General features: G+C 39.7%; 3 protein-coding genes across 4 annotated transcripts in view; 2 read left to right on the forward strand and 1 right to left on the reverse strand.

Moving 5' to 3' along the window:
• The window catches only part of arr3b (arrestin 3b, retinal (X-arrestin)), a 7,069-nt gene extending 4,482 nt beyond the window's left edge, over nt 1-2,587 (reverse strand). The window contains exons 1-4 of the mRNA XM_066649937.1: nt 2,538-2,587; nt 1,132-1,165; nt 267-297; nt 1-59 (exon numbers count right to left, since the gene is read on the reverse strand). The exon at nt 1-59 is cut by the window's left edge and continues 2 nt beyond it. Of these exons, the coding sequence (XP_066506034.1) occupies nt 1-59; nt 267-297; nt 1,132-1,139 (98 nt within the window). The 5' untranslated portion in view covers nt 1,140-1,165; nt 2,538-2,587. The remainder of the gene's footprint in view (nt 60-266; nt 298-1,131; nt 1,166-2,537) is intronic.
• A 3,480-nt stretch (nt 2,588-6,067) lies between these two features.
• On the forward strand, nt 6,068-37,199 carry inppl1b (inositol polyphosphate phosphatase-like 1b). Its single transcript, XM_066649782.1, has 27 exons — nt 6,068-7,902; nt 11,956-12,019; nt 17,367-17,505; nt 18,821-18,986; nt 19,571-19,711; nt 19,818-19,905; nt 21,003-21,092; nt 22,605-22,727; nt 23,034-23,148; nt 23,394-23,494; nt 23,843-23,945; nt 24,132-24,328; nt 25,387-25,504; nt 25,721-25,817; nt 27,127-27,265; nt 27,451-27,550; nt 28,108-28,196; nt 29,790-29,871; nt 31,127-31,213; nt 31,560-31,673; nt 31,809-31,897; nt 32,217-32,304; nt 32,392-32,547; nt 32,857-32,938; nt 33,095-33,836; nt 34,021-34,136; nt 34,888-37,199. The coding sequence occupies exons 1-27, from the start codon at nt 7,766-7,768 to the stop codon at nt 34,979-34,981; spliced, it is 3,657 nt and encodes a 1,218-aa protein (XP_066505879.1). The 5' UTR covers nt 6,068-7,765; the 3' UTR covers nt 34,982-37,199.
• A 5,081-nt stretch (nt 37,200-42,280) lies between these two features.
• On the forward strand, nt 42,281-53,726 carry p2ry4 (pyrimidinergic receptor P2Y4). 2 transcript variants are annotated; one of them, XR_010795940.1, is made up of 3 exons: nt 42,281-42,517; nt 44,272-46,238; nt 53,701-53,726. XR_010795940.1 is itself a non-coding variant. In XM_066649129.1 (2 exons), the coding sequence occupies exon 2, from the start codon at nt 44,279-44,281 to the stop codon at nt 45,386-45,388; it is 1,110 nt and encodes a 369-aa protein (XP_066505226.1). In that variant the 5' UTR covers nt 42,281-42,517; nt 44,272-44,278; the 3' UTR covers nt 45,389-48,455. The 2 variants fall into 2 exon arrangements, 1 of the variants encoding a protein (XP_066505226.1); XM_066649129.1 differs by lacking the exon at nt 53,701-53,726 and having other exon boundaries at nt 44,272-48,455.
• The last annotated feature ends 18,363 nt before the right edge of the window (nt 53,727-72,089 follow it).

The raw sequence follows: 72,089 nt of genomic DNA on the forward strand, positions 1-72,089 counted from the left end.
ACAACATCAACACCGTTCACATGGTCTATATAATCTCTCTTCCCCAAGTAGAGGCACATCTGAAAGTAAAGTATCCATAGGCTGTCACAGAGTAATTATACTTTGTGATGGAAGTTACTTATGTCACAGAACAAATCTGTGTCCCGTGTGATAATCATTAAAAATCTTATATGGAAGTTAACTTAAAAAGACATTTTCAGAAATTTCAGAGCACTAAAAATGGACAAAAATGGAGGTACATATATCTCTTTGGGCAACAGACTTACCAAACCATTCCCACTATTCTTCTTATAAACTCTGGACAAACACAAAATAATTAGGTTAGAAACAAACCTTCCTCCCAGAGCTGTTAATGTAACTAACTAAGCTGTAAGTAAGTTTGCTTAGAAATATTTTTAAAGAAATCTCTCCATCTGAAGTAACAATATCTTCATGTGTGTTCAGCTCACGTGGGTCAGAAGGAACCAATGAAAAATATGCCTTGTCTAGATTCGTTTTTTTTTTTCACATTTCCCCTGTGAAGCAGAAAATATTTACCTTAGTTGTCTATCAGAGGAAGTGTCTAGATTATTTGTTGTAGAGGGATGCACACAGGATTTTATAAGGCTATGGGTATAATTCTCTGCTTGTTCAGTTGTAGGGGCACAACTAGTAAAAAGACTGTTAAAAAGATTAATTAACATTTTAAGTTGCTGTAAAATGTAAATAAGTAATTTCAAACTGAACGTGTAAGTGTAAAGCAGCTTAACTTTACCTTCATAGCTTATCACTTGCTAGCTACCCTGAAGAGATTAGCCAGCCAGATACATCAGTCTTTGCACTGTTACTTTTACATGTATTCCCTAAGCCAGTAAATCCACTCTAAGAAGGATTGAGTACAATCTGGTAATCCATCAATAATACAGGCCTGAAGACCTATATACATTTATACACTTGAGAAGGTGCAATGTATACACACTAAAATGTAACATTTCTGTTTAGGGTATCAATTAGTAAAACAGAATAAGAAAAATATAAATTCATCATGTAAATAACCAAGTACAGATGTTGAGCTGTGATATTGTCTCTGTGATACATCCACAAATCCAGAGCTAGTGAAATATTTGAATGGCATAATCTACCAAAATTTACCTTGACATTATTGCAGTTACTCAGCTGAGGGTTTCTACAGTGGAAATAGGGACAATGGCATTAATGATCAAGCACTCAGCATAACAACATGCATTCAGATATCTTGCCCTGAGCTCATTCAAATGGCTGAGATAATGACCTTATAAATAATGAGTTCTAATCTAGTGCAGCTAATCTGGGAAGAGAAGATTAACGATTGACTGTCCTCTAATCTTAGCCAAATGCTGCACTCAGGATAAGCTCTTGCTGGTTGCTAATATGTCGGCTTCTAAAGTCAGGGAGATAAGGCCAGCATCCTTAATCCATGAAGAGATTGTAATATGAATAAATAGTCATTACTAATTCATTAAAAACCATTGCAATAGTTAAAAATTCTTTTAGTATTATGTTTTTTACAGAAGATAAATTAAGCCAACACATGCTGTTTAGAAATGTTATTATTTGGAATGTCTGCTACACTAGTGATTTTGCTTCAAAGTCAAGACCACAATGCTGCATTATTAAGGAACAGAGCATTAAAGTGTGTCACAAGCAGAGCAATACAGAATGAATGTGAATAAATGTGTATGTGTGTGTGAGAGAAGACGTGTTAAAAGGTGCTATACCATTATGTAGAGATCATGAGTGCATTTATTCACTTAATAATTTTCTGCTACATTAACGAAAGAAAATTAATAAGGTACTTAAAACAAAAATATGCTTTCATTCTTTAGTTATGGTTATTTGGAAGCTTTTTTCTTTGTAACGTTTTAAAACATTAAAGTCAAACACAGTCACAACACGCTTTCCTTCTCTACCATGTTTCACATCAGAAATATTAATCTAGGTGTTTTCTGTAGTACTTGGTGAAAAGGGAGTGTGTCATATCGTAGAGCACCATAACAACTTATCATCATCCCCTACTAAAAGCACTATTTTGTAGTTGTAGTAATCAAGATACCAATGTGAATCATACATTTGTGCTTATGTGATTGTGATTATAAAATGTTAATTAAGGTAGGATGATTCTTGAATCACAAGAATCAAATTATTGATTCTTTAATTATTATTGAATTATTGAGTCATTAAAAATGCTTTAAGACTGGGTAGTTTGCTGTCTGTAAATATTACAGTGACCATTTAGTATTAGCATAGTTCAGGCAGTGGTACATGTTTTCTTTCTTTTTATTACTTACTTCTATTAACGGCCTTAACAGAAAATGCATCTAAATGTAACGTCAAATACAATACAATAATTTTCTGCTTGATAACACTGAAAAATTAAGGACAAAATATGTATTGCTGTGTTGAATGTTAAAGTCTTCTATCTTTTAGCACTTTGTACACCGTGTGCATTGTTGCTCTACTGTCCTTTTCAGTTGTAGAAAATGTGCAAGAGTTGAAGCTTTGGCCCAGTTTGCCCTTACCTCGTTTTGCTGGTTGTCTGCGCTTGTGCTCTGGCTGTAATCTGTTGGCCTGGTTGCTCTGACAGTAAGTCACCATCTGCCTTTATACTCCGTACCCTTTCTCCTCCCTCCCTTCATGGTGCACACACTCTTCCACAGTGGAGTGCCCTTTTAGATGCCAATCCCATTACCTCATTAGTGTTCTTCTTTTAATGGATACAAGAAGTATAAAAATAAGAACTTAAAAGGATTAAATGTTTACAAGCTGGGTTTTGGATAAGCAAGCAGAGTGTTTCTTGAGAATGGCAGGGTGTCATTAATGGGAATGTTTGGTTGGATTATGTGGAATGAAATAATAAGGTCTTGTCCCTTGTCAATCTGCGTTAAGTCCCACCTCCTAGGCAAAGTTCCTACTATGGTCCCAGTATGGAATCATGGAGTCTGCATAACACTGCCAGCTGTCTGACACAGGTCTACATAGACATTCATTCGCTTCCAAAAATACCTACTATACATAGGTTAGTGTAATAACAAGGACAGATGGTAGTGTTATTGATGAAATCCTCTAAACACTACACTATCTGAACAAAATATGCTGTACTGATTTTTCACTGATGGTAGAAACAGAATGAATGTGCATTTAAAGTCCATTTCTATTCCCTCCCAGAATTTCAAATTCAGTTTATATCTATGTAGAATAAAACAACAAAAGCTAAGTCCTAGAGATGATATTGGGCATATGAAATCAACACACAATCTACAATCAATACAGGATGGTACAGTGGGTGTGTATGTGTGTTTGTGTATATATGTAACTGCTCATCCAGTTCAGGGTCGCAAGGGTCCAGAGACTCCCCAGAATCAATGGCTGCAAGGTGGGAACACACCCTGGTGCCAGTCTTTCCACACACTCACACATTCACTCAAACTCTCCAGTCCTACACCCATGGACATCTTTGAAACGGCAATCCGCCTACCAATGTCTGTTTGTGTGAGAGCGACACTAGCTGTTTCTCCACCATGCCACCAATTTTTAGCAGTTCAATAGTTTTATTTTCTGTTTATTTTCTTTTGGATTTGTTGTCTGTCTGTGGCTCGTTTTGGTTAGCTAAACCCCACTACAGAAATTTCTCTTCAGGCTTATTCTTTTTTAAATGTATATTTTTGAAAGTGGAATGTACAGGGTTTCATTTTCATGTTATCTGTATAAGCATATCAAATGTTTTCCTGAAGTGATTATAAAACCAATAAACTAACAGATTTGGTTGTGTGTGCATATTTAGCAATAAAGTTTCCACTAGATACGGTTTCCCTAATGTTTTAAACACACTTATTTCATTCAGCTAAACATGAATGCAATCTGAGTAATGTGAGTAAATGTTGACGTCACCTTATTTTCTGATTGTAGGGGATGAAGGGGGAGGATCATGCCAAGTGATCACTGGATTTTCCTTGTGAGGCAGATGGTCCACAGGGGACTTGACCTTGACCATATGGCCTGTACCTTTTCACACTGATCGAGGTCCATTCGGTGAGCTTCGTAAATAAAATGGGTATAAGGCAAGTGGATTAAAGATCTTCTTGTAATCTGCAGGAACTGAAAATTGAGAATAAGCCTGTGACTTTTAGAACGATGATTTAAGTATACAAATATATTTCAGGATGTGATGTTAAACAATGATATACAATTTTCTACTTTAGGTTGTAAATAAATCCATTGGGGCAACAGAAGCTTAACTGTCAGTGTTGAGTAATATTCTATCCTAGATTTCTGTTCTCTTTTATTCAAAGTGAACATTCATTTACTAAGCTAAATAACCATTTCTAATGTTCATGTCACAGACAGAAACAGTACCATCTAAAGCTTTGAGACAAATGTTTTTTGGTAATCTATTAGCTGAAAGTAGGTATATGTTTAGTACACATGTTTAATAATCAAACAAAACAATTTCAACAATTTTTACCTTGTTGGACAGTATATGTCAACTGCTCGTCAAACAGTTTAACATTTCTTTATACTTTGACCAATGGACATGAAAATTCGTGGAAAAATCGTATTCATTTAACTTCCATTGAAACTTAAGAGCTTATTTATTCTCTTGTGAAGTTCTGAGATTTTGGACTGTAAAGTACTGACTTAAGGCATTAAGTTAAGGGAGGGTTGCTGGCTCAGTTCCCAGATCCAGCAGGGAATATTCATCCAGGGCTGTAATGCCTTGAGCAAGGCACTCAACCCCCCAACTGCTGCCTGGGTGCTATGGCTGGCAGCCCACTGCTCCAGTTGTATGTATGCTCATTGCCCCTGGTGTATGTGTTTGTGTTTTCCCTACCATGAAAGGGTTAAATGCAGAGAATAATTGTCCTTAAGGCGATTAGTTAAGTAACATATCTCCTTTATTATTGTCCTCAGGTTTCATCAGTGTGTGAGAAGGTTAGTTGATGAGCTGTGTGTGTATGTTTTGTTTAAGTGTACCTGGTTTCACTCATGTTACTGGGACCAAAACACAACTCATCGTAAATGCTTAAGTTTGAAGGTGAAAACATGTTTTAAGTGTAGAGTTGGAGTAAGGATAAGGCAGTTTGTAGTTAAGTATAATGTTAGGGTAAGTGTCCATGAAGTTAAGTCAATGTAAATTCTCCACAATGCATGAAAACGGGTGTGTGTGTGTGTGTGTGTGTGTGTGTTGGATTAGCCCTTTGGTCAGGGGTGAACCGTAATCCAGTTCTGTGTTGTGTAAACACATTCAATCGAGTAATTGGATGGGCACTGTAGCAGAGCAGGGACAAGTCAAATTCTTTAAACCACAATGAGTTAAAAAAAAAAGAAAAAAGAAAAAATCTTAGTTAGAAACAGGATATCAAAGGATATTTTATATCTCCATTTTTTTGTATTTTTAGTTTACAGCATAATTTGAATAGAGCAGCTGTGTTTGATATTGTGTGAACATGATGAATGGACCAATAGAAATGCTCCAAATTGCCCCCCCCCCCCCCAAACCCTTCTCCTGCAAAGTGACTATTTTGCAGATGAATGTTTTAAGTGTTTAGGATACGTGTTTGAACCTTGGTAGGCTCCAGACCAATTGCGACCCTGATCAAGATGAAATAGTTACAGAAGACAAATAAATGAATGTATGTACAGGTATTTATACAGCAAATGATTAAATTAATTAATTACAGTATTTTAGACTGTGATTTATCCGTCAATTTTAGTATTAGCATTCATCTCACAAACTGAATCTCCTTTTGTTCTATTCTCTGTTCCAACAGAAGAGGGTGCCATGAGGCCATGTAACTGTGACCAGCAGCTTGTGTCCAAATATTTTTTACCCTCATCTGACACTCTGCAGCCTGTTTTCTCCACAGAACAGACAGATTAAAGTAGAGACTAGGAAACAGCATGTAGGTGGGTGCCTTTAGGGGCTCAGACCTCATTTCCGTCATCAGACAACTTAAGAGTGGAAGAAACAATGACTGTTACAGGCTGCAGACAATTAACAGAAGTTTGGGGTGGGGCTTGGAGTTTTTCTGTGTTTGTTTAGTTTGTGCGCATGTGTGTTTCTTAGTGTTTTGCTTTGGTGCTGAAGGACTAGGTTGAGGAGTTTGCTGAGTTGCAAAAGACAGAAAAGCCAGGCAGCTGGAGAAACAGAGCTTGGTGCTGTGAGAAGAAGAAAATAAAGAAGAAAAATGGGAGGAGGAAGAGGAGGAGCACGACTGTGGGAGGACAGAACAGAGGCGTATATAGGGAGAGAGAGAAAGGGGGATGATCATATCCATATGGAGGAGGCTGTTCCCTCAACTTCCTGAGACAAACAAGAGACGCAGTGAGAGTGAGAATAAGGGGGAAAAAAGAAAATGGCACACTATTAAAATACAGAAAAGCAGTGAATGTTGTGTTCACTGGAAAAGTCAGAATGGATTTAAAATCAGACTCAGAAGAGACAATAGAGCATCTGGCTTTGGCCCTCTTTGTTCTTGAGAGTGTGTACGAGGAAATTTGCTGAGATTTGGAAATGCTTGAGAGAGTCCTGAGTGGGCTGGGCTTGGTTTCACACACCCGTGATGAAGTAAAATCATTTGGAGGAATTCTCTCCAGACTGTGTCCTTTCCTCTCCCTTCCTCTGCCATCTGGAGCACTGAAACACTTCCATCTGTCTTGGGCTCTTGGCTGTGACCTCGATGTCTCTGTCTCTGGGACAGCACTTTCTTGTTGGGAGGAGGAGATGTAAAAACGGGACAGTGGAGGGACAGACTGTTTTTGAATCTCGTGCATGTCATTTCCACTGAACCAGTTTGCCCAATGGACTACTGGCTGCATGTGACTCTTTGAGGAGGTTGCAGACATCAGCTGAACTTTTCTGAGGGGTGCATGCCCCCCCCTTTTTTTCCATATAAGGCTATAATGACTGAGTGGAAAATCATTTGAATTTTGTGGTGGTTCAGCTCCACTGCACTCTCAGATCTCGAATCGGCTCTTCTTTCTTTTTTTAAAGTCTGCTCGTAGTTCCTCTTCTTGGAATAGTTTTCTTTCTGGTCACTCGTGCATGCAGAGAGTAGATGCTTCTGTTAACGCGATGTGTTCATGAAGATTTCTCAGCTTTGCAGCCTTTGCAGTTTCAGCTTTACTCTGGAAAGGGTCCTGGAGAATAAGACTCTCCCTCAGAATGCTGTTGTACATCTGAGCAAGTGGCAAACATTTGTCCAAAGAAAGAAGACCTGGAGACACCCTCAGCACAATACACAGTCATGAAAAGGCGAGCACAGTTTGGTGTGTAAACACAGGGATTGGATTTTGGGGCTTAAAGCTGCTGGTGCTTTTGAATCTGATATTTGTGGAATGCTCTGAAGCGGGAGGAGACATGATCGTGAAGGCCTGATCGTGGACTTCTCAGGTGTGGGGTCATGACTACTTAAATTTGTCCTTCACCCTGACACCTTCTTGTCTGTCTTGGATTAACAGTTCTACTCTTCTTTATTTGTATATTATAAAAAAGTTAAGTTGTTTCTGAATCTGCTGAGAATGACAGAACGCCTGAAGTTTAAGGATTGAAAACAAGAAGTAACCCAGACTGTAAATGAACAAAGTGTCTAGTAACTGGGTCATCGTTGGCAGTGGCATCAACTGCTACATGTGCTGCGCACTCCGCCAGTTTGTACCTTGGTCACTGTGGCCATCTAAATAGGTTGTATTGTTCATCTGTTGTCGGAGGCTGGACACAGGGCTTGCTTAGTGGCTGTAGCCAGTCATCATGGCGACAGCAGCATGGTATCACCGGGACATCAGTCGGGTGCTGGCAGAGGAGCTGCTGGCTCGGGCTGGACGGGATGGCAGCTTTCTGGTGCGGGACAGCGGGTCGGTTCCTGGTGCTTATGCGCTCTGCGTGCTGTGAGTAGCATCTAAACACATCCACACACATTTATTTAGGTCCACATAACACAGTTTAAAAAGCGCAAAACACAGTTTAAAAAGGCCCAAATCTTTTCTGATGCATTAGTATTCCATTCGTGCAAAAACAAGTGATGAAAATCCACATCACAGTGCTGCAGTGCAGCACATACTAATGGATAAAAAAGCATCTCTTCTTCCAAATGTGTTTACTTCACACACACAAACACACACACAAACGGTACAATTTAAAGCCTGTTTTATATATATATATATATATATATATATATTATTTGGTTGTAAATATTATAAATATCATTAATAATAATTTAACACAGAGATAGGAATTGCGACAGTGACCTTTTTTTTGTCTAATGGTGAAAGTGTCAGAACTCAATAAAAAATTCAAGATAAAGTATAAACCCAGACCTGAGAATCTGAATTTAGTGATTTCACACATTAAATGAACACACCACATGATCGCTGTTGTATAAAAACACACTCTGTTTGTGGATACTTCATTAAATGGTTAAACCTATTTACAAATATGTGTTGAAGCTAACAAGCTGCATGCTAACTGATGGAGGAGAAAACCTTAGGTCAGTATCTGGCAAGATCTGAGGTTTAACAGTGTAAATGGATGTGAGTTCACTATTTGGCAAACAACAGGTCATTGTTGCCTTTTCTATCTATGTGTTATAACTTATTATTAATTACTATCAGTGTATTAACAACATATTTAATAAACCTTTGTAATTGTAACCTTATTCTAATGCGGTACCAAACAAACAAAGAAGCACAAATAGTTATATTAATTGTTTTATGATCGCCAGCTGTGATGAATGTCATAGACTTTTGTATCTGGAAATTCTGGAAACTGCAGATTTTGGCTGACTCATGCTTCATGCGCTGTGCTTGGGGTGTCACAAAACCTAATTTGATTTGTAGTCTCACAGTACTGTGCAAAACCAAAAACACCATGTTCAACAGTGAACCATTAAGTACAAGCTGTTCATTTTCAGCAGGTATTTCTGAGAAAAATAAGGTTTCATTAAAGTGAAGTAAACTTGGAGTAAACATTTAAACCGAAGTTCATAAATACTGAGAAAACGACCATCCTAACGACCATACACTAAAGTAAAAAGCATTGAAATCATTGAGAGACAGCAGAAATATCAGCTCCAGTCTTGGTTCAGATCTCACCCTGTAGGTATTTGTGTCAGTCCTTCCTTCTATTGTGAGAAAACGAGCAGTGCTATGGGTCAGAAAGTATGTGGAGCTGTCAAGAAGCCCCTTCTAAGAAGGGATTTGATTACTCAAGTGTAGCATCCTCAGTTTTGTCTTTCTGTCATTATCTTTGAGTGCAAGCTGGTTTTGTCAGTAATGCTCCAGTGGCTACAATACTCAACAGTGGCTCACTTGGGGTTTTGCTGTGGAAATTACCTATACCTCACGAAAGCAGGATGTGACTCTCTCGCACAGTATGTGCATGCCTTCAGCAAACCCACAAGTCTGTTCTTGGGAGTCGCTTTTTCCAAGAGCCAGTGTGTGTCACCACACCCATTTGTTTATTGGCAGCTTTCCCCCATGATGTCCATTTAAAATGTCCATTAAATTTTACATGCAAACACTCCTCCCCAAAAGCCAAGGGGCAAGTGTGTCAAAAATAGACTGTACTAACTACTGTATAAACCGATCAGCAATCTGTACTTCGGCTTGTGTCCGAGGGATGGAATAAGCGGCTCCTCTGTCTGGCTCCCACATCACATTTCATACAGAACTCTGTCCATGGGGTTGCCTGTAATATTTACATTCATGCATTTTAGAAGATGTTTTTATCCAGAGTGACTAACAAAAGTGCCTTGTTGTCTTCTCCCAGAATGCTTCCTTTCCAATACAAACAGGTCCTACATAACCTTGAACTACAGCTAGAAACTGGAGTCAGTGCTAAAACCTAGAAAGAGAGACATACAAAATAAAATTTTGATTGGGGTGGTGGATAGTTCTCAGTGCTGCAGTGACATAGATGTGGTGCTGTTAGTGTGTCGTATGCTGATATGAGTGGATCAGACACAGCAGTGCTGCTGGAGTTTTAAAGCCCTCAGGGTCACTGCTGCAATGAGAAAAGTCCATCAACCAAAAATATCTACAAGATGGGCCAACAAGGTAGGTCTAATCGAGTGGACAGTGAGTGCACACAGTTTTTAAAAACTCCATCAGTGTCACTGCAGCACTGAGAATGATCCACCACCCAAACCATACCTGCTCTGTGGTGGTCTTGTGGGGGTCATGACCATTGAAGAGCAGGGTGAAATGGTGGTAAAGTGTGCAGAGAAACAGGTGCACTACAGTCTGTAATTATAAAATTACAAAGAGCTCCTGTATGGACAGTGGAGCTGATAAAATGGAGAATGAGTGTAAATACAAGATAGGTGTTCCTATTTTTTTAAATATTACTCGATATAGATTAGTGATTACTGTGCATTTTTAAATATTTCCTCATTCGTTCATTCATTTATTGTCTCTTACCCGTTATCCAGTTCAGGGTTGCAGTGAGTCCAGACCCGAAATCATTGGGCGCAAGGCAGGAACACACCCTGGAGGGGCCGCCAGTCCTTCACAGGGCAACACCCACTCACACGTTCACTCACGCTCTCACACCTATAAACACTTTTGAGTCACCAATCCACCTACCAACATGTGCTTTTGGACCATGGGAGGAAACCAGAGCATGCGGACATGGGAAAACACACCAAACTCCTCACAGACAGTCACCCGGGGCAGGACTGGAACCCCCAAACCCAGATCCCTAGAGCTGTGTGACAGCAACACTACCGGCTGCGCCACCATGCCACCCATTTCCTGGTTCAGTCTCTTAAAAATAAATGTGCCTGAAACCTGACATGATGCAATAGAGGTAGTACATTTAATTACTGGGGAAACATTTTCAGTGGATGGTTCTTTAGACTCCCAGCATGTTTTAAGATGCTCATTAACATAATAATATCAAATGTTTTGCTACAAAACAGAGCAATGGTGAAAAAATGTGATACACTTTTTGGGTTTTTCTTACTTCCTTTGTGTAATGTTAAGCTCCTTTGGGAGCACATCTGCAAATACATTGTACAATGCTCAGTGTTGATATGCATGTATCATAGATACACTGGGTTCAGTATTTAACATGTTAAAAGAGACAAAACAAAGTCACTGGACATATGACATTTTAATTTTAGAGGCTAAATATCCGTCCTCAATAGATGTGGTAGAGGCACATGGTCAGGGATTCTCTCAGGGCCGCTAGTGGTGACCAGTGTTCCAGAAAGCTGTCACTATTTCAGTGAAAGAGACATCGGTGCCAGTTCAGGTCCTCACTAGGTCAGAAATGTTTCAGGCCCCAGGATGCTGGAAGTGTGAGTGAGCTCCAGTGACCGCAATGCTCTCTCCCTTTCACTTCCCTCTCCGCCAGCAACATTCCTGTAGCCTAAACTCTCCAGCTCTCTCAAATTTTTCTGCTCCCCCCCCTTTTTCATTCTCTCTCCCTCTCACTCCCTCTCTCTCTCTCTCTCTCTCTCTCTCTCTCTTGCTCTCATGCTATTTGTAGTGTCTCATTTTTTGGGCAACTTAAATGATTCATCTTTATGTTTCTTTTATTTGTGCATTGTAAAACAGACAATGTTAAATCTGTTTCCACCTGAACTTGCTCATGGGCTTGTGAGTGTAACTGAAGGGAATGGTTAAATGGTTAGAATTTTTTGTTTTATTTGTGTTCTGATGAAAACTTTACAAATAAGTGACAGATACAACTGGTTGGGACATTAACAAAGTCACAATGACTAGAAACTGGGTCGCTGTGTCATTCGGCATCACCCACAACATGTACTGGTTGCTTTGCTAGTTTGTTCCTTGGTTTTTGTGGCCACATAAATGAAGACTAAAGCCCATAATGTGAAAGATCACCCAAATAAACTAACGTTTATATATAGTTAGCTAAGTGGTGACACTTATGTGTTTAGTTTCTCTACATTTTAACCAGAACTTCTTTCCTGTGTGTAGGTTCCAGCGCCATGTGCACACTTACCGCATCCTTCCTGATGCAGATGGACTGCTAGCTGTCCAGGTGAGAGCACATATTATTAATAATTGATATAACCAACATTGTTATTGTCATAGATATTTATGCAGCGTTAGAAAATTGTCAAAGCTGAAAATAAAATTATTTTCTGCCTTATGTATTTTTAATACCATCAAAGCAGTTCATAACACTATCAAATATATTTGATTTGACATCTCCTCTGTCAACTGAATTTTTTTTTTAATACTTTTTGTTTTGTTGACAAAGTTGCTAACATAATGTCATATCAAACCTTTACCTTTTGACCAGACCATTACAGTCAATTGAGCTTGTCTCCTACTTCTAAATGATATTATTGGTCATTTGAAACCATCAACTTGTCCTACAGATAACCCCCATTATTTTCCCTATAAAATAGATCAAAAAACCATATCTAGATCCTCTTGGTACTTTCTAATTTTAGACCAGTTTCCAAGTTCTGTTTCTTTCAAAAATGTTGGCAAAAGCTGTATTTATACTGTAGTTATTTTTAGATAGAAGTGGTACCCTTGAGGTGTTCCATTGTGGTCTGAAGCACTCCATAGCTTTAAAATTTAACTTAAAAGAATTGCTAGCTACAGACTCTGGGAATTCTGTTATTTTTTTACACTTTTAGATATCTCAGCTGTTTTTGGCACTGTAGATCATAGCATCCTTACATCTCATTTGGAGCAATGTGTTTGCAACAACGGTACTGCCTTAGAATGGTTTAGATAAAATTTGGAAGTTAAGAGGTTTTTCCGTCAGCCTTGGTGATTTTGAATCCTCTCTTGTGTGGGGTCCCCAAGGGTTCCATTTCTGGGCCAAATTTATTTTCACCGTATATGCTCTCTTTAGGGTTCCTACTTAGGGAATATGGTATTTCCTTTTATTGATATGCAGACGATTTGCAAATTTACTTGCCTTTGCACAGAGAGATACTCATTAAAACCACTGCTACACTGTCTTGAAGACATGAAAGCCCTGGTGATACTATTTTTTTTTTTTGACTTCAATGAAAATAATAGGGACTTATGTTTTTAGAAACATATATAAAGACCTTGTGTAAAACATCTAAACCTAGCTACATTCTGGGTCTTCCTGTCATTGGCTTCCTATACGGTTTATGAATGATTAAAAAAAAAAAATTCTGCTTGTTTAAACTCCTGTCTGTCTTTGAAATTGTACAAACATATGTTCCTTAAAGGTCACTTTGATCTAAATTGAAGCATAGGGTATTTTGTGCTTTTGAGTTTCCACTTCACGTTAGCATGCCCTCATATTTGTTTTTAAATCATGTCTTAAATCATACCTTTGCGCATTTATACTTTTATGTTTGATCTGTTTTGGCTTTTGCTGCATTCATTGGATTGTTCAATAAAACTGACATGGTTTTACAATAGGTTTATGCAATTTGCTATGAAAAGCTATTGTAGGTGTCATGCGGTCTTATAAATGATAACCTACAAAACAAATACTAAATGCTAAGTTTGGAATACTACGTTTTGATACTTTGGTTGCTCGGTAGTTGTCTGTGAATGGCTGTGAAATTTTGTTAAAATCTCTTGCCTTCATAGTTGCATGTGAATAGCTCCCTGATGTTTAGAAACTTCAGTCTGCTAAACATGAGTGCTTTTCAAAGCCATGCCTATGTTCTTTATCTCATAATCTGATCATATCAGGTCACAAAATATATATAAATAAATAATACAATAACCTTAAGATGTTATTTAAGTTTTTAAATAATTTTTCATTTTGGTACATCACTAAATTTAAGTGCTTCATGTCCTCGCGCCACTAAAACTTTCTCAGCTACTATCTGAGAACAATGGCAGATATAACAATGCTTGGTGCTTTTAGAATGCCATCCTTTAGTATCATTTTGACTATTTTCTCTTTTTTAAGACTCAACATAAAACCTACCTTTTCTCTGAGTGCTACACTTCCACTTCCTCTTGACCTTTCGCCATCTTAGTGCTTTTTTTTCTAATCAACTGTAAAGCAACTTCAAGCTTGAACAATGTTTTATAAAGGAAAGGATTTGTCATTCACCTTTACTATGTGAATATATATATATATACATTCATATCACCACAACATGACAACAGTTTATACATGTGATAATAAATTTGATTCTTTTACAACGTTATTAATCTTGGAGTGTGGTTAAGTACTAAAATGCATTTTTAAATGAGATAAATAAGTAGGAAAAAAAGGTAAACATCTTCAAATAATGGAAGGACGTTTCAGAGAAATGTACGGTTTCAATTTTTTTTTAATTTCTTACATTTTTTTATTTTAAATATATATTAGATTTTTAAAAAATTATTTAATACAAATTCTCATTAGATGGAGTGATTGGCTTGAGTCATTTCTTTTCTAGCAGCTACACTTGGTATTCCAAATAAATATTTTGATTGTGTGTTAATGCTGTTGAATGTAGGAGCTGAAAAAGAAGTTTTTCCCAATTTAAAGTGATCTCTTATATTCACTGATTCTGTGTAAATCTCACTTCAAAAAGTATTTATTTTTTAATATGGCTTTAATATGGCTTCCTGGGAGCTACAAGACCTCCCAACCACTGGAAAAGTCACTGAACAGGTGTAATAAACTAATCTAATAAGGCTCTTCTATCCAAGTACACTCTATTAAGCTGAAGTTGATATCTTCCACTGAAATTCACAATATTTTGTCCAGACTTCCTCTGGAATGCTGTTATTAGTGTCCTTTTCACATTTTTGTTTTAGGTGGTACTTGCTTTTTTGCTTCTTGGTGTCCCCTGTATATTCTGGAGAACACTTTAAGCCCAGAATCGTCTCTGTAGGCATTTAAAAACACATTCATTAGATGATTATCGGACGCTTTCGTACTGTACCTGAAGAAATCTAAACGCTTGTATGTAAATATGTGTTCATTCATTTGAAATACACAAATTTTCTGTTGTAGAAACTGCGAGTTTAGTGCTTTATTGTCTGCAAACGTGTGACCTGAGGCTGTTTCAGTTCTTTAAGCTGAGAGAACTGGAGAAGTAGGAACAGTGACATTTTTATGCTTGTAGTGCCGTCTGGTTTTGTTACAATGGCACCAGCAGTGCTGTGTGTGTCTCCATGTGTGTGTAGCAGCATGTTTGCCGAATGACCTCAGTAGCTCTCTGAGTAAATGATGTGTTTCACACAGATTCCTCAAACACCCACATGTAGTATCCAGTGAGGAACGGCTGGAATGGCCAATTAGCCTGTATGTGGGAATGTACATACATATACATTATTACACAGTAAATACATATTGAACACACAGGTTCTCTTTTCTATTGTCTGACAATGTATCATGATCTGACTAAGAGAATTGGTCCATGTTAAATTAATTAATTCATTCATTCAATGTCTGTTACTGATTTACCCAATTCATGGTTGTGCTGGGCCTGGAACTTACCTGGAGTCACAGTCACCCAAGGCAGGGCTTAACCCTACAACCCGAGGCCTGTGGACCTGTGTGACAGCAACAGTACATGTTGCACCACCATGCCACCCCCCCCCAAACTAAAGTATTCTGATTTCAGGTGTTCCTCCTGTTAAGGATATATTTTGGATATGCAATTTTTTGAAATAGTGATATATTTGTGTGAATATGTATGATCCTGTCTGAACTACACATAAACAGCTGTTGCTCAACTTCCAGTTAACGTTTGTTTATCTGAAATGAAAGGTATAAACCAGACATATGTTCCTCTTTTTGAAATAACACATGTCTGCTGCTGAGCATTGAGGTACTGAATGGTGTACTTTCATCGATCCACAGCCCAATTCGGGATCTCTGTACACCCTCTAGTCCATTGGGCGTAGTGACTTAAGGCTCCTGCTTGCTATTAAGAACACACCGAGGCAAAAACAATAGTCAGAGAAACAAAACACCCCGCTAACCAGTGAGAGCATTTCTGATTTTAATCAAACACAGGCAGGCACAGACAGACTCACAGAAACACACGCACATTCTTATTTTCTGTCAGCTTTTATTTGTGCCTGGCTTTCTGTCTGTAAATATAAGAAAAAGAGCTGGTTTGTCTGTTCATTTGACTGAAGAGCCAGACATTTTCCAAATATCCAACCTCTCCCACTGCTTCTTTCTTTCCTTTTAATCACTTTTCAAGGCAGCGCTTCTAGTCTGGAGGAAAAAATGCTACTATTTGAAGATTTTTGGCAACTAATGTGGACCGGGTCTGCCAAAATGGTTTCTTCTACCAGGCTAAAAAAACTTCTACAAAAGCCTTTCAGGAAACGACATGTTCTATTTGCAGTGTTGCTTGGTGGTACTGCTTGACACTGCTGATTGTGTGTGACTGTCTGTGTCCGTGTGTGTACTCATGCTTATGTATGTACTGATGTAAAAACTTGCTTCTAGACAGAGAGAATTACTTCTAGGTAGACAATATTTGTTCAAAGCATGTTGGCACTTGAGGGAATGGCCCATGACATCATTCTGTAGTGTGGTTATAATAACACATATATACTCCACCAGTAGTGCACAGCAAAGCAAATAAATGAGATACATAATGCAGGTCACTTGTAATATTCCTCTCTAAATGTGATTTGTTACTTTTGTTCAATATGAATTGGCAGGTTTTTTTTGTGTATTACAGTGTTTTAAATAAATTCCAGTGGCGTTTGGTAGCAAAACACAATTAAAAAAGTAAAAAACTACCTACAGAAGGGCTGCACTATAGAAAATGTTTGGGAGCATCTATATTATACTGTACCTGGACATCTTTATCATTAGTGAAATCAACTGTTTTAAAGAACTGTTTTCCAATGTATTTCAACATCTGTACGAAAGACAAACTGTACGAAGGAAGTAACGAAGTACGAAGTAACGAAGGATATATTGATTATGTTGTTAAAATCACTTTGAATGTCAGCTGCATTTATCAACAATATTTGAGGAATGCTTTATATAACATGATGGGTGAGTAATGCTGCCTACCTCAGCTGCAGCCTTGGCTTTGGGACAAAGCGTGAGGACACCTGTTTAAATAAAAGGGATCAGGTGCGCAGCTTCTTTATTGGAGCGACAACCTGAAGACACACACCCTCTGTAGATAATATAATAAGTATAATCCCTTTCTTAGGCAGGGCTGCTGTTTTCCATGAGTCCTTTATGTAATGTAGGCTTTTTTATTTTACTTCATTGTTGTATGCGTATTGTATACAAATGGCTAAATTCCATATGATTTTGTACTATGCTTTATTGTGCACAGTTTATAAAGGAATGATTATTTTAAGCCGTATTTATGGCACTCTGTTTTACATAGGGAGGCGTTAGTGATGTATTTTTTATCCCCCATAAACAACGCTGTGTGGTGTTTTGTTTTTTTTGTTAGACCATACAAGGAATGCAGGTGAACTGTTTCCGAACACTTGGTGATTTAGTTTTGGGATACCAGCAACCACATAAAGGCTTGGTGACCCCACTGCTGTATCCAGTGGGCCGAGAGACTGAACCGGTAGATGAGAGCTCTGGTGAGGCATACGCACTCTCTCTCTCACACACACACACATCTTTTGATGTACTCTTCTGTACATGGTGGTGCACAAATCCACTGTGAACTATTGCTTGCAGAAATGTAATTTTCACAGATGAGTCCCAAGAATAAAAACATAATTGCAACCTTGATGCAAAACTCAATATATGACACATACTACAGAGCATCTAGACAAACCAGGTGAGATTTGGCCAAAAGTGCTATGGACGGATGAAATCAAACTAGAATTATCTGGCCACAGTCAGAGAGAGTATGTTTGGAGTGAAATAACATACCAGTAAATCCTGAAAGTATGTTGAACGACATGTTAAATAGCTGCATCTGAAAATAAAAAGGCTGTTACAACAATAAATTACAATTGAATTGTATGGACAACGCAAATAAAAAAGCAGTGCTTTCTAAATGTACTTTTTCTTGCATTCACTGCAGACCATGAAAACAGGAAGTTTCATCTTTTGTCCATTTAACTTTATTGAATTCTTAAATATACATCCATTCCTGCCATTCACACGATTCTCATAATTTGGTTCAAAAGCAGCATCGCGGAAAGGCCTTGTTTTTAAGGAGCAAAATGTGCAGAGGATTACAACTTTCCCGACAAGTGCACAAGAAAATGATTAAAAGGTTAAAAACAATGTTCCTCTCAGAAAGATAGGAAGGGCTTTGGATTTTTCACAGTCTATGGTCCTTAACATAATCAGAAGGCTCAAAGTATGTGGAGGAATTTCAGTGTGTTTTTTTATGAAATAATTTGCAAGAATGAAAATTGATTTTTTTTAAAAATATAAAAACCTGATTTAATTCATGAGGTAAAACTTCAAACAATGTGCTGTTTTCCAAGCCGCAGATACTTTACATATTGTTGCTTTCTGTTTCTTATTTGCTACATTTACATTATATAACACTGGGCACTTTGCACAAAGGTTGTTCCTGTGTTGTTTCAATCATCTAATCTTCATTTCTGCTTCGTCCAAAGACATACAAATATTTTTTTAATGGCTCCTAGTTTAAAATACATGTTTAAGCAAGTCTTGCCAAAGATGCATTACACAGAATAGTTTAATGTGGCAATTGTCACTCAGTATTCTATCCTTTTTGTTCACTATTCCAGACACCATTGAGTAGACACCCTTGGGTAATAATATATATTAAAAGGAGAGTGTCTCATGAAATTAAGACCCACATTTTCATGTTCTGAAAAGCTTCTTTACATTTGTAGGGCTAGACTACTTGCATTTGGAAAAAGGATTTGCCGATCTGTCATTGTGGGTTTTATAATGTGTATGTTGTAGATGGAGATGATGAGAAGCCAGCTCAGGGGTCAGTGTGGAGCCCCAAATCCCGAAGCTCTCCTCCTGTAGCTCCAGTGCCTCCTGCAGGCCAGCCTCCTCCTCCTGTTGCACAAAAAGGAGCGCCACAGCTACTGCTGCAAAGATTGCAGGAAACCACTACTCCTAGGTAACGCCAACCACCTTTCGCACTTATATTATATCAAAGGTTCACCCTGGTCCTACTTGCTTTCTTTTCACAAGCTTAGAAATGACTATTTCATCTCAAGGGGAGCAAGCATCTTTTTAAATTTGTCAGATTTGTATAGCTTTCTGCCCTTTATTCATTGTATGGAAGCAATGCACATTAGATTTACTATGATGGTATATATTACACGTTTTGCCAGTCAACTAGAATGGAGCCTTGAGTTTTAGGAAGGATGTTATTGTATGTTTTAAATTTCCTCCAGTGTGAGGTAACCACAATTTACAATGAAATATTTTAAAGTTTGTAGATTAGGTGTAATCTGTCTAAAAACAATTTGTCTCAGTGTCAGATTTAATATGTTTAATTTGGTTTAAAATGAGCTGATACTATCTAATCAACTGTTGAAGATTAGTTCTCTAAAAAGTGGCCTGTGTTGCTGCAAATGAAACGTTTGAACGATTCCTGCAGTGAGGAGGACAGGTATATCACCATGAGCCTCTTTCTGCTGAGGTACTGCTCGATATAATGGCACTGACAGCTGTATAATGAGAGGGTTTTTGTACCAGTGTGGCATCAGAAATGGTGGCTCTGCTGAGTGAATATTTGCATGGAGATGTAGCTCTGGATCTGGAGAGTTTGAAGAAAGGTGGCTCAGGACTTCAATCCCTCAGACAACTCCTCTCCACTGCCTGCTACAGACTGCACAGGTAACATAACACTGCCACGGATACTATATTAACGATAGCATGAAAATAAATAATGTTTTGTTTAACTTGATTGCAAAATAATAATAATTATTGTCACCACTCACAGTGAGATTGATCAGACAATGTCCAGTTTGGAGACTCTGGCTAAAGTTTTTGACCATCCCAGTTGCCCCCTGACCTGTTCTAAAATCCAGGTAAAGCCCATCACGTACAGATCTGAAGTATGGTGATTAAATAAAATAGACGAATTTTGTAGAGAAAATGCTTGTGATATAATATTATAATAATGTTCATTGAAGAAAAACTGCTGTGTGAACAGGCACCTGCCTTGTATGACTGTCCTGCTTTTGCAATCCACAAGCTAGCATGGCTAGATGCTTCTTGGAATTTGGAGACTGGGGTGGCAGTATTCTTAACTGGATGTATGATGCTACAAAATTACAAAAGCTCTGAAACTGATTGTATAATGTACACAGGAAAAACTGATTTTTAATTATTTGAGAATTCCTATGTTCAGTGAATGTAGTACATTTTAAGGTGTCATCTGGTATACCACCTCAGGATGCTTCATGTACCACCAGTGCTACACATGCCACTGGTTTAGGCCAAAACCATTCAAAACTATTGCAATGCAATGTCAAAGGATAGTCAGCATTTTTTTTAATAAGAATTTCATGTCTGAATTTTCTGTGAGGAACTTTTAGGAGCATAAATTTCATGGAATGTTTGATTCCTGTCACCACCACAGTGCATACTTGAAGATTCTTCTGAATGGAACATCTTAATTAAATTATGCAGAAATCAGTGGAATTCCCATGTGAGAGGAGCAGGGCAAACATCAGAAATGGCCCCCTCTGGTGGCTGACTTTTATTCATTTTCGTTTGTGAAAGTATGTGTATTTTCCTGTTTTAACAGAGAAGGGCTTGTTAATAAGCTGATTAATTAGACAAGGGGCCTCCTAAATAAATTGGGCAGTAATTTACTGCTTAATTTCTTCCTAGGAAAAGGTATATGTTCATACGTATAATCTGTAAAACTCATTGTGCATTGCACTCTGGAACTGCTTTTCCTCTCACAGATTCAACGCTTATTGTCTACCAACTTAAGCATGAATTCTGATGTGTGTATGAGTCTTATGATTAACGCTGCATGTGCTGAAATACAGAAAAACAGTCCTGGTTATGTGAAGGAATAGAGTTGTGAATTTGTTATCCAAGGAGAATGACCTTGCTGCCCAAACCCAATCTAATGTACAATGAACAAATGTATCTCTTGCTTTCTGTACTCTAGAATATGGGCAGGGGTCCAGACGACAACATGGACATGCTACTCCACAAGATGATGGCCCTGTGTAACCTGTTGTCTTCTTTGGAGAAGAGGGTATTCAAAAATCCTCAATTCAGCATCACTCATCATCATGTTTAATGTTATATTTTTATTTATTTTTCCTCCCTCAAGAATCAAGCCCTTGCAATGAAGAACCATATATGCACGTATTTATTTATTTTATCCATCCATCCATTAAACCGCTTATCCAATTCAGGGTCACGGTGGGTCCAGTGGGGACAGTCACCCGGTGGAAACCCACGCGGACACAGGTAGAACACACCAAACTCCTCACAGACAGTCACCCGGAGGAAACCCACGCAGACACAGGGAGAACACACCACACTCCTCACAGACAGTCATCCGGTGGAAACCCACGCAGACACAGGGAGAACACACCAAACTCCTCACAGACAGTCACCCGGAGGAAACCCACGCAGACACAGGGAGAACATACCACACTCCTCACAGACAGTCACCCGGTGGAAACCCACACAGACACAGGGAGAACACACCAAACTCCTCACAGACAGTCACCCGGAGGAAACCCACGCAGACACAGGGAGAACACACCACACTCCTCACAGACAGTCACCCGGAGGAAACCCACGCAGACACAGGGAGAACACACCACACTCCTCACAGACAGTCACCCGGTGGAAACCCACGCAGACACAGGGAGAACACACCACACTCCTCACAGACAGTCAAACCGGTGGAAACCCACACAGACACAGGAAGAACACCCCAAACTCCTCACAGAGAGTCACCCGGTGGAAACCCACGCAGACACAGGGAGAACACACCACACTCCTCACAGACAGTCAAACCGGTGGAAACCCACACAGACACAGGAAGAACACCCCAAACTCCTCACAGAGAGTCACCCGGAGGAAACCCACGCAGACACAGGGAGAACACACCACACCCTTCACAGACAGTCACCCGGTGTAAACCCACACAGACACAGGGACAACACACCACACCTCTCACAGACAGTCACCCGGTGGAAACCCACACAGACACAGGGAGAACACACCACACCCCTCACAGACATTCACCCGGTGGAAACCCACGCAGACACAGGGAGAACACACCACACCCCTCACAGACAGTCACCCGGTGGAAACCCACGCAGACACAGGGAGAACACACCACAGTCCTCACAGACACAGACAGTGACCCAGAGCGGGAATCGAACCCCAAACCTCTAGGTCCCTGGAACTGTGTGACTGCGACACTAACCTGCTGCACCACTGTGCTGCCCCTTTATTTATTTTATGAAACTCTTAACCATGAAATGACATTGTTTGTTGCCTTGCATACAGTATAAAGCAGTCATTATATTATAAAAACTTTTTGCCTGTTTATTATGCAGTAATTTTCCATTCAAACCTATTCAAAACTGTTTGCTTTCACTGCTAATGAACAACTCAACGGAGCTCATAAAAACGGCTCATATATGTTTCTTTGTTGTAAAGATTCAATTGCCTAATTCTTCAGTGTTCTGTTTTAATTCATTCATTCATTCGTTCATTTAACTGCTCTGCCACATTTCTTTTGTAGGTTCTTAAGGCCCTCCAGGAAGCTGTGGCCAATCACAATCTCTCTGTGCACTCAGCACCTCCACCTGAACCAGTGTCACCTGTAAAACAGGCCAGCAAATCCATCCCTGTGCACAGCTTTCAGGCAAGTCCTCCTCCATGAATGTGACGCTGTGTTTATTAGGGAGTAGTTGGTTATCGCAACATTAATAATATTGCATTGCATTTTCTAATTACTTACCCACACATCAACATAGTAACTTTAAGGCGGGTGAGAGAAATTTAGCTAAAGAATGAATGAGAATTCTCAGTAGAAAACTATTCAATACAGTGCCTGTTGTGAATTGATTTAAATAAGTATTGTTGGTTTTATTATCAGTATATTTTATTTATATGGATTCATTCCGATCCTTTTGGAAGCCTGAAAATAAAATACTGTATTCATGTTTAGGTGAAGGTGGTTGGATACAGCAAACAGACAGTGTCAGTGGACGTGGACAATGGGGCACTCCTCTTTGACCGGAAGATTGGCTCATTTGGAGTGGACACCATCACACATGACAGGAGTAAGTTTGTCTTGTACCCTTCACTCCTTCGCAGACTTCAAATATTGTATGTCATAGCCCAGATCCTGAAGGGCTGTAGCCCAGCACAGTTTGTTGATTAGCTTTTTCAAATGCGTCTGATTCAGCTCAGCAACTGGAGCAAGAAATTACCAAATTGTGCTCAACCCATGCCCACCAGGTCTGGACCTGTCTACCGCTTTACTAATATAGCAGATAACATAATGTAATGAGAGTTTTGGTGCTAGTTCTACAGCTGGTGAAATTTCAGAGCAGCCCAACCAAGCTGAGGATGATCATTGATAGTCATCACAAACCTCCACGAGAACTGCTGTTTGAAAGCTTCAAGGTTAGACATACAACTAAGAGAAATGGACATTATTATAATGGACATAATTAAGTGATCTGTTTATTATATACCAGATTATCAGAGTTTTTAAAAGGCGATATACAATAAAACATATTACACATTTAAATACTACATATTACAATACTTTACATTGTTTTTCAAAGATTCCAAGACATGTTAATGATATAAGACTAAATAAAAATATTAAAATGAAAATATGAAAGAAAATTTAAAATCTGCATTATTTTCAGACAAGTTGACATTTCCAGATTGATGTATTGATGTAGCATTTTGATCTAAGGTCAGGTTTATTTGATTAATTTAAGTGAAATGTGATCTCCTCTGCAGAAAAGAGAGGCTTTCTGCCAACTTCTGCAGTTGATGAAGACCACCTATTGCCAACAGAGTGAACCGGACCTCGTTTCTGTGTTTGTGGGCACATGGAACATGGGTAAACCTTTGGAATACTGTTTAAAAATGTTTTATTTAAATAGATGTTTAATCGTTCATACAGTGCAGTATGAAAGTGTTTATGAAGTTAAATTCACCCAGAATTCCATTGAGGAATGGCTGTACTGTGTCTGACTGTACAGATGATTATGGTGAAACCCTGTTGATGCCTATTGTGTATTTCCAGGTGGCTCCCCGCCTCCCCGTTCTCTCCAGTCATGGGTAACCTGCTGTGGTCTGGGACTGACACCTGACGAGTCAGTTTCCTCGCTGCCGCATGATATATATGCTCTCGGAACTCAAGACAATCCACAAGGAGAGAGAGAGTGGGCAGAGCACATCAGAGTCACTCTTAAGAGTGCCACTCATATTGACTTTAAACAGGTGAAAGACTTGTGAAACATTTATTCATACATGGTCCGTCTTAAAACATTGCTGTTTGTTTGTGACGCAGTAAAGTAGTTATATGTACACGGATCAACCGTTACATTATGATCACCTGTTTGTTTCTACACACACTGTCCAGTCCCTCAGCTCCACTGATCACACAGGAGCACAACTACAAACTGTAGACCATTTGCTGCTCTGCATATTTTGTTTGCCCAGTGTTACTGCTAAACTGAGGATAGCCCACTAATCAAAAATATCCAGCCAACAGTGTCCTATGGGTAACGTCCAGTGACCACGGATGAAGAACTAGAGGATGGCCAACACACATTATACAGCAACAGATGGGCTACCAATAAGGTAGGTATGTCTACTAGAGTGGACAATGAGTGGACAGTGTTTAAATCAGCACTGCTGTGTCTGTTCCACTCTCACCAGCACAACACACACTATCACATCACCACAGCGTCTGTATCACTGCAGCGCTGAGAATGATCCACCAGACAAAAATATAGCTGCACTGTAGCTGAGGGGACCTGAACATTGAAGAACAGGGTGATGGGTGGTGGAAGTATGCAGAGCAACAGATGAACTTCAGTTTGTAATTGCAGAACAACAAAGTCCACCTGTAAGGAGCCGAGAGAATGGACAATGAACATAGAAACATGGTCATAATGTTATGGATGTGTGTATGTAATCATTTATTTTATTTAACACTCGTTAAATACAAGATGTTAATTATATATATATGACGACAAAAGCAGGATATTTTTGTCTGAATCCTGTATTGCGAAGGATTTACACACTCTAACTACTGAGGAAAAAGAAAATCGGTGAATCTCTTGTATAATGTTCTGTAAAACAGGCTTCCTGGATCCGTGAAAATATTCGGATCTTATCATTATGAGTGAGAACTGAGCAAATGAACAGGTGTTCCCTAAAGTGTGCACAGTACTATATACAGCTATTTTTTTTTTCTCATGCTGGTTCAGTTAACTAACAATTGCATTAGCTCCTTTACCACTGAGCATGTGCTATGTGTGAACGTCCTGCAGGTGGCACTACAGTCTCTGTGGAACATCAGACTGGCTGTATTTGTGAGGCCTGAACATGAGGGACGCATCAGTCAAGTAAACACTGCCAATGTCAAGACGGGCCTAGGAAACACACTGGGTAGAGCCACTACTCAAATAATGTATCAATAATGGCTCTCTCTCTCTGTCTTTTACCACTTTTTATCTTTTACTCCCTTGATTTCTTGAAGTCCCCCTTCTCAGTCTTTTGCTCTACAGCCAAATATGCCATGCCCAAGTGAGAAGAAACAATAGGTTGAGGTGATGTCTACAGAAGCAGTGCTTATTTTATTTATTTTTTTCTGAATGCTTGCAGGAAACAAAGGGGCCGTGGGCATCTCCTTCCTCTTTAATGGCACGTCCATGGGTTTTGTGAACTGCCACCTGACCTCAGGCAGTGAGAAAGCTCTTCGGTATTCATCCCCACCCACATCCAAGCACTCCTTTCATATCGCGCATCCGGTGCCATTTTCAAGTAATATCTGTTCCTGTTTATTCCACATTCTTAGAACGTACACAAGCCACTTAAACTGTAGAACATGGTTCCATTGCTTCACAAATAATGCTGGAAGGCTTTTTATGTTCCTCTAGCTAATGCTTGAGATTGGAAATAGTGATTTTAAACCCATGTACATTTGCATTATTATTTTATTTTATGCTTTTCTTTGTAGCGGTGGCGATTGCTCTAAGACTGCAAGGGAAACTCAGCTTCCCCTAAAATTAAAAAAAATAAGTGATCAAATATATACTGTTGTGTGTACATGTCATTGAATAAATATGCACTACAACGCGCTCAACTTTTGTTCAGAATCAGCTTCTTATCACTAGTAAAGTTGCGGCTTTCCTCTCAATCATTCCCACAGCTTCACAGTGCCATAAACAGTGCGTACGCTAAGCGTCCACTGAGTTCAATAGCGAAGTAGCGAAGTGCAGCGAAACGAGACGAGTCATTGGATAAATGCTGGGCTTTGTCCCGCCCATCGGACGCTCAGCGTCTCTGGGGGTCTATGGGGCAGTGGGCTGGCCTCGGCTGGCCCGGACGCTCAGCTTCTGCATGATGATTGGATGATCTGTCTGAGGCTGAATCCCTTTTTGATTGACAGCGAAATGAGCGAATCAGCGATCCTTTGGTGTAAAGATCCGTGGGAGCACAGTCGGACACACTTCACATGGGCCAAGGCCGTTTAAGCAGCCTAGCTCTGCTGGCCATTGAGAGGACACTAGTCAAGTCCCTGGAAAAGACGCCTTGTTGGTACGACAGGGTCACAGAGCATTTTCTTAAAAAGGAACAGAGGGTAGAATTTACGTATAAATAAACCAACACATTTTATGATGTAGGCCGGAATTGAGCTTCCCCTCCTTGAAAGACCAGCATCCGCCACTGCTTTGTAGGTTATACAAACTGCATGTGCACAGCTGAATATCTATATCAGCAATAGGTGCATATTAAAGTAGCTCAGTTGGCTATTTATAAGCTCTCTCCAGAAATGTTTGGACATATGTTTATTTTGTGATTGTAATTCCCCACCATGACTACGGTAGCACTACCGTAAACCACTATTCAGCTCGGTTTTCACTGATTGTACTCATCTTCATAATTTCATTACATTCTGCAATTTAAAATAACATTTTTAAAAATTGATTTTCATTTGAGCAGCTCTTGTACATTATGAGTACATGTATTTGGAACCACTAATAACTTCTGTCTTTATTTATTTGCAGGAGAAATCAGAACTTTCAAGACATCCTCAGACTCTTGTCCCTAGGAGACCATCAGCTCAGTGCCTTTGACATCAGTCTGCGCTTCAACCATCTCTTTTGGTGTGGTGACCTCAACTACCGGCTGGACCTTGATGTCCAGGTTACACAGACTTTCTGTTTAGATATCTGCATCTTTTATGAGACCGCTGTTAAACTCTTTGCATTCCAGCTTCATTCAGTTCCTCATGTCATTATCACAGTAACGCATTCTATGAACCTTGGTGTTGGTATGTGAGATTTCTGAGATCAAGGTCTTTGCCTCCTGACTCACTCTTTCTTACACAGGAAATTCTAAAGCATGTGTCAAAGCGTGAGTTTGAAGAGCTGATGTGTACTGACCAGTTGACTCGGGAACGGCACAAAAGAAAGGCCTACTTTAACTTCAGTACGGATCTTTACTTTTTCAATACATCAATATTACACTGGAAAATCACTGGATTAGGAACACCTACCCTGTATCTACACTCAGTGCCCAATTTATCAGCTCCACTGACCCTGCCAGAGCACTTTGTAGTTCTACAATTACAGACCGTAGTTCACCTGGTTCTCTGCATACATTCTTATCCCCATTTCACCCTGCTCTTCAATGGTCAGGACCCCCACAAGACCACCACAGAGCAGGTATGGTTTGAGTGGTTGATTATTCTCAGCACTCAGTGTCACTACAGCACTGAAAATGATCCACCACCCTAATCATGACTGCTCTGTGGTGGTCTTGTGGGGGTCCTGACCATTGAAGAGCATGGTGAAACAGGGATAAGAACTACAAAGTGCTCTTGCAGGGTCAGTGGAGCTGATAAAATGAGCAATGAATGTAGATGAAACATAGGTGTTTCTAATCCAGTGATTGTTCAGTGTATGTGCATATGTATCGTTTTATTATCATTGCTTTTGTTTGTGTTTAGTGTTTTCTAATGATATTTGCTCTTTCTCACTTCCCAGAGGAAGAAAAGATCTCATTTCCACCTACTTACAGATATGAGCGTGGCTCCAGAGACTGCTACCTATGGCAGAAGTACAAGTCCAGTGGGGTAGAAGTTTATTAATTTCACTTGTCCTTGTCGTTATTGTTTAGTTATATGTCACCTGGATTCAAAATATGCAAAGATTAAATTACACTTTTCTTTATATGGTACAAATCGTATAGGAACGTACCGATCTAAATTGAATAGAGTGAAAAGCATGAATGTCTCCACTCACTTTCTGCAAAATAAAAGACCACAGTTTGCTCATCGTACCAGTGCAACATTAATAGCAGTGCTGTGTAATTCAGAGACTACCCCTTTGTCTATAAAATTTCCATGTGCTGAAGTAGAAAAAAAGAGGCAGAATATTTTTTTTGTGAGATTTACATTCAAAAAGATCATTTTCCACACCTCCTACGTTCAGCCTTAAAGCTGGTTCTATTTTCTGCATATCCTCGTAATCTGTAAGAAATTCAGTGATGTTGAGGCTTGGGATTTGGGGCAAATCTGCCGTTCTGAGAACACCAACAGCTTCTTTGATTAATTTGCTATGTCTCAGGGTAATTTCATTAAGGGCTTCTTGCAAATTCCATGTCCTTTCAGACTCATTGTTGAGCTGTATTCAAATCTAAAGGACGATTGATTTTTCTCCCGTATAGTATGAATAGTCTTGCTTTTCTGATGGGTATTGCTACTGTAGTTATTTGATGGTTATGAGTTTGGGAAACTCGCCCTTGTCCTTAATTATTGGACATGTAACACATCTAATCTCCTCAGAACTATCTTTGCAAAAGTATTTTTTTGAAAGGTATTGACTAGGAATCAAATAAATTAAGGGAGTTCTCTGAGATTTGCACAGTGTTTGTGTGTTCTTATGTGTTCTGCTTTGGCTACTTATGCCTGCTATCTGAGCATATGCATATCTTCATGGTTCCACATGTGTTTTCATAATAATCCACCTACACTGTCAAGACATTAACAACAGTTCTGGAGGATCGTGCCTCTTTTGACTGATGTTATGTAGACGTATATATCTGTTAACCAACATTAAGCTAATTTTCACTGCCTGGACCTTCCAAATGGACACTTATTCCACTCAGGGGTAAGCTGCAGACAGGTTAAGTACGCTGTCATGACTTCTAAAACTGGTCTGAGTAATGCCTATGTCCTTGTGTTCCTAAATGAGGGGAGCAGATGCTTTACTTTTAGGCAAAATGAATGCTGATGTTCCCAGCAGATGTATTGTAAAATAAATAATTATTTCATATTTACTAAAACCCTGAAGTCATATCTGTGGATTCAGCTACTTTAAGGAGCAACCATTGTGAACACAGACATTCAACTGTGCACACACAACTTTTATAATCTTCATAGGAATGCGCTAAAATGAAATGTGACACTCTATATCAGCTGCACATGAGCCTAAAAGGGTTTTAAACCTCTCTTGCATTGTTGCGCAGCATTATTGGAAACTGGAATTTTGGTTTCCGTCCGAACTGAATGACATCAGGTCCTCATAGCATTTTTCCAATACCTAGGCTAAAGCCTTTACAGAAAAGTAGACACTGTTCCTGCATTAAAAAATACATGATGGAAGTGAGGTTTTGCAAACTGCTATATGCATGCACATATAATTGAAATTCTCCTGTATTTCCTCAGGTCAGAGTGAATGGGCCTTCATGGTGTGACCGTGTTTTGTGGAAATCTTACCCAGAAACCTATATCACTTGTACTTCTTATGGTATGTTAAACTACAGTATTTGATTGCCAGGGTGCCAAAGATGTGGTCAATTATGTTAATGGGAACATATCCCAATCTTCTTGCATTATGGTATTACATGCTGTGCCTTCTGTGGCTGATCCACTTGTACAATAACATACACCACCACATCAGTGTCGCTGCAGCACTGTGAAAGAACCACCACCCAAATTATACCTGCTCTGTGGTGGTCTTGTGGGGGTCCTAACCATTCAAGAACAGTAGAAAATGAGTTGGGTGTGTGTGTGGGTGGGGGGTGTACACAAAGCAACAAATGGACTGGTGGATTTGTTTTTGTAGAACTACAAAGTGCTCCTGTGGACAGTGGAGCTGAGAGAATGGACAATGAGTGTAGATGGTCATAATTTTATGGTTGATTGTTGTGCGTTGATAAAAGAGGAGTAGGTTGCGTTTGGGTACTACTTTTGCTTTATGACAACTTGCATGTAAATGGGTTTATATGTCTCAAGCATCAGGGAAAAGAATCAAAGGATATATGGTTGCTTTCATTACTGCTGTGAACCAGTGCGATTATATAAGTTTACTTTAGAATCTGCTTTAAGCTTTTTAACCGAAAACACTTTTGAAGTTTAATATAACAACAGCTCCAGAGTCCTGGGGTTGTGGGTTCAGTTCTGGCCTTGTGTCAACGTGAGGCCTTTCGGTGCTTTCTCCTCGTCTCTGTTTGTTTTTCCACTGGTGTGTTCAGGTTTCCTTCCACAATCCAGAAACATGTTGGTGGGTGGACTGGATGTGTGAAATTTCCCAAAAGTTCCATGAGTGACTGCATGAGTATATGACAGGTGCCCTGTCCAATGAGTATGCCTCCTTTGATCTGCATGTCACTGATAACCAGCTCAAAGATCTGAGAAATGGCTCAAATTCTTACAGGATGGTGACCAGACAGGCAATCAAACGCTGGACTGTTCTTTCCGTAGCATTCCTGGATGAAAAACATAAGGGCTGTAAAGGTTTCCTTAGGATATGTTTGTAGAGGCCATAACACTGGTCTGTGGTCCATCATCAGAGTCATATCCTGTCTGACTTATGGTTCTAAAAGTCCACACAATACAACCTCCTCAGCAAAGTCACTGTTAGAACAGGAAACGCTTTGAGGCGTATGGTATGGTGCAGGAAAATGAAAAGCGTTTTAGAATCAGGGCACCGATTTAGAAATTGTGATGTCAGCAATGTGTTCTTTTCTTTTGACATTCTCAAGTCTAATTTTTTCTCTTAGGGTGCACTGACGATATCTTCACCAGTGACCACTCTCCTGTTTTTGCTACGTTTCAAGTTGGAGTGGCTGCGCAGTTCCCCAGACAAGGTTTGTAAACTAACTGAAAGTGGCATTCTCAGTTTCTTATTTGACTTGAATTTCTTCAACACTCATAGTACCCCATTCCTCATTTTGCAACAACTCATGGGGTTATCAGGAGGCTGCTGAGTGTACTGTTCTATACAATCCTTTCCTGTCCAACACTTTGGTTCTCCTTGATATTTTTATTTCTGCTGAAACATTTCTTTCAAGACCTTTTCAAACTTGATTATTTATTTGTCAGCCCCACGTACCAAGACATTGTACTCACAGATGACAGCTTCATTGACAACATTTTTGAAAGCTTTAGCCGTTTATTGCTGACCGTATGCATCTGTCTGCTTCGTGGATTTAGATTCAAACTCGTGTTCAGACCGAGCTTGGATTGAATTGGAGACAATTGAGACCATAGTGAAGACTTCCAGCAAAGCCAAGTTCTTCATTGAGTTCCACTCCCGCAGTCTAGAAGGTGCCTTTTGTTCCCCATTTTCCTTCAGTGTATGAGGCATGCTGAAGTCTGGCTTTGTTAACATGTCAAAAATGTCAATAAGATAATGTGGGAATTTCTTGTTTTCTTTTCTCTTTTTACTGTCTTTCTGAGTAGAACCTCGTCGTTCAGCAGAGAATGACTCTCAGAGTTGTGAGGTGCCAGGGTTCCTTAAACTGGGCTGGTCTTCCAAACAACTTCCAAAGGTTCAGAACTACACTCACAATTAGTCTTTGTACCTTTCTTCATGAAATAAAAACGAGATAAATGAGCACACGGGGTTTGAATGTGTAACAAGTATGATATAAAAAAGTAAAGTGACTTTACATAAAACCATTGGTAACCAAGGAGAGAGGCAAAAAAAACTTCCAAAACTTGCTTTAAGTACCATTTTACTGGTCAATTTATCATGGAAATTTTGCATAATATAAAATGCAGTGAAAATAATTAAAGTTATGAGGTTTTTAGCATGCCATTGATTATAAGCTGATTTGATGAACTCTAAAACAATCTTTCTTTCCTCAGCTTCATCTACTTGTTTCAGACATGGAGTATCTACGAGACCAATACTTGCTCCTCTCAGTAAAGTCATGTGATGGTTTTGAGTCATATGGTGAGTAATCAAATCTCCTTTCCTTGAACAGTTGTTTTGCAAAAATAACCATTGGTTTGTGGTTTGTGGCATGCATCTTTGTTTCAGGTGAATGCTGTGTGGCTCTGCAGTCAGTGATAACCGGTTCTTCAGAGATGTTTGAGATGTGCCTGACCCATAGAGGTGAAGAGATGGGCTCCATTCGAGGCAGAACGAAGGTGTATGTTCCCCCGAACAGACGCCGAACCCGGGAGAGAATCTATGGTGAGTCAGCTTTTTGTCCTTGCTGTCAATTATTTTTTCACTGCTCTATCGCTTCCTAATTCAACCTGCTCCCTCCATGGCTCTTCCTCTTTTGGTTCCTCTGTGCTTGCTGCTCTGCTTTTTCTTGTATCTGCTATGGCTTCCTCTTTTGGCTCCCTGAAGACAGACCTTGTCCAGATGCATCCTGAGGTCTTCAGGACACTAAGTGTGAGTGTGTTAATCTCGCTGTATGCCTCAGGCTTTTACTCTAGACAGAATATTTATTTATACAGACCCTTGGCATAAATTATGGGTTTTTTCCTGTTGCAGAGTGGTTCTGCATTCAAAATGACGATAAGGGATCAGTTAGAGGCCCATGTTCTCCTCCACCCATCCGTGCTCCCATCAGTCAGTAAGTAGATGGCTTTGTTGGTAAAGGGAAGTGAAAGTGTTTATGTAAAGTCTTTATGCCTGACTTTAAGTGGGTGTTCTGCGTCTTTTTACTTATATTCTCCTTTCTCTGTTGACATTTGACTATTGACAGTTCTGTCCTCTCTGTCTGTTCCAGAGGGCCATCATCCTCACGCGCTACAGCTCCTCGAAGTTACACTAACCCAGCCTACTTCATCTTTGAGGGTGTTCCCATGTTGCGAAAAGTAGAGGAGGACCCTTTGCCCAAGGAGACCGCTATGTGGTCCAGAGAATCAGTGATTCAGCTTCCCAAAGTCACAGGGGGGAACAGCCATGACCGGAGAGCTGCCCACAGGTCTGACTTCACCGAAATTGAGATTCCTGGCTCTCTACCTCCTTATACTCCACCCTGTGACCGGCCAATACAAATTACCCCTCAGCCTAATTCATCCTACCAGCTCTTTCCTGGACCAGATCTGTCAAGTCCTGCCCAAAACCAAAAGAATAGCACTCCCCACCCTTCTTTTCGTTCACAAATTCAAAGCACTTGCATAACACAGGAGTCCGTCTTACCTGTCAAAAAAGTAGCAAATGCATACATGAACCATTCTGTCTTTTCACGCGATGTCCAAAGGCCATACAAAGATGGACAGAAACTTTACCCATACAAGTCCAACAGAGTTCCCCACTGCCAGGCATCTGCTCCCTGGGTAGTGGAACACCCACCTGCAAGTTCAGGAGATAACTCCCTCACTGCTCTACAGATAGCCAAATCACTGAGTGAGGTGGACTTCCTACCAGTAGAAAAGTACCCCTTGAACCACAAGTCCATTCAGCCGAGGCATTATGGGTGTGATTATGCCTTAGGCTTAGACGCCAGTTCCTGCTGGGAAAAAGAGGTGAATATAGACAAACCTCCATTTGCTGTGCCTACTATAATTATCAATAAAAAATTAGAGTCTGTTATATTCATGAATCTTTATCTAGGTTTATTGCTAAATTTAGTGCTTTATCTACGTCAATGCTAAATTGTTCTGTCATGGAGTGTGTGGGCAATAAACTGATCCATGTTGGTGTGTTCAGGTGTCAGTTCTGCGAGGCGCTCCAGAGACAGTGCGAGAGCTTCTCAGTTCTTTAGGGCTGCAGCGCTATACTCAGGGTCTTAGTCTCAATGGCTGGGATGACCTGGATTACTTCAGGTGAGAAAATGGTGCTAAGAAGAACATTCACACTACGTTTCAGTACAACCTATACTTACATTTACAGCACTGGGTTGACACTCTTGCTCTTAGCAAATAACAGTTCTAATAATATTTCAGAGGTAAGTGAATAAAGTGGTAGGGTATTGGCCAGGGATTCTTACGTGTGTAGTATTCTGTGCTTACTTTGGCACATAAGTGAACTTTAGTCATATGTGCAGCATGCACTTTCAACTTTTGGTCCTCCTGCAAATATCAAGAGGGCAGTTCACTTCTGTACTGCAGACTAACTGCCCTGACCAGTTGCAGGTATTTGACGTCCTAATGGGATATCCTGACAAATTAAGAAATACATATGCTATCCCTTAAACTGTGGTAGACAGCTAGAGAGTTGGTGCCCTGCAGTGGAGCCCAGAAGCACTGGAAGGGTGAGTTTTCAAGAGACAGATTAAGCCTAAGCCTAAATGGAACCAGTAACATTAGTAAAGATGTGATAGAAATTAATTTACTCCAAAAATAGGCTTAACACATTCCCATGAAACTGGGGTAGAGTGAAAACATTAATGTATGTATAAGAATAAAGAAACGTAGCATGTTAGAGTATTTCTAGACATAAATTAAGCATAATTCTAGAACAGATGACTAGAACAGTGTTTGGGTACTTCTTTCTGAAACTCTTTTGGTGTGAAATTAGATCTTTGTCTCTCTGGTCAATAGTTGTGAATTAACGTAAGTTGTGGCTCTTCTACAGTGGCATTACTGAGGAGGACCTTCGTGCCTCTGGAGTAACAAACCCATCTCACCGCCGGAGAATCCTGGAGAATTTACCCAAGATCTGGGACTAAACACAGAGACTATGATTACCACAGTTTTCAGTTACAACAAAGTTTTATAAACAGGGCCAGTCAAATATTCAGGTACTTACTAATGAAAGATATTTTATTATTGTTGTTTTAGGAAATAGAAAAAGCACACAACTAAACAATAACATAAAAAGAACTGTGTAGTGGTCAGAAAATGTTAAAAAACTAATCTTTCATTTGAAAGTTCTGCAAAATAACACCAGGTTTAATTGGAGGTCCCTTTGCACACTGTTGGCATTCTCTCAAGCAGCTTACTGAGGAGGCTCCAGAAATAATTGTCCAAATGTATGAAGACATTCTACACTTGCTGAAAATGTACTGATGATGTCTTGTTTGGGATATTGGAATCTTCAGTTTAATCGCAAATCAATTGGGACAGATGAAACAATGCTGTTAAAAACAGAAACAAACACAGTGTAACCTGCTCTTTTGAAAACATTCATTCATTTTTTCATTCATTATCTGTAAGCGCTTATCCAATTCAGGGTCACGGTGGGTCCAGAGCCTACCTGGAATCATTGGGCGCAAGGCAGGAACACACCCTGGAGGGGGAGCCAGTCCTTCACAGGGCAACACAGACACACACATTCACTCACACCTACGGACACTTTTGAGTCGCCAATCCACCTAATAACGTGTGTTTTTGGACTGTGGGAGGAAACCGGAGCACCCGGAGGAAACCCACGCGGACACAGGGAAAACACACCACACTCCTCACAGAGGAGTCACCCGGAAGAAACCCACGCGGACACAGGGAGAACACACCAACTCTTCACAGACAGTCACCCGGAGGAAACCCACGCAGACACAGGGAGAACACACCACACTCCTCACAGACAGTCACCCAGAGGAAACCCACGCGGACACAGGGAGAACACACCAACTCCTCACAGGCAGTCACCCGGAGGAAACCCACGCAGACACAGGGAGAACACACCACACTCCTCACAGACAGTCACCCGGAGGAAACCCACGCAGACACAGGGAGAACACACCACACTCCTCACAGGCAGTCACCCGGAGCGGGAATCGAACCCACAACCTCCAGGTCCCTAGAGCTGTGTGACTGCGACACTAACCTGCTGCGCCACCGTGCCGCTCTTTTGAAAACAATCCAAATGATATTTTTTGTTTTACCTTCTGCATGGTTTCCTTAAATAATCCTGAACTCATTAATTGCAGTTTAATTAACATTAATGCAGTGCTATCTGAGGGATTGAAAGGGAAGGGAACTCTGTTGTAAATTTTGGCCTTGCTCTTGGCAATATGTGCTAAAAGTATACAGATCAACATGGTTTTCAAAATCACTGCTATCTGTTTCTGTTTACATTACACTTTGAGATCTGGAATTGAAGCTGGGTTTGTTTGGGGAACAGATTCATTTTTCACTCTGGGCATTTAAGGTACTTAAGTCTTTCATGAAAATCCATTTAAATTCACGTAAGATTAACCCCTATTCTTACATTATATTATCCTATCCAAAATATCACTTTCTCTGTGTATTTGCTCCAGGTTCACTGTAGTAATCTGTTCATCCCCTTTTTACTTTTCTTGCATGAAATGTACATTTGGGATGAAGAATATTACGTTTTTTTCATGTCATGTTTGTTTAGACATCTAGTACAACCCTTACTCTGTATTAATCTTCTTGAAACAAGGTGTCTACCCATGAGAGATGACACTCTATGCTCTCAGCACACGTAATAACGGCCATATGTTCACGGACAGTTCACGTGCATCACAGACGCCTAGGTCGTATTGGTACAGGGATTATCCCAAACCTCCCTGTTTTTATTATGTTTACTCTCTTACAGTTTTCATTGGGTTTTTAACTGCTTCTTCTGTCATCCAAGCACATTTGTATTATACTGATACGTGAGCTGTTTGCATAGAAATTACATGGCATCTCTTCAAGAAAGATGTTGTGTTTGCACTTGCTTCATCTTTGTGCTGCTAAACAATATGATTGTAATCAAAACCAATGACCTCATCACTGACAGTCTTAAAGGGAGCATTTTACTGAAGCATGACTAGCCACTGAACAAATATAATTATGTCCAGTTCACCTAATTCCAAACAAAGACTAGCTAGCTTTGGGTATAATATTACAGTACTTGTAAAAATGCATAATTATGGAGTGTACATATTTTCCAACAAATAGAGGGTGTATCTGAAACTGTATGTGACACGCGAGATTAAATATCAGATTGTAAATTTGCCATCCTGTTTACTTTGTCTTCATATAAAACTATAAAAGCCCAGACCAACAGGATCCTCCCAATTTTTTTACAATGTGAGTTTTTCTGATCTGATAATAACACGCCTGCTTTTTTAATCCCAGGGATGTTAATTGTTTCTGTTGTAGCCTGTTGCTCATCCAACAGTCCTTCTGAAATTGCGTTAATAGGCATTTTGTTCCTCCTTAGGCAGTGCCTACAACTGCTCTTCTGAGAAGCCTTTACGCCACGTCTGTGAACGTTTGATAGCATATGGCCTCGAGCATTAGTGAGGTGAGGTACTGATGTCAGGTGGTTTGGTCTGCTGATTAGCCCATTAAACTCAGCACTAGGCATGGTGCCTGAATGCTCATGTAGAATGTTCTAAATATTAAACTGTTATCTAAGTTATGATTTAAGCAATGCTACTGTGTTGATACTTGATCAGGTTTAATTGATATGACATGTTTTTGGCACTTTCAGCTGGAAAGAAGTCCAAGTACACGACAAGTCGAGCCTTGTAGCTGTTGTAGCTGAACTCTGGGTGGGGGGGGGGGGTGAAACCAGTGCAATGTAGAGCTATGTGTGGGAATGCTATTTAACAGAAAGAACTTCCTTATTTACCTTCTCTTCATTCCGACTCAATTTTACTGACTGTTTCTGCTTTTGACAGTGAAAGCCTTATCACGTTGTGTGATATGTCTCCTGTGATGCTGCGATTTCGAGTAATACCAGAGCCTGAAGAAACCACAGTTATATTTTCGGAGAGAGACAGAGATGAAAAGAGGGCAGAGATAGTTAGTCATTATTACATGTTGGAACAGGTCCTTGTGTGCTCTGTGTGTGAGTCAGATGCCGTGGCTGATAAACCTGCAGTACAGGAGTTCTGCTGTTCTGGTAAAAGGACTAAGCCACTTCTCATTCCTTTTTCCCTTCAAAGCAGCTTTTACTATCACTCTGACGATTGTGGCTTGTTTTTGTGGCTTAAATTTCACTTAGTGCAACAGTTTGTGCAGAACAGAACAACTTGTTGTTTAACTTTAAAAAAAAAATCCCTCAAGTCAACCACAAGCAGAAGTAGGTGGCAAGCAAAGTCTCAGGTCATGGACAGTTTTGCTCCTGTTGTCTCTGTTATATCTTCTAAGAGTTAACATGTCGTAATAACTAACTGTACTGATGACTCAAGCTATTATTTAAAACACTGAAAAGGGTTTTAGCATCGAGCAGACTCTATTCCCCGTGGTCCCCCTAAGCCAAAGATGAGATCAGTGAATCATTGTCCTGCTCCCTTTCCCATTGAGCTAACTCACTTTCCAAGAATGCTGCTTGACTCTGCTGACCGGACCTCCGGTTAATACACACAGGCAAGTAAGGTCCATTGTTTTCTTGCCAGTGAGCATCCTTGGCTATAAAAAAGAAGAAAAACACTCAAGTTTTGCAAGTGTTTGTAAGGATTTGCTGTACAACCACTGGTCAAAATAAGAGCACATGGTCTAATGAAACTACAGCCATAATCAAATCAAACCCTCTGTAAATTCTACCTAGGTACAACACAATCCAAATAATGTGTGATTATAGCCTGTGATGTGAAATGCCCATTAATGTGTACAAGGAATTTTCATTGAACTTCCATACCAGTAAATGCCTAACCACTAAAGGCCTTGCTAAGTGTTATCTAACCACTCTTCCTGTTCATTTTACCAATGCCTTGAATGAAGAAATAAGAAACGCATGAATAGTTTTCCTCTGAAATGCATTGTCTCCTAACACGGGGAACCGTGCAACCAACAAATCTGCAACATGTCTGCATTTATTTCTTAAGCTGTAAAAGTTATGGACAAAATGCAAAGTCATTCAGAGTAATTTGGTCAAACTTTATAGTTCTAGTAAAAATAAAGTGCCCTTTCAGAGACGTTTTTCCATAGAATGGTCATGCATATATGGTCGGAAGCTTATGATGTCTTATGTTAATTCTGCAATAAAGAGCTAGCCCAGAATATGTTTTAAAGGATTAAACCAGATGAAGAAATTCAGGTGTAACAACAAATAACAATTTTTCAATTATTATGAGCATTATGTTTTAAAAAAAAGATACATGCAAAATGAATGTATTTCACAGGTAATTATAGATAGTAAATAAAATCTGTGTTTTAGACACCCCTGGTTTAATATGTTTCAGTAATATATGCATATATTTTACTACAAATACATAGTTATTAAATGTAATTAATAAGATTTAACAAGCATAAATACATTTAGATACATTTCAAAATATCAACTTGGATCATTTTTTTTCCTGTCATTTGTGTGTTATATATGTAAAGAATAAACCATATAGAAAATGGGTGCCCAAACATTTTACTTTGCCAGAGAACAAAGGGCAATGTCTGTCATTGTGATAAAAAAATAAAAGCATTATTAAAATAAGAAAATAGAAAAATAGTACACTAAAACAGGGCGGCACGGTGGTGCAGCAGATAGTGTCGCAGTCACACAGCTCCAGGGACCTGGAGGTTGTGGGTTCGATTGCCGCTCCGGGTGACTGTCTGTGAGGAGTTGGTGTGTTCTCCCTGTGTCCGCGTGGGTTTCCTCCGGGTGCTCCGGTTTCCTCCCACAGTCCAAAAAAAAAAAAAAACCACACGTTGGTAGGTGGATTGGCGACTCAAAAGTGTCCATAGGTGTGAATGTGTGAGTGTGTGTGTTGCCCTGTGAAGGACTGGCGCCCATTCCAGGGTGTATTCCTGCCTGCGCCCAATGATTCCAGGTAGGCCCTGGACCCACCGCGACCCTGAACTGGATAAGGGTTACAGATAATGAATGAATGAATGAATACACTAAAACAGAAAATATGAGAATAAGGTCCACGTAGCATAAATCTCTCTCTCTCTCTCTCTCTCTGGTGGGTGTGTTGGGTGGTTAGGTTGTAGAGTCTTTAGCAGGCCAAATTAAATTTCCTTATGTGCCATTGTGTTCCACAGGTCTCCCTTTGGACAGCCCTGATTGAAAGAAGTGTGAATATCTAAGATACAGTGTGTATTATTGTGTCAGTTTTTGTGCAAATGCTATTGCAAAGATCAAAACTATTCTGTCAGTTTGACCACAAAATTAAGAGCTATGTCTGCACTGCACTTTAGGTAGGAACTAAAAACAATTGTTAAGAAAGAGTGGACTTTCACTTCAACTGTCTGCATGTGTGTTCACTTATATGAGGTATTATTATGTCTAGATAAAGATCTCTTGTTGTAACATCTTGCCCTTTTCACTTATTGTACTCTGCCAAGTTTTTCTTCAAAAGTTTGCTCTTCCATGTTCCTGACCATCCTCTCTGAGTAAATATTAACCCCTGCCTTTATGCTGAACCTTTGGCAAGTAAAACCCAAGCCTTTAGCTTCCCACTAACAGTACCCAGGGCATTATTTGGTGTGTTGAATCATTCCTAGTCATCCTGTGTGTGGATTATGCTGTCCTTTCTGTTCCTGGTCTTTACATTAATACAGAAATACTGAAATATGTACTGGTAGTGACTTGAATCATTTCCTTTCTCAGGATTTCCGTGTGGAATTAAATATGACCAACTCTAATGACAAAGTCAGACTGCTATCCCACACCACTGTTGTGGAGACTAAATTATTTTATGGCGACATCTCCAATTCAGGTGTGATTTAATCCTCTATCTAAGGCCACATAAATGAATGTCTCTCCCATAATCTTTATATCTTTATGAGAGTGTTACCTATGTTGCTAGTCAGGTGGTTCTGGGAGATTGCCTGCAGAGTTGGCAGTGGAGATCTCTGGACAAGATAATGCTCTCTGGATCAGCAGTACTATCTGTAGCCCAAATTTTATTCCTGCTTTTTGAGCACGGGTGTCAAAAACACAAAAGCGTGCAATTTGCTGCTTACTCCAGGCAGAGTAAATCAGCTAGGTCATGTCTGGTGTTTGAAGTTGCTCAGGAGCTATGAACTCTGGAAATGTTTCTCTGTTTGACATTAATTGTATTAACTTTGTACCTCCTGCAAGGAATCACTAACGCCTGAATAATTTTAGAACGGTTTGAAATGCTCTATTCTGAGGAGTAAGGATTGTTAAACTGTGCTAAAACAGCTACTGCATTTAGTGTCTGTAAACACCACCACAAAACATTACTAAATGAAATTACTATGGATGTGTTCCCTGACGAATGTGAATTTGTTTTGCTATTTACTTGCAGATATTTTTTAATTTAAAAAGATTGTGCACCAATACGGTAACCAGACGTCCTCTTTTCCCCGGACACGTCTTCTTTTTTAAACTTAAAAAAATGTCCGGGCGGAATTTCACAAACGTCCGGGATTTTGTTTTTCTAGAGCTTACATAGAACTTCGAGAAGTTTCCTTCACAAACTAGTCCCGCCCTCCCCTACTCCGATTGGTTCGCTTGAGTGAGAAGGGGGCGTGGTGAAGTAGCCTAAAATCTACTGATTGGACGGTCTGACTGTAGAGCTACCGTTATTGGTCGATAACCTTCTCTGTAAACATTTAATTGGTCAGTCTACACCCCCCGGAGATGTGTCTCTTTTTCACCATCTCAGATCTGGTCACCCTAAGCACGAAGAGGTTTCGTGTCCAAGTTTTCACCAAATTGGCATTTGTTTTATGTTTTCTCTGACCTTAGTAGTCCTGGTTTTCATGGTTTTTTTTGAAAGTAACTTGAATTATGGGATTATAGGAACACCCCTGATATCATTTCACAAAGTTTAATTAGGCCAAACTTCGGAAAGGCAAGTCTATGGTAGGGGAATAGTTTTTATTTATTTTATACTCCTTTAGGTTACCTCAGAAACCAATTTCTATCCTATCATATGTTTGGTAATCTCTTGAGTTTGATATTAACAATGGCAATAAACGTTTATTGAAAGACGTGAGAAACTTGGGCCACGTTCCTAGGCGTTGTTCAGCACAAGTGTCGCTGTTTAAACGCGTTTAACGCGGTCCTTAGACCTTTCAGCTATGTATGGACTTATGTATAGTAAGCTATTTTAATTAGCACAAGGCTGAATGTGAGAGTTGTAATTACTGTGGTCATATAAGGGGCTTTCTGTGCCTTTGTGGGCGGGGGCACCTATCGCCCTATCGCTATCACTTTCACACGCATTCGCACACTCAAACACGTTCGGTCTCTGTGGTCACTTCTTTCTCAAACGGCTGGAATGGCGACACATTAAACTGAAACTGAATAAAGGGCGCTGAGAGAAATGTAACGTACAACCTTTCTCCTGAATAATAACCTTCAGACACTGAGGAGGTTCGACCCTGTTCAAACGGTGAGTGAACATTTGTGTCACACTAGTGTTGTTTTTTTGTCGGTCCTGGTCTAGTAAAGAACAGAATTGGCACATTTAAAAGTGCGCTGTGTTGTTTAAGTTTAGTTACAGACTCCTGTTTACTCCTGTAAACGCTAAAAATCGGCGGAATTGTCTACACGATACGAGGCAGCCCTCATGTTCTCACTGTAGCTTTCAGTGTTCCTCAGAAACACGAATTACACGAGAAGTTTCTAGTTTTGTAAGAGTTGCAACACGTCTGGCAAGAATCATCAATCCCTAAGGACGTTAAAGGATTAATAACTGCGACTTTAAAACTGATTCATTCAGAATGTCTCCCTTCTGGGGGCTTTATATTGATTCTAATACGAACAGAACTAAGCCTGCAGGTGTCCTTATATATTTTTATATGGACTGCTTAATTGTTTATTCCCTCAATAAATAAATTAAAACATTCTTAAACATCTCTCTTGCACCAGAGTGCATCCAGTGTAAGTTCAAGTGATAACTTTCTATGAGTGGCTCTAGAAGCTGACGTCTGGTTCCTATGTCCTCCACTGTGTGTTTCTCTAGAATGGAGAATTTCACAGCAAACCACTCTCAGTTACTTTTGTTTGTCTTGCCAATGTGATCATGCAGAACTCGTAAGGTACCTCCTCGTTTAACTTTTTCTTTAACAAAGGGTTCTCTCTCTGGTACCTAGTTAAATTTAGCCTGTAATCGCTGTAATTGTAGAATAAACAATTTGTAATTTAGGTCCTAAACTAAAGTGAAAGAGAGTTGTTGAAGGTGAAAATATTGGTTCTGAACTCAAAACGCAGTAGCCTGTATGAGAACACAAACTTGTTTTGATGTACACTACGAATAGAAAATACCTAGTTTACATGCAACATTGGGATATTGAAACAATTCCATCAGACGTTAATGGCAGCCACAAGTGCATTATTTCTGATTTGCAATATCCACTTCCACTTAACCCTAAAGCTATTCGATGGTGCTCAGTCACCACTCCAGAGAATGCAGTTCCACTGCTCCAAAGCACAATACAGAGGGCTTAATACCTTCCCAGCCCACATTTGGCACTGTGCATAGTGAACTTAGGCTCACGTGTAGTAGAGTGCCCCATGTTTGTTTGTGGTGATGATTAAAAAAAGGGTTGAAACTTTTGGACATGTACAATCCTCCTCAGATATCGCCCCAGGACAGTGCTTTTTTTTACACAGCTAGAAAGAACTCAAAAAGGTATATGTACACAAAAGATGAAAGATAAAAACCCCTGTAGCAGGGCAAAATGATATTGTAAACTATTTGGAGGGTTTAGGTATCACTGTTAGTGTATTTTACATTATAATACTCATGGTTGACTTATTTGTTGACGTTCTCTGTATCAGAGAAGCAAAGGAAGTGCAGATTTCTGTTACATCAGGAAGTACAGTCTTATTAATCAGGCGTTAAGACTTATTGATCAGTCAGTTTCTGTTAAGTATTGAGTAACTACACTATACTAGCAGGACCTTTATTAAAATGAGTGTAATCTGTTGCACTAAAGCTAACATGCTAGCTGTATAGTAGTGGGCAATATAGTTTTTTTTAATTTTCTTTTAATTTTGATAACATTTTTAATTTGGTTAATTAGCATTTTTTGTTCTCAGTACCCTATTATATAGTACCACCTATGAATCCTTTCACTTTAAGTGATTATTTCTGTTATTTTGCTTTGTGAATATTGACCTTATAAGTCTGTCTCTTTTCAGCTGAAAGATGCCTGCATCACTCCAGCCGTTCTCCGGAAACACCTCTGTCACTTTCACCACTACAGCACCAGTGGACTTTACTGATGGGAACAAAAGCTGCCGCTTTGACGAGGAGTTCAAGTACATCCTGCTGCCTGTCTCATATTCGCTGGTGTGTGTGCTGGGCTTGGTGCTCAACTCTGTGGCCCTCTGGATGTTCCTGACCAAGATGCGACCCTGGAACCCCAGCACGGTGTACATGTTCCACTTAGCGCTGTCGGACACCCTTTACGTCCTGTCTCTGCCCACTCTGATTTACTACTATGCCAACCGTAGCCACTGGCCTTTTGGCGTGGCCATTTGCAAGATCGTCCGCTTTCTATTTTATGCAAACCTTTACTGCAGCATCCTCTTCCTCACCTGCATCAGTGTGCATAGATACCTGGGCATCTGCCATCCAATCCGCTCGCTCACACTGGTGAAACCTCGCCATGCACATGTGGTATGTGCCATGGTGTGGGCCACAGTCACCGCCTGCCTGGTGCCCAACCTCATATTCGTCACCACCACGCAGCGGGACAATGACACGCTGTGCCATGACACCAGCAGCCCAGACGATTTTGAGAACTACGTCACATACAGCTCTGTGGTGATGGTGCTCCTTTTTGGTCTGCCGTTCATGGTCATCATGGTGTGCTACTACCTGATGGCAAGGGCTCTGTGTCAACCAAGACAGGGTCTTTCTGCTGGACAAGGGCGCAGTTCCTCCAGAAGGAAGTCCATTAAACTAATTATTATAGTGCTGACTGTGTTTGCTATCTGCTTTGTCCCGTTCCACATCACACGCACCCTCTACTACACTTACCGTGTGTTAGAAGCTGACTGTTGGTTTCTGAACATAATCAACTTCATGTATAAAATCACACGTCCACTCGCCAGTGTTAACAGCTGCCTGGACCCCATCCTTTACTTCCTAGCAGGGGATCACTACCGCGCCAGGCTTCTCAGAGCATTCACCCGGCACCCAAATGTTGGCAGATCTGGTGAATATCTGCAGCCCCCTCTTGCCAAGAAGAATGACCTTGCCTTGGTGTGTAAGAGTCCAGATGATCGGGGCAGTAGTGTGTCTGATCGCTAAGGGCCAAGCTATGGACTTACAGCAAAAGGAATTTCACCGTGACTCTTTTGTTGTTGTGAAAGAATGCATTTACCGAGATACATCTAAAGAAAGAATGCCTCACAGGATCTGGAGAGTGTAGGCACAGGAACACTTATGTATAGCTTTAATGCTGCATATGTTCACCATCAGCTAAAACAATCCTCTGAATGTAAACACCAAGTGTTGGATGAAAGATCTTTTGTGGGGGTGATGTGGTTTTAAGCAGATTGCTGTATACACTCCATATGAATGTCCCAGGCAGTCTCATGATTGCTGTTATAATCTAGAGCAGGGATTCTGGAGCTCGTTATTTCAGATACTGTGTTAGTTATTCACTGCATTTACTCTCTAGTGTTCAACATTTGTAAGGAGCAGACAAGGAGACCAGGGAAACCACAACAACATAAGTAAACCAAAACCTCAGCCTTTTACTTTGGCCTTGGAGGAATGCTCACAAAATGAGTGTTTCGAAGTTTATTTCCTAAAGCACACATAAGGAAAATCCTCCTTTGCCTATTTTCTTTCTATCTTTTTTTTTTCTTTCTCAAAGGTAGAGCTTAAACCAGGCCATTCCAGCGATCCCACGGGGGATCAGAGGAGACATCGGACAGACTTAAATGGATTTGCATTAGAATGATGGCCTAAATGCTGTTGAAGAGAGTGAGGATGGAAGGGTATTGAGAGAGGAGGTGATCTGTTGTGAAGCAGAATGTGTACATCAACAGAAACTGAACTGTTCCTCAGAGATCAGACCTGGCACATCCAGGCTCCAGCTGTTTTCGTCCTTCAGCAGAGGAGTCCTGTCTGCAGGAAAAGTGGGTGGAGGAAGGTTAGTTAGAAAAAGCACAAGAGGGCTTTCACACTTATCTTTCCTTTTTATCAGCTCCCACTAATGCACCCATTTAAAGAGGAACACTGACGACAAAAACAACATATTGGTGAATTTGCCAGTTTTCTTGTATTTTAATGTGAAGGAATATTGAGAATGTCCTGTGATCAGCCAGTGTATGTAATAACTATTTTCAGGAATTATGTATTATATTTACATAAATATACTATTGATGTGCTGCAGTACATGCAGTGTGTGTATCTGTGGGTGGGAATATGTTTTTTTCCCAGTAAAAACTGAAACCTTTTTTAAATGAAAGTTTCTGAATAGATATTTACTTCTTAGTTATTTCAGTTTTACATCTAGATACTACTTTTTTTAGATCATAATATTTATGAGAGGGGCGGCACGGTGGCGCAGCAGGTAGTTTTGCAGTCACACAGCTCCAGGGACCTGGAGGTTGTGGGTTCGAGTCCCGCTCCGGTTGACTGTCTGTGAGGAGTTGGTGTGTTCTCTCTGTGTCAGCGTGGGTTTCCTCCGGGTGCTCCGGTTTCCTTTCACAGTCTAAAAACACACGTTGGTAGGTGGATTGGTGACTCCAAAGTGTCCGTAGGTGTGAGTGTGTGTCGGTATTGCCCTGTGAAGGACTGGCGCCCCCTCCGGGGTGTATTCCCGCCTTGCGCCCAATGATTCCAGGTAGGCGCTGGACCCACCACAACCCTGAAGTGGATAAGCGCTTACAGATAATGAATGAATGAATGAACATTTCTAGCTGGACAACCTGCTACATGTGTTTGTTTATCCAGGCAGCAGTGTGTTGGTAGGGGTGGGTGCTATGGAGTCCCAAGAAATGTGTGTGAGATGATCTATGGGAGTCCCATGAGCAGAGAAGGAGACGGAGGGAAATGAGATAACTAGCATTTGACTGTTGTTACTAGAGAATGTCCAGGAGATTTCAAATGAGATAATTTATCATGAGTTAATGTTTACTTTTGCCTTAAAGGATTTTCATTAGGCAGAAAACCAAGCTGTTTTTAATCTGAGCCCCGTTTCCTGAAAGCTTTGTACTGTTAGGATGGTCTTAACTGATGTTTAATGTGATGCTAGTTCTACCAGTTAACAACAATCTTAATACCATGAATCTGTTTGGTAAACCCAGTCTAGATTGACGAAAAGTTTCTTTATAAAGCTCAATTTTATGCACTTTAGCAAAGGTTCTGAGAAATAGCATGTTTCACATTTTTAAAGTATTATAAAGCAAATCCCTCATTTTATTCTAAAATGAATGTTTGTTTGGATGTATGTTGTAGGAACAATTTCTGTGATTCAGCCGTGTCTCTTGTTTTCAGCTTGTTGTTTAACAAATTAACATTTGTATATATTTGATCATATATCTCTAAAAGTACTGAAAGGAACCAGTCATTTTTTATACCGATTTTATATTAGGGCTGATTTGAATGTGTGTATGTTCTACCCCTGATCTCTGTTACTCAGCATGTTTGATTGACCTGGTATGTTATTGTTGCCCCTGGATCTGGAAACAATTTAATTCCTGTTCTGACCAGTAGATGTCCTTATTGCCATCTTTTAAATATATGAAAATCAACTAAACTCTCAACTGCTGAAGCTCTTTGCCTAATCACCATGACTGTGATAAATAGACCTGTTGACTGTTGCTTTTGTAAAGTGGGAGAAAAGAGAGGCTTTGGGGTCAGGGAGAGTTAAAGAATGACAGGAAAAGGGTATTCATGTGGCACATTATAGTGTGGACACATTCATCGATGTTCTGAGACAAATTTAATCGAACCAGCCAAGGTCTGGATACAATACTCATGCGTACATCCATACAGACTTAATATGCATATTCATAAACTCGCCCTTGATTCAGTGGCGTATTGAGAAGGCTGATTAACTGAAATAAAGTTATTGTAAGCTGTACTTTAGTGTTAATTTACTGTAAAATGTTGATATATAGGGTCACACAATGATTAATGAGCTTCAGATCATTACTAGTGTAAGTGAAGGTGCTGATATTTGTTTTATAATTGAGCCCCATTAATAAAGGATTATTACCCAGTTATTAATCTTAAGACTTATTCAGTAACTCCTATGAAACTAATGTGGTATAAATTTATACCAATAAATCGATTGGTAACGTATTTTGCTATAATTTTTTTAATTTCACCTATTTTTCAAAATTTCTGCATAATTTATTAATTGAGATGTAAATAAAGTTGTTCTATGGTGGTTTTGTTAGTAGTAGTCTGCTCATTTTTCTATATTTCCGTTTATTGGAACTTTTTATTGCAACATTCATTCATTGTCTGTAACCTCTTATCCAGTTCAGGGTCACGCTGGGTCCGGAGACTACTCGGAATCACTGAGCACAAGGCGGGAACACACCCTGGAGGGGGCGCCAACATTGATCATAGTAAAATATGAAAATATGAACATTTGCGTCTAGTAAATATAATCAACTGATTTAGGTCAGGGTCTTATACAAGTCATAAATCTCAGCACAGATATAACCTTTTATTTTAGTAACATTCCTTACGGTTGCTTTTGGAGGTATTATTTAGACTACCACAGTAAACAGTTCTGACTCTATGGACTATTTCAAACCAAATTTCCACCTCTGATTATGGGCTAATGTGATATAGAATTATCGTTTTTATAAACACTACACTAAGACATATCTAAAAGTTGTTACTTGAAGAAACAAAAATAGCGTATGTGTGAAGTAAGAATTGTAACGTATTGTATATTAGTTATATTCGGCAAGCTGTCAGAAAAGGCTGAAATATTGGAAAGATGTTACTAAAGACTACTCATTCAGACCGTGAAAAGAATTTAGATTTTTAGCTATTTTTTTGTAATTGATGAGAGTCCATATTTGGTTGTCTCCAATTTTCTTTTGAGGTGAGTATAAAAGAATGATTCAAACAAGGCAGTGTATATTGGGAGCAGGTGTGTAAAGATTTCATTGGCTTTATGTGAGGCAAAAATTAATGTAAACATCATATCTATAAAATACAACTGAAGCTGTGTTTGTGTTTCCAGGGTGAACTGGGTCTTAACCATTTATAACGCTTACTGCTGACACTGAGCTGCCAGTCAGGGTTTACATATCACCGCTGTCCAATGAACAACAAGCATCTCCCAAAAAAGTATCTTTACAGGGCAAGAGAAAAAAACTTAACTTCACTGGAAGTCCGTGTAAAATAACTTTATTCCAAGTAACTTTGCAGCCTTTCATTCATCGTGAAACCTTTACACAATGTGAAGGACAGCTGCTGTGTTGAAATGATGCGGTAAAGATTTAATTTGATTTAATTATATATATATATATAGTTTTAAAGTTGTGGAATTAGTAGTAATGTTAATTTTTTTCTCGTTTTACTTCTGTAGGGATTTCTAAACAGAAATACACTGTAAAATTGCAGAAATGATTTAGCATACAGCCACCAACACACCCCAAAATGTTGAACTATATTAGAGCCACAGCAACAGACATTCAAACAAACTTTTGGTGCTGAAATGCTACAACCTGGTTACTGTCCCTTGTGTGTATGCATTTTGTGACTGTGTCTGACAGCTTGAATACTATGTAACTGAAGCAGCATTGTTCAAGAAGACGGGTGATGAGAGAGTTGCTATTTCTACTGTTTTGATTAGCCTCACCTCACACCTTCCTATGTCTCTCTCTCTCTCTCTCTCTCACTGTCCTTTCTCCATCTACCCACACTCTCTCATCCTGCCTTCCTTTTGAAGCAAGCCTTGGCGCCCAAGGACGGTAACATTGACTGAAATGAAAGAGAAATCAATGCTGTGAGACACAAAATACAAGATATCTAGGAATAAAGAGGAGGAAGGAGAAAAAAAAAATCTAACAAACTGTCAGCAAAGACTAATTTCCCATAAGGTCTTGAAATAAGTAACCTTTCTAATCCTCATTTGTAAGGCATAGGTCAGTGTGAATGGGAGCTGGGCTCTGGATGATATGAATTGATTTCTCTGAGCAGAGGAAGATGTGCGAAGGATTGATTTGGTTTCTGAATATTTGACAGCACTGGGACATGACAGTATTATTGTTGGGAGCCTCAAACAAGTGCCTACGTGTCCTTTAACCTGCATATGATAGAGATGTAGGACACAATTAAAATCAATAACTTTTTCAACATTTCAAAGCATTACATACAACATTAATTTGTCACCGAATCTTTATAAATCTTTGATTTTGATTTGGAATCTCTTCTCCAAACCTAACTGTATATGTCAGACACTATTTCTGTATTTTAAAAGGAGGTTTAGTGGCACATGTCAAAGTTGAGTTTAACTCCTTTGTAGTTTTACTTGCTCAAATGGTGGTAATTGGGTCTTTAGTGCATAGTAATGAATAAAGGATTGAATAGATTTTCTCAGCTGCTTATAGTACTTTCCAAATTAAACAGCAAAATGTGTAGGGAAAGAAATAATGCTTTTAAACACATGTTCATAACTACTTTAAAAAGTAATGCCACCAAATATTCTTATAACAACAGTGACATTGTTGTCTTATTACTTTGTAGTCATTTACATTCAACCCTTACATAAATGTTTATGTCACATTTGGAGTGCGTGGGATGAGGACGAATGGGGAAGTGAGTGCAAGTGTTTGGATGGTTTTATTTATTTCAAGACCAAGGTGAACATGGAAGTAAATTAGAATTTAACATACAAAAGAGGAACAAAGGATTAGATGAAATATACATAATACTCAGAAGTACATTAGCCAATCACAGCGCATATATTTTGTAATTACACACCCCATTACCACAAATGCTGGTAATAAAAATATAATGCAGTGTTGGTGATCATTTAAACCCTATTTTTTTAAAAATAACACAAAGACAATACTGTTGTTTTTTTTGTAATTAATTTGATGCCAGCAACACATTCCAAAGACTTGTAAGTGGTTTAGTGTTAAAATAAAATGAACTCAGTTAATGGGCAACAGATCACTAAATTAGTAAGCAATGGTCTGCTTGTAAACAGAACATCTTATGGTTCCTTGTTTATAGACAAATGTTTGGAAAGTGTAATTTGAACGTCCATTTTCTTTCATTTATTTATTAATTTTACTGTTGTTTTTTCCCTGTCCCATTTTATCTGAGTGTGCTGCAGGCATCACATTTGAAATGTCTTTAAAAAACGCAAAATAAAATGTATTTTTTTTGTTTAATAGAGGTTTGAGAGCTATAATAAATTGCAGATACTTGATTTGATTCCACCCACCCCCTCCCCTCTCCACAAGGTACTAATATCAGGAATAAGCCAGGGTGTGTGTGTGTGTGTGTGTGTGTGTGTGTGTCTGTCACTGATGGCCAATCTCAAATAGCTACCTTGCAAAAATTAGCTTCGAAAACTGCAGGTATGTTAAATGGTTTGTCCAAAAATGCATGTCTTTGGATGATGGAGATCCATAATTAAAATCAGAAACTCATCATTTTAAGTGGTTTAGCTGTTAAAAAGAAGTGTAGTAATAATTCAGGATTGTTTCTTGTACCTAAATATATATATATATATATATATCACTAAATAAGATTATATATTATATTATATATAAGATTTTGATACACTGTAAATATTCAGTATGTTTCTGTCATGCTTTGTGACCTGGACTTTTACACATTGACATAGAAACCTTTTTTGCTCTGAATATAGAAGCACGGATTAGCTTTGATTGGTTACCTTTGATTCACATACTAATTTAAGTAACTTGCATGCTGTATATATATATATATATATATATATATATATATATATGTATGTATGTATGTGTGTGTGTGTGTGTGTGTGTGAGTGAGAGAGTGCCCATATTTCAGTCGGCCAGGTCAGATAAAATGATAGAGAAAAGAAAAACCAAAATCCGAAGTAAAATCAAACGCAATGATTATTTTACCTCCTATCCACCCATTATCATAAAAAATAAAAAACCACCACCAGCAAAAACAACATGATTAAAACGTATACTTCCACATGTACCACATTCACCCCTATTCATGCAGACAGTAGGGGTTTTACCGTATTCATACTACAGCAGTTTACCCCCACAAATATACCCTGAAGTGTTAATCTAGGCTGCATTTTTTAAAAGAAATATTGCATGATACACAACCTATGTATATGTGGGCGTCAAAAAAAGAAAAAAAGAACATCACGGATGATACATACACAGATGGCCCAGGTTTGGCTTTTGGCTTTTTATTCCTTTGGTATCTTTATGTTGAATTTACACATTACATTTAAAGTGAATTAGCGCTGAGGCTGGTTTTATCAGAAAGATAAAGAGTCTAAATATATTTGTTTGCTTTGGTTATAACACAGATTCATTCCTTACTTGTTCTCAAAGGATTACTTTTAGATAAAAAATAACTAAATACTGTGTTAAAGGGATTACAGATGTGTTTTTATCTGAACAGGAAATAGAGCTAGAGCTTAAATAACATCTACGTTTCAAACGAGTAAAAGGGAAATAAAAAAATAAAACATTCTCTTTAGTTTGATAGTGGCATATACTGGAAGTGTAAACATGTTGTTTATTTAAAACAAATTAGTCATTAAAGAATGTATTACTGTATTATGCAGTATTTTTTATTTAAACGCTTAATGCCGATGGTGAGAAACTGATTATCTCCACTGTTAAGACTGAGCAAATGAGCAGAACTAGCACATAAGGTTCTTCACTCATGAGACTTCCTGTTTTAATTTTAGGTTAATTGTGAAATATTTGTAAACCTAAACAAAATGGTGTAACGTGGTGTTGATTCAGATTAAGCTTTTATTTTGTAATGTTTTATTTGTGCAGTTGTGTTGCATAGGGCTTAAGATGTAAAGCCCAGTAAATGACGTTTCAAATTAAACCCCCAATTGAAATTATTGAGCAGTAATATGTTCCGTATGTAAATAAATGTCAGAATGTTTATAGCTAATTAAACTCCTAATAAAATACAGTTGTTTGACATTATTTTACATATAATATATTGTTATCGTAGCAATATTACGAATTCATGCACTTCATTGTGTGTAACATTTGCAGACATTTTCTCTGCAATTATTTCGATATTTTTAATGTTTATGCCTTTAGTGTGCATCATATGGATGATCTCGTCTTACCTCATTTATTAGTGTAACTTCCGTAAACATAATATTAGAGTGTTTAATATTCTACGCATTCTGTCTTTTAATTATATTATAATTCTTTTTTTATACGTACTTTTATATCATTTCCCTGTGGTGCCACGTTTGCGCTCACCACCTCATGTGACTTTTAAATTTCACAGTGTTTTTATTAGTAATTCAGCGGGATATGTGATGCTGTTGAAGGCGCTGTGGTGGTGATAATCTGCTGTGGTGAGGAATGTCCACTGACTTTGCGCTCATGGTTTCTCTCTGCTCTGTTGTTTGTCACATTCTGGAATAGACAGGCACTTTCAAGGACATGTGGACTTTAATCTGAGAAGCTGCGAGTGGAGTGGAAGAGTGACATAAAGAGGAGAGAAGTTCATTATCCGTCTGAAAAGGAAACCAATGGCTTTCACTGTTGCCATGGAAACCAGGCTTTCTCTCTCTCTGACAAACCTATGATAAGGTACTTTGCTGCACCATGCACAATTATTGCAGGGGAAAAATAGGAAATATTGCTTTCTGATGCTAATAGACGTTACATATTGATTTGCATGGAGATTCGGGTCCATCAGTGTTTTACATGCTCCTGACCCGAATGTTTGGGGAATATCTGGAAATATGGCAAGCATCTTCCTATCTTAAGTAATCTTAAGTATCTCCACATTCTTGGGGTTCTCCTGTGTGCAACAGAATTCGCTGTTCTTAGGGGTTAGTCAGAGTAGTTCTTGGAGAGAGAGAGAACTTTTTAATATTCTGTTTAACCCTCTATTTAACCATTTTAATTGAGAGTCTATAAGAGATGCTTAATGCATTCACAAGTTATGCAAATATTTTTAGAATGTAAATAAATCATATTTTCTTGTAAGTAACACATTATTACCGCATTAGAACCAGACAAAATGTTCCTATCAAACAGTGATTAAAAAAAGAATAAATACAAATCCCTCCACATTATATCAAGGTTTTGGAACCATATCTTCTTTCTGCCAGTTACACCTAATTAAATAATTATTTAATATTAAATTAATGAAAATGACAAGATGGCTAAGGTTTTTTTTACCTAATCTTAAAAAAAGTGTATGTGTGAGTGTGTGAGTGTGTGTTGCCCTGTGAAGGACTGGCGCCCCCTCCAGGGTGTATTCCCGCCTTGCGCCCAATGATTCCAGGTAGGCTCTGGACCCCCCGCGACCCTGAATTGGATAAGAGTTACGGACAATGAATGAATGAGTGAAATGAATGAGTTAGCAGACATCCAGAAATATTTAACTCCTAATGTCCCCCAGAAAAAAACATTTCCATATAGAACTTTTAAAGAACAATTTGGTAGAGTCGCCAATCCACCTACCAACGTGTGTTTTTGGACTGTGGGAAGGAACCAGAGCAATGTCTGGTAACTGACAGGAGTTTTTGTGTTTTGAGCTCTGGTGTTTTGAAGATGCCGGAAGCCCGAGGGCACTGTGTGAGTTGTGACGCTGGTGACCACACAAGGCAGCAAGGGCTTATGGGGGGGATTAGCCCACGACAAATTGCCCCAGTCATCCCACCCAGGGCAAATTGTTTTAACCCCTATACAGAAGCAGCACTGGTCCCCTCTTATCAACCCCCCTGCAGCTTCTCATTAATATTCCAGACATATGGCCGCATGCTCTGTATCATTGTATATTAATGGGATGGATAATCACTCATTCAATTATCAGACGGTCGCCCGGGCCCAGGTCTGCGTCTGCGCCAACGGCCATGCCACAACAGAGGTGCCAGCGAAGAGGTGAGAGTGATAGTGGGGATTACACCATATTAGCCTCTAATAACAGACACAAACATCCAGTTTCATATGAAACCACGCTTGTCTGAGAAAGCGAGAAAGACACAGCTCACTCAGAGGTTATTACCTGCTCTTCTAAAGGTATTTACTCATATAGTCAGGGCAGTTTATATTCTTACATGAAGAATATTGTTAAGAAGTTTATTCCCTTTGCCACAGTAGCAGCTAGTACTCTTCTAGGAAGGTTTTACATTGTCCAACCATTTTGTTTAAAAAATGGCAGATCATCCAAAACAGCCTTAATGAAGTCAAGTTTTTGGATGTTGAAAGACTAGCTCTGGATCCAGACACACCTGGAACAAGTTCCATAACTACTGGGTGGTGCTTCATCACTTGAGTTCCACACAGGTCCATCACTCTACAGCATAACACTAGGAGGCTTTATACGCCTCTAGCCCATGACTGGCATTTAGCATTGTGATCTGGGGATCATGTGTAGCTGCTCCATAACATGCCATTCTATTGGTCTGGTTTGTTCTATGAAGATTATATAAACTTTATATGCACAGTTAAATGCCTGTGTACACAATGGGTGAACATTAAAACAGCAGAGATAACTCTTAGGAAGAAGTGTCTACAAACGTTTGGATGTAATGTACTTGAACAGTCTTAAATGACTCCTGACTACATGCAAAAACTTCTCAGTTTATGGAGCTCTAACACTAAATTACAGCCCACTAATTACTGGGTGAGTACAGAGTAAGTGTCTGTTCAGGAAGCTGTAAGATAAAATAAGTACTGAGTAAGTAAAGGACATGATGGTAGAAATGTGTGGTTATTACTGGTATCTTACAAATACTTTACAAATAAGGCACGTGATTACGTTCCGAATCCATTACAATTCTAAGCATAATTGTAGATTACAAACATTGAATGAGAGTTTATACAAGTGACTATCACTGTCATTTTATATAAATATAAGGAGTTCACCTACTATTTTAATATTGTATAAATAATCAGTTGATGATAGGTACAGTTAAGGGTACTTAGTATCACACCTTTTACTTACTCAGTAGTTATTTTATCTTCTTACGGTTTACTTAAAAGGTACTTACTCTCTACTTACCCATTAATTAGCGGGCTGGATTTTAAAATGTTACCAAACCATATCACTATTTGATTGTACAGGGAAATGTTTGAAATGGTTAAAACTCTTCTTAACAAATTGGAAATACATTACTATTTATATTGAATACTTTGATATATATACACACACACACACACACACACACACACACACACACACACACTCCATGCTGACTAGTATTTGATTGCAAGGAACTGTGCAGAATAAATACATTCATTTTACATTAATTTCTTGAATGTCTTCTACAGCAGGTTCGCAGGTAGTTTTATTCCCAGTAACTGAGATACAGACCGTGTGTAAGAATCTTATCAACCCGTGATCCTTAATCTGCATGGACACTGTGAGTGCCAAATGTCGTAAATGTAAATGAATAGCAAACCTAATATAATAATCTTTTTCCTTGATATTTTCTTCAACGCCAGTGTTCTGAAAAATTGTAGATGTCCTGGGAGCAAAGTGAATGACTGTGGTCTTAAAATACATTTGGAAATGAACAAAATCAGAAGTGCGTGCTGCACATTGAGCACAAATCTGAAAAGAGCAATTTCGTCACTGTCCAATTAAAAACATGTAACTCTGTTTTTGTCGATTTTTGGTTTTCTACATCATTAGAACACTGCAGCTGTCTTTCACATTGCATGAATCTGTCATGATGACTGGACCAGTAATGCTCCAAAATGAGTTGAAATAAAATCTTTTTACATCGACTACTAGTGAAAGTTCCGTACGTTTTATTCCTTCGGCTGTGAAGTTATTATTTTGGAGATTCGTGTTTTTCTTTGGACAGGGACTAAATACATAATCACATATACAGTCAGATACAGGTCTAAATAATTGTAAAAAATAATATACATATAAAAATGGTGTGGTTCACAAGTGTTAGACCACTATCTATTTATAATTAAATACAAGCATTTGTTTATAATTTTACTATCAGTATTTGTGAGAAAAAGTAGAATGTTTGAGATATTTACATTATATAAATTTGTTTCTATTTTATTACATTTGAATAGTGATGTAGAAATATGATGCATAGAGTATTCTGGGATTAAAATATTTGTTGATTCTAAATTAGTTTTAGTTCCACAATTACATTAATCCAAATGCATTTAAGGTCATTTAATTCTTTGAGTTTTATACTGAAACAAAACCTGCTTACAAACACCGTAGGTTCACTTTGTATAAGATATCTTTCACCGAGCAGTCTGTTGATAAATAAGAGTGGACTCCTATATGACCATGTTCTTCTTAGTCGACCTGCGGACCATCTTTACTGATGAGTTTTTTTTGTTTGCAAGTTGACCCTGACCTCTATTGGGCAAGAACTGCACTGAGATCAAGTGCACCATTCATCTCCTGATCCCTGCTTTGTAAAGCTTATGCCTCCAAAGTATATGTGTTTGTGTGTGTGTGTGTGTGTGTGTGTGTGTCTCTTTACATCTGCTGTGTTTGTGTTTCTGCTGAAGGGCCATGGCCTGGATATGGGGGTCAAGGTAAACATGCGCCCCAAAGGAAGTCGCTTAATAGACACACACACACACACACACACACAAACAAGGAGTGCTACTTTAAGTATAAGGTGGAATTCTCCGATTTCTCAGAGGAGAAACTTCTTGCAAAAAAATGAAATAAAATAAAATAAAAGTAAAAGAAGCTGTGTCTGAGGGGGCGCTTGGGCTCGGGCCGGGGGAAGGTCGAATAGGGAGCTGTGAAAAGATAGGAGGCGAAATGGTAACAAAATCATAGAAATTCCCGAGCTCGATAAATTTTTAAATGAACAGAGGCCCTGTGCTTGTGGAAGGCCTTTGTTGGAGCCCATTTTCTCCGGAGAAGGCGTGCACTCCCAGGGTCAGGGAAGTTACGAAAGTAATTAAAGCGGCTTGATTCAGCGCCTGCTGCAAAGAAAAGAAAGCAAGCTGTCATTCTGATTTAGAAAAAATAAATTACAATTTTAATAATGGGCCGTAGCGATGTCTGGGAGAGTGGTTGGGCGGACAGCGAGTGGAGGTGTGTGTGTGGTGTGTGCGTGTGTATGTGGGGGGGTGGTCTAAGGGCTGCTGGCTGCCTACTTATCAATAGTTGCAATTTTTGAAACCACATCGGTAGTACATTGCAGGCAGCACAAGTGCCCTTAAAAAAAGAAAACGCGGGGACATTAACATACTGATTTCATGCGCGTGGCAAAGGGCCTGTGCCAATATCAGAGAGGACTCAGCACTCCTATTGTCTGCTGGGACTCTGGTCTCCTCTGATATGAAAATTCAATTATATTATAACTAGATCTCGCCGTGCGTTTTGACAGTCGACGGTAGCCTCTTGCCAGCTGCATCAGTGTGGGGGACCAGAGGCTCCTGATAGCGCTGAAGCAGCCTTTCAGCCATTGACATGTTTTTTTGGGGGGAGGGGGGATGGGAAGTGCTGGGATAGTGTTGGTGCTGGGGGGAGGACAAGATTACCTAAATGCGTCGCGTTTAAGCGACGGAAGTTAATCGGCAGTGCAGCGCCATTATCTCCCACAGGTAATTCCAATACCACCCCCCGAATCCGTGTTTACTCCGTGTTCTCACGCTTCCACCTGCGGTTCACTTTCTCCAATCAGATCCTCGCTCCCTCTGCTGCTCAGCACAATATGTTTTTATTTATTTATTATTATTTTTTGCGTCTGTTTATGTTGCCCGTAAACAAGGTGGGCGTTCAAGCCATTTGGCATCGTTTTCTCCATGGCAAGCAGTTTTTATTTAAATGACGGCTTTCTGAGAACTTGACTTATTCATCACGAATCTGCTGATATATGAGTTTAGAAAATGGCCACTGCATTGGGTCACGCTTTATTTACACGTTTGCTCGAGAGCAGAGAGAGTTCTGCCACAGCAGTTAAAAACAAAGTAGTAGTGAAAAGAAAATAAGTTGCTGATGGCAGCCAGTAATTTCCAGCTGTTTATCACACAAGTGTAACTTAGTTCTGAAAAGTGGAGGGTAGCCTTGTTACTCTTGTTTAATATAATGACTGCAGAAGTAACAGTGAAGATATGCAGAAGTTCTGAGTAAATTATTAAACCGCAGTGGGACTTTTAGATCATCTGGCATCTTTAAGCACCCGACCTAAAGTAGGTGCAGTTATTCTAGTTTTGGATGGTTTTAAATAATAATAATAATAATAATAAACAGGTTTATTGATTACCATTCATAATGACAAGGGAGCTTGAAAATGTAATGTGGTGCTCACTCTAAAAATGGGGTCTATGTGACTTCTTTATTAAATGCAATAGTTAAATGAACATTAGGCACAATCCAATATAAATTGATATTATTGGCTGAGCCCTGTGAAGGACTGGCGCCCCCTCCAGGGTGTATTCCCGCCTTGCGCCCAGTGATTCCAGGTAGGCTCTGGACCCACCGCGACCCTGAACTGGATAAGGGTTACAGATAATGGATGAATGAATGAATGATTGATTGGCTGATGGGAAATGCATCAACACTTGCATTTTTACACAACACACTTTACCAGATCTTCTAAAACAATGCTAGGTTATATTCAGTATTTTTTTTAAGAGTTACATGTTTTTGTAAATCACAGAATCTGATTGGCTTCTTTCTGCTATTCTGTCATAAATCAAAGAAACCTATCCTGTTATCTTGTGAGGTGGGATTTTGAGTCGTAGACAGGAACTGGAGAGAGAATGCCAACTTGTGGGGGCATTCCAGACCACTGTCCTCATTTCTGGGATATTTGGACTGTGCATGCCATTACATGAATGTTTATTCTTATCAGATTCATACCTATTGTGTTTGTAGTCTGATGGGTGTTGGGATCCTATTGTCTGACCCATGAACCCGATGTTACTTTGAGGTACAGTATCCATCCAAAATTTGGACACATGTCCTCATTGGTCATTGGTGGATTAGGGCTATTCACTGTATAGATCTGTGTACCAGCCCCTACCTCTGCACAACACAAGTTATGGTCTCCAACACATTAACAACAAATTAACTCTGGACGAGGCCACAGCTGTTCACTGAAAGCCGTTCCAGGCGACGACCTCATGAAGCCGACTGAGAGAAGGGTGAGGGTGAGCAAAGCTGTCCTCAAAGCAAGAGGTGGCTACTTTGAAGAATCTAAAATATAAAACATATTCTGCTTTTTTAACAGTTTTAACTCCATAATTCCATGTGTGTTCCTTCATAGTTTTAATGTCTTCCAATTTCATTTACAATGTAGAAAAGAACTGAACGAGAAGATGTCCAACTTTTGACTGGTGCTGTACATTCACAATAAGTGGAAATTGGCCCAAAACAAAGCAACCCCCCACCCCCCCAATTGTGTGGGTGTGTCCAAACTTTTCATGGGTACTGTACATTTGCCGTAGCATGATGTGAACACTGCTTAGAATTGCGTTAAAGGAAGTGTTTTATTGGTGCGTATGGGTGAGAGTGAACGTCTGAGGTATGTTTCAGCCAATCTACAGATTTTAGGCTCCTTTGTGTATGTGTGTGTTCAATGTGTGGAGGCCAAGCAAGAGGCCAAGGCACAGGAAACGCCCCCTACTTCAAGCCATAGCTCTGAGACCTGAGTGCAGCTAGCCTATTAACCTAGAGCATGGCACACACATACCTGCCTCCCCTCATTAGGCTGTGTTGAAGTACATACTCGCCCAAAAGGAGAAAAGAAACCCTAATTAACATTCTCTGCAGGGGCACAACCATTAGCACTTAATTAGCACGAAGAGCACCCTTCATTCTCTGAGCAAGTGCATGTGTGTGTGTGTGGCTGTGTCTTCTCCGCATGGTGCAGCAAAGTGTTCCTGAAAAGATGGCCTTTGTTTGTGTATTTGCGTATTTGGGCAAGTTCTGTGAACTCTGTGTGTATGTGTGTGTATATACATGTGTATAAATGTGTGTATGTATGGGTGGGAGGGCCGTGTCTCGCCTCTACAATGCCATGCATTTGATTCACAAGCACAAGGTCAGCAGAATGAGACAGTTGCTATTCTTTTTGTTTCTCATTCTGTTCAGACAATTCTGCTGTTAAGTGATTTAGCCAAGGAACTTCGTGCATTCATCTAATATCTGTCTTAGTGCTGAGCTTTGGAAAGTCTGCTGTGCTTTGCAATCCATCATTTTATCCAACAAAAGTGGCAAAAAATATTATGAAAGTAATTATATTTTATTTGTGCATTTTTGTCTATATAGTTTAAATGAAAAGTAGATTCACATTACTTTATATTCCCCTGACTGTCTCTGGGCTCCATAGAGAAGGTCCACCACTTGGCGGCACTACATACATTCAGGCCACTAGATATATTGATTATATCATTAAATTATGAAGAATCACCAGAAAGTAAGTTATAGTACTACATTATCATTGAGTAATACTGAGTAATAACTCCAGGGTCCTAGTATTGTGGGTTAAAGCCCAGCCTTATGTCACTGTCCATGCAGAGCTTTGTGTGTTCTCTCTGTGTCTGCATGGGTTTCCTCCAGGTTTTCGCCCACAGTCCAAAAAAAATGTTGCTAACTGGATTGGCTATTCAGAAGTGTCCATAGGAGTGAGTGTTTGACGCCCTGTAAGTAACATCACTGACCATTTCCTTTTCAGTGAATTTGTCACTGCAGTGATTTTATCTTTTGATATAACATGATAATAAGTGGTCGACCGATTGATTGGTTGGCCGATTCATTGGGCCGATTAATGTCATTTTGAGATAATCCGCATCGGCTGATGCCTTCACTTGCGAGACTGATTATCTAAAAATGCCTACAGGCATATCCGCTAAAAGCCCTGTCAGTCGGGATGCTGTGGAGCGATGTTAGAACTCCCCTTTGTTCTACGTGAACAGTCAGAATACTAGTTAACATTGTCAACTTGCCAACAGCGCTTTGGGGAAACAAACTTTATGTAACATCACATGACTGTGTGTGTGTGTGTGTGTGTGTGTGCACCAGCTTGGAATAGTCAACTTAACTATTCGAGAGACATTATTGTCACCTCTAGACCCTTGTTAGATTTTATGAATACGCTGTGTAAATAAAGTTACTTTGTTAAAGCAACATGTTACAGGCCGAGATAATCATGTATATTAGATGTAACGTGCATGTAATAATAATTTTTTTTTTTTAACCCAAGTACTGACCTTGATTTTTTTTTGTTTTAATAATTGCAGATGGCTGGACAGAAATGCGATACTTTATTAATTTTCATTCATAAGTTTTTATACAAAGTTTATTCTCGTTGCCTGTGAACATTACGTTAGTTGATATGTGTTTATTTAAAATAAGTACACTGCAGAGTGCAAACAGCAGTCAGTGCAGACAATAGTAGTGCTAACTTGAATATTTGTTAGTTACAAAATAAAACACAAACAAAAACCAATCAAAACATCATTATGATATTGACATTATGTATTGGCCATTGGTCACCTGCTCTTTAAATACTAAAACCACTAATGAAAATGCCCTTTATAATGCATTTTATAATGAATAGATGAGTAGATATTATCTGAAATTACTTTAAAAAATAGATTTATATTAGATTTGAATGTTATTCTAAATTCGGTGATAATAATAATACCACTTTGGAAATATTAAGTTTTGGTTCAACAGCACCAATACTCCAATATAATTAAATAGTGTTTTTCAAAGGCTGTTTGCTCTCTTTCTAGGTTATTAAAACTGCTTTGCACATCTGGTTAAAACAGCAAGAACTACTGAATCTGAAACAGTACACAATAATTTGAAAATTGACTATGATTGATTTTCACTGACGTTACCTGAGGTAACATTTTATGAATTTCTTCCATTCTACCCACATTAGTCTTCTTATGTAGATGTGCATTGAGATCGTATGTTTGATAAACTTGACTTTTGTTCAATTTTCATAGAGATACTGAAATCTTATGGTTAAAATTGTCTTGCTGAAGTCCTGTCTGCTCACTCTGGAGATCAGTGGTGATTGCTGAGTGGTTGCTCACTGCTCTGGTCATTTTTCTACCATCAGTCACAGCTGTTTTCCTTGGCTGTGGGGTTTTGCTGATTGCTGTACACCACTGTAATTTCTCTGTCTCAGGGTGTTCCAGATTGTTGGATATCAGTGTTCAGGTGGCTTGATATTTTCTTCATAGGCAGCTCTTAAATCCACTGCTAGCCCCTTGAAATGCAAACATATGTATCAAAAGGAAGATCATGTAGACACTATGTGAAAATTACATTACAGTTCCTTTTCAGTCTTTCATTAAAGTCTTTAATCCAATATGTCTGTTAATCCAACTCACATATTAACAATATTTTTCTAATAAAATATCCACTGAATTCTTCAAAGTGACAAATAGAATTACATATGAATTTACACCATTGCCTTCATTTTGTGGATCTGTGTTTGTCTCCACCTGTTCGTCCACTGCCTGCCAACAAATCAGTCTTATGTGGAAAGCTCCACTCCTGTATGGGATGCATTCCCTAGGTTAGTGACAATTGAAACTTGGTGTTCTTGGGTATCACTGGAACACTACGGCACAGTTAGCAATGTTCATCCATTCCTTTGACTGCGTATATTGTACACAAAGCATTATTTAGCAAATAAAAAACCCAATAAAATGCATGGACATGTTAGCAAGTTTAAAAGCATGATTTTCATTGAAGAGGATTGTGATCAACCCCCTTAAGACAGAACAGAGTGGGTTCAATGCAGCTTTGCAGAGAGAACTCAAAACCAGGAGGCATATATAACTCCTCTCACTCATTCTGGTGCCTTGGTTACCTGTCGGCATCGTCATAATATGAAACACCTGGTGAAGGACACATGAATGCCATCAATTCCTCATAGCAGTGTTGCAACACTGTCAAGAGTAGAGGTTGTTAAAAGAGCAAAGAGCGACTGAATCTTTTAAGGTGGAGCATTGTGTGTGAGTAAGAAGCGACTGTATCTTTTAAGGTGGAGCGGTGTGTGTGAGTAAGAAGCGACTATCTTTTAAGGTGGAGCGGTGTGTGTGAGTAAGAAGCGACTGTATCTTTTAATGTGGAGTGGTGTGTGTGAGTAAGAAGCGACTGTATCTTTTAATGTGGAGTGGTGTGTGTGAGTAAGAAGCGACTGTATCTTTTAATGTGGAGCGGTGCATGTGAGTAAGAAGCGACTGTATCTTTTAAGGTGGAGCGGTGTGTGTGAGTAAGAAGCGACTGTATCTTTTAAGGTGGAGCAGTGTGTGTGAGTAAGAAGCGGCTGTATCTTTTAATGTGGAGCGGTGTGTGTGAGTAAGAAGCGACTGTATCTTTTAATGTGGAGTGGTGTGTGTGAGTAAGAAGCGACTGTATCTTTTAATGTGGAGCGGTGCATGTGAGTAAGAAGCGACTGTATCTTTTAAGGTGGAGCGGTGTGTGTGAGTAAGAAGCGACTGTATCTTTTAAGGTGGAGCAGTGTGTGTGAGTAAGAAGCGGCTGTATCTTTTAATGTGGAGCGGTGTGTGTGAGTAAGAAGCGACTGTATCTTTTAAGGTGGAGCAGTGTGTGTGAGTAAGAAGCGGCTGTATCTTTTAAGGTGGAGCGGTGTGTGTGAGTAAGAAGCGACTGTATCTTTTAAGGTGGAGCAGTGTGTGTGAGTAAGAAGCGGCTGTATCTTTTAATGTGGAGCGGTGTATGTGAGTAAGAAGCGACTGTATCTTTTAATGTGGAGCGGTGTGTGTGAGTAAGAAGCGACTGTATCTTTTAATGTGGAGCGGTGTCTGTGAGTAAGAAGCGACTGTATCTTTTAAGGTGGAGCGGTGTGTGTGAGTAAGAAGCGACTGTATCTTTTAAGGTGGAGCAGTGTGTGTGAGTAAGAAGCGGCTGTATCTTTTAATGTGGAGCGGTGTGTGTGAGTAAGAAGCGACTGTATCTTTTAATGTGGAGTGGTGTGTGTGAGTAAGAAGCGACTGTATCTTTTAATGTGGAGCGGTGCATGTGAGTAAGAAGCGACTGTATCTTTTAAGGTGGAGCGGTGTGTGTGAGTAAGAAGCGACTGTATCTTTTAAGGTGGAGCAGTGTGTGTGAGTAAGAAGCGGCTGTATCTTTTAATGTGGAGCGGTGTGTGTGAGTAAGAAGCGACTGTATCTTTTAAGGTGGAGCAGTGTGTGTGAGTAAGAAGCGGCTGTATCTTTTAAGGTGGAGCGGTGTGTGTGAGTAAGAAGCGACTGTATCTTTTAAGGTGGAGCAGTGTGTGTGAGTAAGAAGCGGCTGTATCTTTTAATGTGGAGCGGTGTATGTGAGTAAGAAGCGACTGTATCTTTTAATGTGGAGCGGTGTGTGTGAGTAAGAAGCGACTGTATCTTTTAATGTGGAGCGGTGTCTGTGAGTAAGAAGCGACTGTATCTTTTAAGGTGGAGCGGTGCGTGTGAGTAAGAATCGACTGTATCTTTTAAAGTGGAGCGGTGTGTGTGAGTAAGAAGCGACTGTATCTTTTAAGGTGGAGCGGTGTGTGTGAGTAAGAAGCGACTGTATCTTTTAATGTGGAGCGGTGTGTGTGAGTAAGAAGCGACTGTATCTTTTAAGGTGGAGCGGTGTGTGTGAGTAAGAAGCGACTGTATCTTTTAAGGTGGAGCAGTGTGTGTGAGTAAGAAGCGGCTGTATCTTTTAATGTGGAGCGGTGTGTGTGAGTAAGAAGCGACTGTATCTTTTAATGTGGAGTGGTGTGTGTGAGTAAGAAGCGACTGTATCTTTTAATGTGGAGCGGTGCATGTGAGTAAGAAGCGACTGTATCTTTTAAGGTGGAGCGGTGTGTGTGAGTAAGAAGCGACTGTATCTTTTAAGGTGGAGCAGTGTGTGTGAGTAAGAAGCGGCTGTATCTTTTAATGTGGAGCGGTGTGTGTGAGTAAGAAGCGACTGTATCTTTTAAGGTGGAGCAGTGTGTGTGAGTAAGAAGCGGCTGTATCTTTTAAGGTGGAGCGGTGTGTGTGAGTAAGAAGCGACTGTATCTTTTAAGGTGGAGCAGTGTGTGTGAGTAAGAAGCGGCTGTATCTTTTAATGTGGAGCGGTGTATGTGAGTAAGAAGCGACTGTATCTTTTAATGTGGAGCGGTGTCTGTGAGTAAGAAGCGACTGTATCTTTTAAGGTGGAGCGGTGCGTGTGAGTAAGAATCGACTGTATCTTTTAAAGTGGAGCGGTGTGTGTGAGTAAGAAGCGACTGTATCTTTTAAGGTGGAGCGGTGTGTGTGAGTAAGAAGCGACTGTATCTTTTAATGTGGAGCGGTGTGTGTGAGTAAGAAGCGACTGTATCTTTTAAGGTGGAGCGGTGTGTGTGAGTAAGAAGCGACTGTATCTTTTAATGTGGAGTGGTGTGTGTGAGTAAGAAGCGACTGTATCTTTTAAGGTGGAGCGGTGTGTGTGAGTAAGAAGCGACTGTATCTTTTAAGGTGGAGCGGTGTGTGTGAGTAAGAAGCGACTGCATCTTTTAAGGTGGAGAGGGGACAAGGCAATTAATACCCTTTGAAAGACATATTGGAATGTATGTATGTCAATAAAACATACATGATGTATGAACAATTACAGTCAGCATTTCGCACAGAAAATTATTGCAGTTACACATGTTACACGTGTGTATTGGAACAACAGAAAAAATGGAGGAAAACACTCCAAATTGATATCATTTCACACAAAACACCAAAAATGGGACAGGAAATTATTGGCACTTTTTCAAAATTGTGGGTAAATAACTTTGTTTCAAGCATGTTTATACTCCCCTTGTTTACAGGTGAGCGCATTTAAACCTGTGGCAAGTAACAGGTTTTACACCCACTCATTTACAGGCATGTTCTTTAAAGAATCATTCATTTAAAGGTTCCTTAAGGAACATCCATGTCATCATTTTAAAGAATCTGTTCTGACTCATTGTACAGGTGAGATATTCTTAATGAATTCCCAGAAATAAAAGAAGCATTCTGCCTCAATTCTCTTTAGTGTACCAGCACTGCAGTGTTCCATTACTCTCCCAACCTGATCTCCTTGAGATGTTTAGTAGACACTGGCTCTTTGTGAGGCTTTAGTTTAAGAGTGAGTGCAATGGGAGCAGTTTTATTTTGTGGGTCGTAGGAAGGTCTTTTGATGTGGCCTGTTTCCTCTTCCCTCTTTACCTCCACTTCATGTACATGGAGTGGACATGGGAGGGGGGGGGGGACATGGGGGTTTGTTCTCTCTGCTCTAGGCTCTTGTGAGTCCCCAGCGCGACTCAGGCCTGGGCTGGTGGCACCTTTCACTTCCCGAAACCCAAGAGGCGGAGAGCTGTCATTTGCCAATTTGGCCTGAATGGGGCCAGGCAGCAGATTGAATGTCGTTTTCCCACCAGGCTTCTCCGTCCTGCCCCAGTGTGGAGGGGGTCTGGACTGGGGGATGTGGGAAGGGACTGGCCGTAATGCTAGAGTAAAATTAGAGCTTTGATGGCAGGTAATAGTTTGAGATGGGTGCCACTGACGTGGATTTCCAGGAAGAACTCCGCAGGGTTTCTTGTCCTCCTTATTCTCACTCTCTCTTTATTTCTCTCTCTCTCTCTCTCTCTCTCTCTCTCTCGGCTGTCCAGCCTGGTGCTGACACACCTGTAAGATTATCCTGGGCTAACCTCTGCTGTCAGGGCTGTAATTTCTCCCCTGATCAATGTAATTACGCAGCTCCTGTGCCCTCCTCCAGCTCAAATGGCTGTCCCTGTGCCCTCACTCTGGCTCAGTAATCCTCCTCACCCCAATTAACTTTTTGCTTTTGTGTGTCACAGAAGCAGACACAAAACGGAGACTACAACATGTGTACACCACCAGCATCCATATGGGCTTTAATTGACCATTAGAAAACACTGTGTACACACACTAAATCAGAGGTGGGGTAGAGTAGCCTTAAAGGCATCATCTAACATTGTGGTGAAATGCTGTCGTATGGTTTGTTTACATTCAGAAGCGCTGCCTCTTAAGGTGGAATGGTATGTTTAAGGTGCCTTTTAAGGTGGAATGGTATGTTTAAGGGAAAAATGACTGTTGCTTGTATGCCGCTGAAGTTGAACTGTTATAATTACCACAAGAACACATTTGTTACTCAGGTAACTCCTAACTGCAGTTATCTGGCAGCACTGGAACCTACTTTTTCTGACCTCCAGTACAATTCCTGGATTCCTGTCCAGTGCTGAAAATACAGCTTGTGTATTGGCTAAAAATAACTCCCTGTGGCAGTGGGCAGGGTGTGGTTGTGAGAGTTGATGGACAATGCTTTGCTGGGAAAGGTCTCGGGGTGAGGTCACAGGCCTAACAGTGGCCTCTGTCCCAGCTTCAAAGGAACAATCATTTTTTCTGGGATCCTGATACCTCTTTCAACATTTTCCCTAGAGATGTAAAACACACACACACACACACACACTCACACACACACGAGATAATAAGGGATAGGTGTGGAAACTTAAAAGATATATTTTCTGCTTCTTATGAGCCAAGTTATTTTGAACAATTTGAGTGACATTGAGTTCTGTATGGGGTGGTTAGTTCTGAGTTCTGACAACACTAGCAGCTATTTCCTTGTCTCAATAAGGATATTTTGACAGCTCCTTTATCCTTTCAGATCCATAGCACTGTGTTGTCTGGAAGGATGGACAGAAACACCTGGACTTTTTCAGATTGTAAGGAAGGTAGCACTTTGGTTTTATGCCGTCTCTCAAAGATGAAAGCATGAAGTGCTCTTTATCTGATGGGGACAGTTTGGTGTGACAGCAGGTCTTGTTCCTGTTCCCTTTGAGTTTCATTTTGAGCTTTAATACCTCTGTTCACAAATCTTCCTGTAAGTTTCTATTTCCTCATACAAGTGGATTATCTGATCCTATTAGGAAAATATTCTTAAAGAAATAAAAAGTGAAATTTAAAAAAAGGAATTTGGTCTCTAATTGTTAATAATATAAACTTTGTGTAAAATATTTTTTTAGTTTGTTGATCATTTGTTGGAAGCCAAAAGTGTGTGACTTTGCAAAATGTAAATAATGTGCCAATAATTTAAATCCTATTATTAATTAAAGATAGAATTAAATAAAATATTTCGAATGTTAAACCAATAATAAACCTATTGGTCAATATTCATTCATTTACTCATTCATTATCTGTAACCCTTATCCAGTTCAGGGTCGCGGTGGGTCCAGAGCCTACCTGGAATCATTGGGCGCAAGGCGGGAATGCACCCTGGAGGGGGCGCCAGTCCTTCACAGGGCGACACACACACTCACACATTCACTCAAACACTCACACCTACAAACGTGTGTTTCTAGATCATAGGAGAAAACCGAACCCCAGATCCCTGGAGCTGTGTGACATATTCATATTTTTAAATTACATTTTTAATTGGGCGCGCTGAGCTGACAACAGTGCCCTGTAAGTCAATGACAGATGCTGGAAATTATGTATAATCAATTATTGAAAATGTGTTCAAAAACCATATCATTGTTATTGAAACATTATATATTGATATTATAGTCCAGCCCTTAACCGTATATAAACAGGATCCGGAAATGCTGCCACTTGGTTTGGGCCCAAGCTCATTTAAGATGGATTGAGATGAAGTGGAAAAATGTCCTGTTGCCTGATAAATAAAATATTTTTGGACGTCGTGGATGATGCGTCCTTTGGTCTAAAGAGGAGAGGCACCATCCGGCTAGTTATAAGTGCACAGTTCAAAGTACAGCACATCATCTGTGATGTATTGGGGGGCATTATTGCACATGGAGGATAAGCGGTTACAGATAATGAATGAATGAATAGTGCACATGTCATGGGTGACTTAAGCATTTGTAAAAACACTATTAATATCAAATGGTATATACAGATGATGTATTATTTTATTTATTTCATAAATAAGGGGAGGCATGTTTATTTCAGTAAGACTAGACCAGTCCACAATCTGCATGGATTACATCAGCATGGCTCTTTAGTGAAAAATGATAAACTACTCTAGACTCTGACGACTTGAGCAGGTGAAGTCCTATACCATGGAAAAACTGGAAAATACCTAACTTTTAAAACTGGAACAATTTGTCTCCTCAGTCCCCAAACTTTTACAGACTGTTGTTAAAATAAAGGTTGTGCAATACAGTGGTAAACATTACACTGTATGAGTTGCTGGCATCACATTAAAATTTTATTATTTTGAAAAGTACTTTTTTTTTAAATTTTGAATTGTTTACACATCGTTGCATTTTGTTTTTAATTTACATTTCTGACCAGATGTTGGTTTTAAGCAGATTTCTATAATTTTCAATAATCTTAAATATACCGTATTAAAATACCCCTTACTCTCCACCTGTCAGCAATTATGTGTATGATGAATAATCCCTAACTTTTGAACTGTGGAGCACAAAATCATATATGGGAACAGATTTCTGCTGCATGTTTTCTCATTACGAGCTCATTAGTGATACGCCTTTGGCCTCTCACTGTCTCAGGCCCTCTCAGGCTATAAACTGACAGATGAGAGGTTAAAGGCTTGCTAAATGTCTGTATTAATCTGCAGCTGTCACTTTGACAAAGACGGAAACAGGACAACGTGAGCTGTCAGGAGCCGTCAGGACAATCGGAACAACAATTACAGGATGAAATGGATGGAGCTCATGAAGCTCACCATTAGCATGGTCAGTGGGGAAAGGGGAGGCAGGGGCAGGGGAATATGAGAATCTATTCTTCTGATTATCTCTTAGGATCTGTTGTCCAAAGGTATCTATACATCTCTTTAACATGTGGAGGTTTCTGCTACTTCTTAGGTGCACCCTCAGGGGACACAGATGTTGTATACAGACAGCTTGTATGATCTTAATAGAAAAGAATGTAATGGAATGCAAAGGGAGGCTGCACATGAGCCTGAGGTATTTAAAGATCTCCAGCAGTGGATCTGCTTTCTCTGGAATGGCAGTGCTCCTTATGTTTGTGATCCAGCATCAGGAATGTTATTTTTGAGGCCATAAAATCCCAACATATATATTCTAACATTTTGAGTAAATCCATCCCAAAACAAACAGGAACAAGCTGCTTATAATCACTCTTCATTTTAGAAGACATACGGCAAGAGCTGATGTCCACAAACTATTTGGCATATAATGTAGTTTTCATGGGAACAAACAGTGCATCCACAGCTGCTCTGTGTGTGTGTGTGTGTGTGTAGTTTGGAATCCCAGTGCTGTAATACAGAGCAACAGAGAGCACAGTCTCAGAAGGAGAAGTTCTATTTTGTGTGTTCATTCATATTCTCTCTCTCTCTCTCTCTCTCTCTCACGCTCGCTTTCATGTGTCATAGCCCTTTCAGGCAGCAGCTCCAGGTCAGTTTCCCTTGCCAAGTTTTGCAGGCCGCCATGTTGTCCATTCTGCTCAGCTATTTAAAAAATGTTGAATATCAACAATGGCTTTCACTGGGGCATTGTCAACTTTTGTATGAAGCAATCTTGGCTGAATGCGATGGCTCGCAGTGCAGGGAGGGCGCGGGATGGGCGATCGCCACTCGTCTTCCTCGCTCTCTCGCTCTCTCTCCCTCTCTCTCTCTCTCTCCCTCTACCTCTGTCTCTCAGGCTCTAAGCCTCACAGCCAACCGGAGGGTCTCTCATGGGCTTCTGCAGCACTGTTTCCTGGGGCTTCCGAGTGTAAGCCCCCCTGGAAGGAGCAGAGCAAGGGATGGAGAGGGACAAGTGTGAAGTGGTGAGTGTCTTTTTGGAAACTGCTGTTGGGAGCTGAAGTGCTGAGGCAGCGAGGAGAGAGGTGGGTGGGAGGGGGAGGACAGGGTGGGCTGTGTTAACACACACGCACACACGCAC

This window comes from Hoplias malabaricus, chromosome 17 (assembly GCF_029633855.1).
Source record: "Hoplias malabaricus isolate fHopMal1 chromosome 17, fHopMal1.hap1, whole genome shotgun sequence".
NCBI classification, from domain to species: domain Eukaryota; kingdom Metazoa; phylum Chordata; class Actinopteri; order Characiformes; family Erythrinidae; genus Hoplias; species Hoplias malabaricus.

What these genes read in the sequence shown, in the direction of transcription:
- inppl1b (XM_066649782.1), top strand. Translation starts at nt 7,766, where the DNA reads ATGGCGACAGCAGCATGGTATCACCGGGACATCAGTCGGGTGCTGGCA. An exon ending in GCCTGCTACAGACTGCACAG is followed by an intron (nt 19,712 to 19,817) that starts GTAACATAACAC and finishes CACCACTCACAG; the next exon opens with TGAGATTGATCAGACAATGT. An exon ending in TGTCTTCTTTGGAGAAGAGG is followed by an intron (nt 21,093 to 22,604) that starts GTATTCAAAAAT and finishes TTTCTTTTGTAG; the next exon opens with GTTCTTAAGGCCCTCCAGGA.
- p2ry4 (XM_066649129.1), top strand. Translation starts at nt 44,279, where the DNA reads ATGCCTGCATCACTCCAGCCGTTCTCCGGAAACACCTCTGTCACTTTC.